Source organism: Trachurus trachurus, assembly GCF_905171665.1.
Source record: "Trachurus trachurus genome assembly, chromosome: 11".
Lineage (NCBI taxonomy): Eukaryota > Metazoa > Chordata > Actinopteri > Carangiformes > Carangidae > Trachurus > Trachurus trachurus.
The window spans coordinates 6,845,992-6,918,080 of NC_139904.1; the positions used below are offsets into that span (position 1 = coordinate 6,845,992).

Sequence of the window (72,089 nt, forward strand, 5' to 3'; positions counted from 1 at the left end):
CAGCAAAATAATCATATTGGGATCATTTTGATAAATATTGCAATTCACATATGCAATTTCAGTTTCAGTGTTTTTGTTTTTGCATTTGTTTTCACTGGAAAGAGATTTTAAATGTGATTTTTGTTGGTTTTTATACCAAATAAGTCTGTTGCATCACAGCATTTATGATGCTAACAATGCACAACGTCACATTTTCTGTTTTATCAAACAAACTGCAGCTACTGTGATTTGGATATTGCACTTGCACACATATTGTGATTTTGAATATATTTCAATAAATTGTGCAGCTCTACTTCACAACAGTAACGAAGTAGCAGCTTTAAGTCATTACTCACCTATATGGACTTTGTCGTCACTACAATTAATCGATTAATCGATTATTAAATTAACTGTCAACTAGTTTGATAATCAAATGATCGGTTTGGGTAGTTTAAGAAAAATAGTCCAAATTCTTTGATTTCAGCTTCTTAAATGTGAATATTTCTGGTTTCTTTGTTCCTTTATGACAATAAACTGAGTATCTCTTTGGTTTGTGGACAAAGCAAGACATTTGAGGACGTCGTCTTGTGGTTTGGGAAACACAGATTGTTCAATAAAATGTTGAAAATTGTCAAACAACTAATCGATTAGGCTAATCGTTTAAATAATCTGCAGATTAATGGATAATGAAAATAATCGTTAGTTGCAGCCCTACTATTAACTCATTGAGTGCCAGACCTTTTATAAAATGGTCAGTGCCATGTGCCAGCGTTTTGGGGCATTTTGAGTAATATGTCAAGACCCAGAGAATATTTTGTACTATGACTCTGAAAACACCAAACAGCTCAAAGGAAAGAGGAGACTCTCTATATAACTAGGGAAAAACCATTTCTTTGTACCTTGTTCCATTCTTGATATATCTTATGTTGAATAGAGCCTGGTTGCACCAAAAAGACCACTTTTTTTCTAGAAAGCTGAGAAAAATGCATTTTTGTGAAAGAGAGTCTCTCAAGAAAAATAGTGGTTTATCCGTTTTAATTTTGGCTTCAAAAACATGTAAGACATCTGAAAATTTCATTTCACATGTTTTTTCATTGACCCCCCCCCCCCAAAAAAAAAAAAAAAAAGACAAAACAAAACAACAACAACAACAACTAAAATACAACAAGTACGAGCGGTTGCTGCCCCCTCAGCCTCTCCTACGCCCCCTCCCCCTCCACCCCCTCCCCTCCCTCCCCTCCCCTCCCCTCTCCTGCTGCATCGTCTCTGAAGGAGGGAGGGAGACGTCATGGCGTCTTCAGCCTCTCTGCTGGACGCGGCCGCGGCAGCGACGCACCGCGCTGATCTCTCGGTTCGTCGTCACGTCGGTTAGACAGCAACTGGTGAAACTGACTCGGATCGCGGAGTCAGTTTCACCAGTGCTGATCATCTAGATCAGTTTACCTTTCCTGCCTCCTCTGATCACTTCATGCTGGAGCTATGCTAATAGCACCGTAGCTAAGCTTTCCTCCAGCTCCACGTTACACTTGTTCCAGGCTCTGCCCGTCGTTTTCCTCTAGAAATAGAAACTTTTTCCGACTTTTTTATCTCTGTACCGATCGCGCTCGTCTTCTCCTCCTTCTTCACTTCTTGCTCTGATCTACAGTCTTCTTCGTTCTACACATCCCAGAAGTCCCAAAATCACTCACAGTGTGCGCGAGAGCGTCCCCATTTACCAGCCGCAGAAAAGTGCATTTGACGTCTATGGACGTCAATGGCACTCAAGCGTTGGATTTTAATTGACGTCCATAGACGTCAATGGCACTCAATGAGTTAATGTCAGTCACTATTATCCGTCTGAACGTGTCCGGTGATCTGTGTTATCATCAATCGGTTTCAGTCGTACTCACCGTGGGGACGTATTCAGAGGGAAACTTGTTGGTGGTGTAGGAGATGAGCAGGCAGGTTTTCCCCACAGCACCGTCACCCACCACCACACACTTTATAGTCTGCATCTAAAGGAGGAAGAAGAGGAGGACGAAGGTTTAGAGATCCAGAGAAACACTGGATGAGCTTTACATGAATAAAACACTCTGTTTTTTTCTTATGATAAACTGATACATGATATTCCTAGATGGAAGTCATCAGAAAAATACTTTTATTTACTGTTGGCACCAAAACTCAAACATCCCTCCCTATGACATAATTTGACCGTTTATTTTATTCACATCTGCTTAACATGAAAGACAGAGTCAACAAACAAAATACAACTTTTAGAATATTCCTGGTAAACTATAATTGCAAGTAGAGATAGATTATAAATAGACCAAACATAATTGCAGCCTCAGACAGGTTGGTTTTTCACTTCCACTTTGTTCAATGTGAGTTCTTCACTGTTTGTCTTTAAGGCAGATGGAAAGTAAAACATCTTTATCAACTAGATGGATCTTTCTTCCTTCTTGTAACTCAACACCTTTGGCCACTTTGTGTTTTATTTTGAGCATCCAAAATCACAGGTTTCACTTTTAACATCCACAATATTATGCAAAAACTGTTAGTTTTCTGTGATATTCAACTGAATTCAGGTGGTTTTGTCACAATGTGAAGCTTTAGAAAGGCTTTTTTTGATAATTATCTCATGCACCAAATAATGCAATGACCAATAAAGACAATAAAAGTCAAGTTAAGTGATATCCCTGCTTCCCATTCCCCGTGTCAGTTTCGTGTAAACAACCTGCAGCTAGGCCTGGGACGATAATCAATAAATTAATTAATCGCACGATAAATGAAAATGAACTCGGTCATTTTTCCGGCCTCGATAAATCGCCATGTGCATGCACGTATTTGTTTTCCTGGTCTCTCGCCTCCAGGCTGGATGACAAGAAGCTTCACTCTGTGCATCGGCCTCAGCACCTGGGCCGTTTGTTTTGCAGAATGAAAGGAGTGAACCCTCTTTTCAGTCATCCAGGATCTTTGTTTCCCAGAATGCATTTGGCAGCAACCAGCAGCGCTAGCTGTAAAGCTAAGCAACTAAAAGCTATTTTACCGTAATTCTTGCTGCCGCGCTGTTAACACGTCACTTTTTAAAGTTTTAATATTTTTTCATGCCAGAAAGTCACAGTTTAGATCCCAGTCTGTGGTCAGTTTATCCACATCGCCTGTTGGGAGATTTTCTCCGACGTTTTTTGAGCTACTGTGGTAGCAGCGAGCAGGAGGAGCGGGGCTTCCCACAGTCTGCAGCCGTCTGCAGCAGCTCACGGGCCAGTCAACCTCCGTCATTGGGGGAGAAAACGATCTAAGAACACTTATCAGCAGGTTTTTAGAGGTTTACCGCCGGCTGGTTTAATACTTTATAGGAGATAAATGCTAGTCTCATTGATGAAATTTTACATCTGTGGAAGTCATATTAGTTTGTTTGAATGAAAAGTGGAGCTTCAGTAACGTTATTGGACAGAGGAGCTGCACTGCACTGTTTATTATGTTTTGTTTATTTTATTTATTTAGGATAGTAGCTATATAAGTTCTTGTCATTCCAATTACAATGGTTAAAAAGAAATACTCAAGAGAAATAAAAGTTTATAGCATTTAAAAGGGTCTACTTGCATTATTATGAAATACTATTATTATATTAGTGGTTAATTTGTTCTCAAAAAAATGTGTCAATAATATCGTTTATCGTCAATAATTTATGGGACAATATATCGTCCAGCAAAATTTATTATCGTCCCAGGCCTACCTGCAGCCTCCTGTCTGTCTGTCTGTGTGTCTCCCTGTTACCTGGGATGACACCAGCATCTGTAGTGTGCGAGCCAGTGGATGGAAAACAGTGGTCGCTGTGTTAACTCCGTGTTTACTACACACTGTCTGGAGATCCTGTGACCACCCAGACGCCGGGGCTGCTCGCATACCCCGGCTGCTGCTTCATTAAGGGGCAACAATGGTAAAGGGGAATGGTCTGCCCCTTCATCACTGGCTCTTTGTTTGGGCCGTTTGGCAGAGGCAGCGCTCGGCTCAACTCTGATGAGTCAGGGACAAGTTAACTGGTCATCTGCGGGGCCGATGACATTAGTTATGTCAGAACAATTCGCTCTACAGAGATTTTTTTTGTTTTTAATGCAGCTATGTCTTTCAAATGCACCATTGTTTTTTGTTTTTTTTTACTCGTGCATCGAGCCCATCTGTTTCCGCAATCAGCAGCAACTGATTATCTGCACTAACGACTCAGCATTTATTTCAATTAATGAACCACTGGGCATGGATATATTTGTTTTGACATCTTCAGTCGACAAATGACTGGCGCAGAAATATTTGCTGACTCATTTTCTATTGATTAACTTCGTAAACTAATCAACAAAAACATTTTCAGCTCTACTTTACCAGCCGAAAACATTCATGTCAGGGGCCGTCTGTGATGATTTTCATGATCGATAAGTGCGATTATTACCTTCTTAATTTATTAATCAACTAGTCTTTAAAATATAATAAAAAAACAGCAGAAACTACCCATTACAATTCCTCAAAATCCGAGGTAAATGTTTCATGAAACTTAATTATATTCAGTAAACAATCACAGAAGACTGAAACACAAAGTGTACACAATGAAATCAGAATAATTGCAGATTGAATTTCCATAGATTAACGAATTATTCAATAGTCTATGAAAAAAGACACTAAATCCTAATATCAGACGAAAATAAAACGTCTGGCATGAACATGAAATCAATACAAATCAAAACTGGAAACAATCCCTTTTCTGTATGATATAAATGATGACAGTAAAGTAGATAGATAGATACACACACAAACAGTTAAAACATGCATACAATATAAATCAAAGTAAAATAATAGGTTTGATATAACATACATTAAAAATGTATCATTTAAAGTGAAATGTCAAGTGTCCAGCTCAAATCTAGTAGGCTAAATGGAGGCTGTAAGTCCTTTAACATGACTTTACTTATTAATTTACATATCACACAGGATAAAGTCACAATCTCGCAGATCACTTTGTGTTTTTCATTTCATTTTCGATACAAGCTGATTGACACCCATTAGATTTAAATAAAGTTTTATTACTCTTCAGTCACTTCCGCATCGAAAGCTGTGGTTTAAAAAAAAAAAAAAAAGGAAAAGAAAAACACGAAAACCCCACGAAAGACACGATTGACGTCTTTTTCACAGGCCGGGGTTGTTTCTACAGATTTAAACTTATTGAACTTTAACTTTACAACCTGTTGACGGGATTTATCAACAAATATCTGTTGAATAAAAGTTTACTCCTACTACAAAGCTAAAGCTAACGTTAGCCAAGTTAGCTCGGTGGCTAATTGACATCCGCCAGACCCCCACACCCACAACAACGAAAAAGGGGCCTGTTTAAAATGAATTTACTGGTTGAATATCTCCTTTGAGGAATACGCGTGTTAAATCAACCTTTACGTACATTTAACACGCCGGTAACTTTCAGCAGAGATTTCACAGCGGAAAGTTAACTTAGCTGCTAAAGGAAATGGTTTGTTTTGACAGCTGCCCGGTTAGTTAGCACAGTTAGCTGTCAGCTGTGGGCGAACTGCCACCGCTTTTTATATATTTATCTATTCTTTTACAACGAGTGGGGTCAGCGGTGTCTTTTTGTGGAGATATTTCACTATTTAACGTCGGTAAATCGCAGTTTTGAAGCACCATGACAGCTCCTACCTTCTCTGTTCTCAGCCGCCGCCGCTGGACTCACAGTGCTGCTGCTGCTGGTAATGAGGTGGTGCGACGTTCAGGTGCTTCCTGTAAAACTCCCACTTCCCCCAGTGCGGAAGTGCGGAAATGTGGCCGGTGGTATGTTCGAGTTCCACTGGTTTTTTATTGTCGCGAGTAAATGTAATGATTTGGTATTTTCCACACGTGGTGGCCTGGTTTGTGTTATTTAGCTACACGAACTAGAAACACAAACATTTTATTTTTTCATATTGTAAATTTAAAAAAAGAATTCAAACTTAAACTGAGCTACTAAAACACATGACTTTAAACGCCCCCATTTTCCTCTTATTTCTTGGTAACCTTATCTTATTTATTTTAGCTAAGTTTAGTTAGGATTATTAAAGTAGCCTATGATTTAATTGAAACTGCTTAGTGGAGGCTGATGTACACATTGATAACAAATGAATACAATGGGCTAATTATTAATATAAAAGGCTAAGTAGCCTACATGTTAGGCTACTTATTATTCGAGCTGGCAGATTTTGCACACAGCTGCCAACCTTTTCTTTCTTTCTTTCTTTCTTTCTTTCTTTCTTTCTTTCTTTCTTTCTTTCTTTCTTTCTCTTTTTTATGTGTTTTGTGTAATATGAATAGGCGTGGTGCACGAGCTGCCAAATGGAATTGCCCTTTAAGGGATTAATAAAGTTGTCTTGAATCTTGAATCAATAAAACAATGTGGCCTATAACATACAAAAACAACTTTTTATCAGAGATTGTTGTTGTTTTACACTCCACTAAGAAGTGTCTCTAATATTTTGTCCACACCATTTGCTTGCTGAAGTTGACAACAATGAACCTCTGTGGCCACAACATACAATGATCTGTTTGAGTAAAATGTGTTTAAATAACCTTGTGCCAGCAATTTGTATTGTAACCCTTCCCTGTTTCGCCAACAAAAAAATGCCCCTGTGCACAAACCAGCTCCTTAAAGATCTACAAAACTGCATTTTCTGAATAAATTAAAGTGGAGTTGCTGCTACTGCATTGCTGGCTTAAAAGTGTTCAATATTTTTTGGAAAGAATGAAATTTATGTATAGCTATAAAATCGGAATATAACTGAACTGCACATTTTAACATTTGAATAGTGTTTTTGTGTTGAGGTAGAGGGAGAAAGAGACAAAACACAGTGGAATAATAAAGATGAGAAAGGGCATATGAGTGGAATTGCAAATGAGCAATCCCAGTTGTCCCAGTTTAGTGTGGCTGAACAGTCCCTGAAGGCAGCATTAGGGCTGGTCGAGGTCAACAACATCTGTGGGTCTTTTTCTCTTTTAAACATTGATTCAGCTCAGTTTTTTTTTTAAATCTAAATTTTGGTTATTTCTCAGCAGCATTGACGCTATTGATTAACCTTTGATTTATTTTTCTACATTATAATCCAATGGGCGTTTACAGTATTTCCACAGTCACACTCTGCTGCAGTGTCCACACACTGACACACGGTCCAGTCTCTGAATGACCACCAGAGGGAGATGAAGCACACTGTTGGTATTCTCACTGCATTGTTTACAGTATAGACACACAGAGTTAAGATGATTTAATTTGCTATTAGCTTCAGGCTTACTCACAGATTTCTATCCAGATGTGAATGCACAGTTTACATTATGCATATTTCTATGAACTCCATCCACTCCCTCTGATTCTATTGTCAAACTCTCCAACCTCCATCACTTGATTCTTACAGGAAACGATCTGACCATCTTGATAGTTTCTAATTTTATTTATTTAGGTTCAACTACAGTAAATACAGTGTCTATGATGATCAGTGATGGTTCGTTCATCACATGGATCCTCTGAGTTATTCACCGGTCACTCAGGGTTCACTGGTCGACCTTCATTGGCCCATTATTACCCTTTCCCTCCGGATGGTTTCTCTCTTTCCCCCCGACTCCAAAATCACTCTTCACACTTCACACTTTGGTCCCATCACTGTTCATCTCTTTGTTGCTACCTCCTCCTCCTCCTCATCTCTCCCTCTCTCTCTCTCACACTCTCTCTTGCTCTCTCCGTCTCTATCAGTCGCTCACCCGTAGCTAACCAGGGGGATGGATGTCAAGGACGTTATGCTGCTTGTCTCCCAAAGATAATCCCATTAAACTCAGGAATTTAATTATAGATTATCTCACACACATACACACAAACAGACATAAACACACACTCACATACGTGCACACCCAGACACATGCACACAAGTAGACTTATGCACACAACACAACACAGGTGCACACAAACACGCGTGCATGATGCACAAAAAAGTATGAGACTGCTACGCCAAGATAATACTCACTCAAGTATCACACATGAATGTGACACACAAAGACACACACACACACACTCACACACTAAACACACAGTAGCTTCACCCCGTTGCCCTGTCAATGTGTATCAGTGTCACCCTCCAGTCGGCATTAACAACTTCACCAGTCTGTTTTTAGAGCAGCAAGGACGGAGCACAGCCGCTCTGCAGTGAATAAAGGAAGTAAAACAAAGGAGGTCACGGCTCCATGAAGCTGATTGGCTGTTGTCAACTCACTGGTTCACACTGGTTTACGGGAAACTCACTGGTTTACTGGGGACTCACGGGTTTAGGCTACCGCAGCCATCCACATAATTATGTGGGAATCTGCAGACAAAGTGACTGAGTGACAGAGTTTCATTACTGTAAAGCTGACACGTGTTGAGGATACAGTTTGTATGCTGTGCTGTGCTGTGCTCGCTCTCATTGGCTGTTCCAGGTGTTTCCATCAGAGGCCGATAGACGATTGACACTTGGAGATCAGGGAGGCTCCGAATCGATCAGGAGCCGTAAAATGATCACACAGCAGAGGTTCTGCAGGGGGGTCATGAAACCTTTGGTTGATTATACAATTTTTTTTGAATAAAAACGTAAATTTGAATAACTTGAAAGACATTGTTATTGGCAGTGGTATCAGTTATGTTTATAAATGGCAGTGGCACGACCATGAATATACAAACCTGTGTGTTAATTGAATAGCTGAGTGTTGAATCCAGGGTATGTTTATACATGGTAGGCTACTAGGCCTAGTTTAAAGGGATAGTTCAGCTTATATTGAGCTTCAACTTTGTCTGACACATCATTAATACGGATGGCCAATGGGCTCGCTGCTGTTCACCATCATAGAAAAAAAAACACGTATGGTTTATTGTTTGTTGTTGTGTTAATTTCAGTACCTGGATCTAGAGTTGCAAAGGGGCTGAAAATTTCCATGGGAATTTGGGAAATATTCCAAATTGGAAACTTTCCATGGGAATTAACTGGAAATTGGGGGTAATTTAAAGGGACAACGAGGAGTTTGTATTTGCTTATAAAAAAGTCTCACCTTAATGTGGATGAATCTACGCTACCCACACTTGTTAATGGGTCAATTTTCGATAAATATATCGTTTTGTCTCTTATTTTGTTATTATTAATGGTGGTGGAAATGCTGGGCGAGCCGACCAGCGTTTCCTACTTTTGGTTTCGCGGACGCTGCCCAGCGGGTCTTGGGAATAATGCCGCCGAATCGCCGTTTATGGTCGGAACTACGACGGTATCTGATCGTCTTCGAACCTTTGACTTTAATTCTTGATGAATGAAAACATTCTTGGTCTTCGCCGGTCCAAGAATTTCACCGTGCGCGCAGAGGCTCATGGTAAATGTAGTATGAAGACACTCGCTTTCCAAAACTCCTCGTTGTCCCTTTAAACACATTGTATCATATCCAAACATAAATGTAAATATTTTGTTTTGCCATAAGCAGACATCCATCCATGCTAAAATAATACAATTAAAAAACATGACATTTCAACAGATTCATTTGTGAGTAGAACTTTATTAAGTTATAGTTCTTGTATGAACAATCAATTATTTTACTGAACAACAAAAACATGAATGTTGAGTAAAATATTACGTCTCCCTTCCCCAACTAAGTTCCCTGTTTGCAACCCGTATACCTGGATCACGCAGGTGTCTTGTTAAAGGTCACATGGAGCATGAATGGATCAATAAATCACTATAAATCGATCATTTGGCAGCTTTCAAAGAGGTTTCTGCTGCTGCTGCGGCCGCTTTGTTTTCCCATCACACACATAAACACACCCAGACATCATCATCACGTCTGAGTGTGGTGGAGTCGAGTGGATTATGTAACTGTGTATATACATCGGCTGAACCTGAACCCCACTGCAGCAGCAGCAGCAGCACCGACCACGAGAGGAGGAGAAGACAAGGGGAGACACAGACCGACGGAGAGAGAACCCGTCCTCCCTCTGTCTATTTATACCTCTGCACCCCGTCCTTATCCCTTCATCCCACCCTCCGTCCATCTCCTCCTTTTTAATTAACCCTCCTCTTCTCCTCCTCTTCCTCTCTCCATCTCCCTCTGAGTCATCTCCCCTCCCCCCTCCCTCCGTCACACATCGCACCCCCTCCTCCTCCTCCTCCTCCTCCTCCTGTTTTCCTCTCCCTCCCTCTCCCTCTCCCTCTCTCTCTCGCTCTGCCTCTCCAGTATTTTCTCGGCGGCCGTGGAAGGCAGAGCGAGCACACACACACACACACGGGCGGCAGGTAAAGACAGGAAACCCTCTCTTCTTCTTTTTCTTGTTCTTCTGTTCATCTGCTCCAGAGGTTTTTGTGTTTATTCATCCATTGTGTGTGTGTGTGTGTTTGTATATTCCTGTGATCTCATATTGATCGGCTGCTGCTCAGTGCAGAGAGGATGCAGGAGGATGCTGCTGGTATGTGTGTGTGTGTGTGTGTGTGTGTGTGAGTGTTTGTGTGTGTGCAAAACAGAGATGCTTCAGTTTTAGGTGTTACTGTATGTGTGTGTGTATGTGTGTGTGTGTGTGTGTGTGTGATTTTGGTGCATTTTCTGTGACTCGACTGAAAATGGCTGTCAGGGACAGGAAAGCATATGTGTGACAGTTTTAGGTGTTACTGTGTGTGTATGTATGTGTGTGTGTGTGTGTGTGTGTGTGTGTGTGTGTGTGTGTAAATGCAATTGGCTTTCAAATGTGTGTGTGAAAAGAGGAAGTGTGTATTTAGGCAGCAGTAACACTATATGTGTGTGTGTGTTCGAGTGGATCCTGCAGTCGTATGTGTGTGTGGGGGGTTGAGCGTGTTTTGGCTGAGGAAATATTGTGTGTGTTAAGTCCACATATATCAAGTATGTGTGTGTGTGTGTGTGTGTGTGTGTGTGTGTGTTGGATGGCTGATGTGTTTTATAGACTATATGGAAGACACAGAAATATGTGTGTGTGTGCCTATATGTGTGAATGTGTGTGTGTAAATGTCACAGAGACACACCGTGTGTGAGCTGCCTTTTAATATGGCAGTCATGTGTGTGTGTGTGTGTATGAGAGGATGCTTCATTTTCAGGCTTTAGTGTGTGTGCATTAGTGTGTGTGTGTGTGTGTGTGTGACTTTGCCTTGAAATGGCTGTTTATGTGTTTTGATCCCACACTCAATTACTGTTGGTCTATATGTGTGTGTGTGTGTGTGTGTGTGTTTATATGTATGTGTGCAGCTTGTTTATGTGTTTTGGTTACGGTGAAGCCTCATAGTGTCATAACAAGTGTATGTATGTGTGTGTGTGTGTGTGTTTGTGTTTGTGTTTGTGTGTGTGTGTGTGGTTGGTGTTGGCAGGTGTGAAAAAACATACATGCTTATATACTGAATGTTTGTGTGCATTTGTGTGTGTGTGTGTGTGTGCATGTGTGTGTGTGTGTGTGTGCTTCTGCTTCATTCATTTTCTTCAATTTCTTTGAAAATTGGCTATAAAGTATGTGTGCGTTTTGGCAGCAGTAATTTGTGTGTGTGTGTGTGTGTGTGTGTGTGATCCTACGCTCAATTATGGTCAAGTCCTCGGTGTGAGTGTGTTAGACGGCAGACACATAAATGTGACGTGTGGGCGGATGTGAAGTGTTTACTGTGTGTGTGTGTGTGTGTGTGTGTGTTCTTGTACATACTACGTTGTGAGGACCGGAAAGAGTTTTTAACCAACAGATTGAGGACATTTTTCGGAAGTGAGGACATTTTGGCCGGTCCTCACTTCTTCCAAGGGCTGTTAAGACTTTAGGTTATAATTAGGTTTAAGTTAGGTTAAGAGTAATGGTTAAGGTTAGGCATTTGTTTTAGATGCTTAAAGGTACATTGTGTAGGAATTACTCCCATCTAGCGTTGCGTTTGTATATTGCAAGCAACTCAATCCTATTTTTCATGCTGCATTCACGTGAAATTGGGCGGACGGCAGACGGACGACAGCCGCTGCACGTAACGGCATAAACAAGCCTCTATGTAAACAAGTGGTCGGTCAGCACGAGGCAAAACAACACACATGACAATATGCTGTCATGGCGATGTCGTATTGTTTTACCGGCTTTCTCTCGACTTCTGTGACTAAAATGACATCTGGTTTGTTACCGACGGCCGTCTGCCCGACTGCAGGTGAATGCAGCATCAGTGTAACGCTCCATTCCTCCTCACTGCGTTACTCTCAGCTGAGTTTCCGCAAATTCAGAGCTGAAAGGAACACTTCAGTTTGTTGATGGGGGGGATTACTGATGAATGAAAAACATACTTTTGAAATAAATAATCGATTTTCATGAATAGATAACAGGAGAAGTTACACAATGTCCGCTTAAGGTTAGGGTAAGGGGCTATAGGGAATACATTATGTCAATGAATGTCCTCACAAAGATAGCATTACAAGGATGTGTGTGTGTGTGAGTGTGTGTGAGTGTGGGCACATTATTAGCATCACGTATGTGTAAGAGCGCTCCACTTCCTGTGTGTGTGTGAGAAGCCTTCTGTTGCCCTTCTTCTTCTTCTTCTTCTTCTTCTCCTCCTCCCTCACTTCAGCCAAACAGAGTCCCTTAATTATTTATCTCTCTCTCTCTCTCTCTCTCTCTCTCTCTCTATCATGTCTTTATCTCTCTATATCTCTCGCCCTGCCTCGTTTCCACTCTCCATTTCATCCTCCATCGCTCTGCACCCTCTCTCTCTCTCTCTTTTTCCTTCTAGTCTTCGTCTATGTCTCTCTACCCTTTCTCTATATGAATCTCACCACAAACATTTTCTAATTAATTGAACGATCCATCACTGACTCTTAAAATCTCATGGTTAATCTTTTGCATCTCTGACTCTCTTTCTCCATTAAATCGCCACCGTGGTTACTCACTTACTTTAATAAACGTCCCCCAGTTTTAATTGACGCCGTTAAAGTTCCAGTGAAAGGAGAAAAATTAACACATTCAGGCTTAAAAGAAATAAAAGTCCCTCTTATATTCTGCCTATGTGATGATGCGTGACTGGAAATATCATTAATATTTTAGTACGGCTGTTACCGCTGTGACAGGCTTGTGAGCTATAACAGAGACTGTGGTGGTCATATAGTTATAGTCACAACTCTATTTATACTGTATCTATTAATTCTCATATTAGAAATAAGATATCTTCTCTCACAGAGTGTATCTTACTAGCTACCAGTGAATTTTCTATGTAAATGGAAAAGTAATTGTATGTTGGGAGGTTCATCAAATGTTTTATTAAGGATATTGTATGTAACCATGCAAGCTATACATGTCGCTAACTAGCAAACTGCTGCATCTACAAGGTCACTTCAAATAACTGAACATAAATAATCTCAAAAATAAACACAATTTGCATGGAGCCAAACAAATTAATCAGATTTAGAGATAAAGAATCAACTAGATGCAAAATTCAAGGTTGAAGCAGCGACGATTGTTGATTTGTTGCTGCAGTCAAAAACATTCAGTGGCCCCGTGCTGAAGCTAAAGTGTTGGGGCCCCCAAGGTTCAACTAATGGCTTTTTTTTTATTGGTTAATAAATCATTTTCCAATGCTTATTGATTAGTTCCAAACCATTAAGAACTACCTCAGGGTTGCCAGGTGGTTGTAAAAAAGAAAAGAAAATAACTTTCACTGGACCATTTACCTGCTGGAGACGACCAGAGGAGCTCAAGTTATAAACTCACTCGTATCCCCGGACTTTAAACATGTTATCAATGCCTTATTAATGTTTATAAATGCTTGATGGCTTGTTAGAAAGTGAAAAACATACAGAGAAAAGCAGATAATCACCAAAAATGTATAGCCTACGGTCAAAGTGAAAGATTGAACTCTGTAGAGATGGAGCAACATTTAATACCAGTTCACTCTGAGAAGAATTTTTCAACTTCTTGTGAAAAACATTTTGAGGAACATTGATGTCATCATAAAGGAAAACTTTGAAATGCAAATTCTTAAAGAAAAACGCTATCTTTTTTATGCCAGTGTGTAATTAATCAGTGAAATGTGACTTTAAGTGGGCAATTTTACACTCTAGAGGAAACAGCTGGGTTTCCTGCTTGAGGAATGAGAATAAATGCAAATTCTTAATTTCCGAATACAGTCATCACCAGATGGAGGTTACTTTTGCTTATATCAATTTAACCTTTCTGCACGTATGTAAACGCACAATAATGAGTTCAAATCAATTATGTACAAGGTGAGGTGCTTCTGTATACAGCGTGGATTATGTGTTTATCTGATTCCACTCAGATGCCACGATATTACGGATAACCTACACTTCCCACAATGCAACTTGCTGCCTTAATAGCCACATCCAGTGGACAGTAAATGGTCCATTGTAAAGTTAACGTCCCAGTTTATGTGATTTTCTGCTGTAAAGTGTCGAAGCTTCTTCTGAGTCTTGATGTGGATCCAGATTTCATCACTTCTCTCTCTCTCTATCCATCCCTCCTCTATATTTTTCCACCTTTTCGTATCATTTTCTCTCTCTTTACATCTACTGTACCTTCTATTCTCCCCCTCTTCATCCCTATCCAACACAGCCAAGATGATACAGTACACTGGAGATGCTCTCTTTTCCTTGCATGCCGTCATCTCATCTCATCCCTCTCTCTCTCTTTCTCTCTCTCTGCATCCCTCATTCACTCCGCCTGGCTCGCCCCTTCATGCACGTGTGTGTGAGTGTGTGTGTGTGTGTGTTTTTTCAATGCTGGTATATTTTCTGCTGAGCACTGCAGTCTCTGGTAGGTGTGGTGTGGTGCGTTCATGGGTGTCCTCCCCTCTCTCTGCTGCTGCTGCTGCTGCTGCTGCTGCTGCTGCTGCTGTAGAGCTTACGTAACACACAGTCTTTCTCTCTCTCTCTCACACACACACACACACACACACACACACACACACACACACACACACACACACACACACACACACACACACACACACACACACACACACACACACACACACACACACACACACACACTCACACAAACACACACAGACACACACACAGTAAAATAGCAAACAGCACCGGGGCAAGATAGAGAGAGGTGAGAGAGAGACATTACAGCAGCGAGATGGGAGTTATACAGACAGATTGGGGAGGAAAAACATCTGGATGTGGGATGAGATAATACTGAGAAACACTTTGCTTGAATCATCAACACATGAGTTATCTGACAGGGATTCAAACGGCTTATTATCAAAGGAGAGGTAAATTAAATGTTAAATTAAATGAAATGTTACAGTAGAGCTCTGTGGCACATGATGCTGAAGCTATACAATACCTCAAATGACAGGCTTTTTTGGTATTATACTTAATAAATAATATTGCAATATTGAAATATTGCAATTTGTGTGTCAATAAGATCCAGTAATTACATGGGAAAACAAGACTAAAACATCCTCTAAGTGTCAATCTGATGTTTCCAAACAACTATGGCGAATAAATAAGATGACAAATAGATTTTTCTTTTTTACTGGTACAAGAATCCAGCAGCTGTGTTTGGAATAAAATGAAGTTAAAGCAAGTTTTACATGATGATGACACCTCATCGCAAGTATAGCACCTCAAACTAAACCAAACTGAGTGATGAGGTAATGAAGGTTTTTGCGAATTCATCACTCAAAGGTTGAGGGGACACGATGAGAGCTGCATTTTTGCTTAATCACAGCTCGTCAGACTGAAGCCTTGTTGGAAGTCAAGTGTTTTAGGTGTTCAGACTTCAATGGACGGTGGGAGAAGAGGCAGACACATTATTATGAAAATATGATGATAAAAGAGCACATTTGCACATTGTCTCTTCTATATTTTACTCTTCAAAGAACCCATATGTAAATGTACATGTTATCTAATATGTAATATGCATACCGTATATTGAATCTCCATCATATATATAAGATATAAAAACATATGGTACATTTTAGAAATTGGCACTTATTTTTATTATATAAAAATGAATATATATTGCTGTAGTATGGTTGCAACATTATGTAATATGAAATTGCTCTTGCTTTAATGTAATAAGGTATCATAATTGTACCATATAAAGCTATTTTGCAAAAAAAAAATCACCTTTATATTGGCCTATAACCAGAGGATGTGTAATATTAATATGTTCCTTGTAGTTAACACATATGGCAACATCCATCCATCCACTGGCTACATGAAGACGCTACTTTGGTTTATAATGCACAAAATATTCACAAAACTAACAACAGTCTCACTGGTTTTCTGTTTCGTGCTAAAGTTAAAATGAGATGGAAACAATGGTAAATATTGGTTAAACATCAGTTAGCACGTTAGTCTTTGGTCTCCCAGAGCCACAAGCAGAGTCACGCTGACTGAAGTTTCATATAAGGTGCAGAAATATATCAATGAATATGTATCAGCGTGTTTGGCTTTGATGTTTTGAGGACGTGATCAGAAAGAGCAGGAATAGCAGAATTTCTAATATGCTCCTGCTGTACTGCTGCTCCACCCTCAGGAGATACTGTTTGGAGAAAAAAAAAAAAAAACTGCAGTACTGCAGGGTGGGGCTTCAAAACAGCATCAAAAGACAGAGAGAGTGAGGGAAAGAGAAAAAGAGCAAGAGAGAGAATGAAAAACAAACTAAAATTAATAGAGGCCAGGAGAGAAAATCACCCACGCATCAATCCCCTCGACTCTGGAGTGCGTGGATGTTTGAGCAACGCTGGAGGCGACTCAGGCACCTTATCTGCTCCTTCTTATGCTGAGCAGCGTTTTATACATTTTACACATTTTGCTGATGCGTTTGTCCCCTGTGACTTTTACAATAAGTTCTATATGAACTGAAGAAAGCACAAATTCGCAGGTCGTCTGAGTTTGTAATCGACCGGGCGGACGGACAAGGCCGCTGTGACAATGGGATGAAAATATCCCTGAGTCGTCCAGAAAAGACTGTGACAGAGGAAGTAGAGAGGACGGTCGGTGCAAGGAGGAGTAATGTGGTTTTTGTTGCAGGTTAAAAGCAACACACAAGGGGAGTGGGTGGGGGGGATTTATGTCCCAATAGAGGAGAAGAAAGGCGACAGGGAGACTATTAAAAGAAAGAAATGTGGCTTCAGGAAGGTTTCACATAATAATAATAAAAAACAACACAGTGTGTGTGTTTGCTTTCAGGCTGAGAGTCAGATCAACACCAGAGGGAAATCGCAGAGGAAACCAGACAACAAAGGAACTCATATTATGCAGAGAAAGAGAAATTTTTAGAAAAAAAAAAAAAAAAAAGAAGCTTCTAAAACCCTGACGAGAATATCATTAGTTTCAGATCACATCAAAACTGTTTTAATATCCATAAATATCCATGAAGATATCCATAAATAAATATGCTGTGTTGGTAGTCGGGTTGCAAGACAAAAGGATTGCATAAGGAAAAGATCACAGGATTGCACAAGTTTTGAAGTAACATGTACATTGACTTTTAATGGGTTTAAGACATAAAAATCTGATAAAAAGGGACACCTGCTTTGACCAAATGACACTAAAGTTCGTTATGGCTTTAAGTCTCTACATCGTCACAGCTCAAACATAAATTTATATGACAAAATAGATGAGAAAGAGACCACGAAACGACCTATAAGGACGGTTCAAAGTCACAGAAGAAGACGTAAATGCTTATAGGTGCATATCTGCTTCATGCAAAGTTAAGTAGAAACTCATAAACGCAGTAGAAGAACCTTCAACAAATACTGATGTTACCTATCAGATAAGATCAAGTCCTTATTTGACGTGACAATTTCTGGCTTAATCAATTTATTCGGATGATAATCACTCGAGCAGTTGAACACAGTGGGAGGTTTAAAAATGGAGCTTCATCCTCCCTATAGTCACTTCTATGATAAACTGAACTGACACAGAGGAGACCATCCCAGAATGACTCTGTTGCCAAGCAGGACCGGTGAAAGAGAGTGAAAAAAACCATAAACATTAAACAAACAGACACTGCAGCCAACTATTGGCTTCTAATGTGGTTGGTGCAGCTGTGCCAAGGAAACACTAAATGGGATTGAACTATTATCAGTGCATTATATATTATCATTAGTATCCACACCTGTGCTTCTTTGCATCGTCGTGTCGACAACATTGCAGCGCTGCGTTGGTGTAAAAAAGCAGCCACGACTCCCCTAACTCTACTCTGAATTTACTGCACATTCTTTCTGGCTTTTTTGGAAAGAGCTGTGACAGGTTTCTGCAAGCTAGCACTGAGCCAGATTTAGCTCTTCACCGATCAATAAAGTATTCATACAGTATGGAGACGAGGACGGCATAAAAGGCCTTTTTTTTTCTTCTCTCTTTTCTTCCTTTGACATATTGTTGCAGCGCTGCGAGCCTGGAATATCAATGAGGAGGAAAAAAGGGGGGAAACACCCATGGAGTAGGCCTAGATTAGCGTGGATGATGATGGTGAAATGACAATGAGGATGGAGTCTCCCATCTCCCACTGTTGTGGAGTTTATGTTCGTTGAAGGTTAATGATGTCAGTGGTGAGCAGGAAAAATGTTTAATGCATCTTCAAACAGAATGAATACATTTTTATCCAAGTGATGTGAAGCTGTTCAGGGGGGAAATATCAAAGTGAATCGACTCCTTTCATGTAGAAATGAATAGGAGGAAGTTAAAAAGGTTGTTCAGGACGTAAAGACAAAGTCAACTTTATAATCTGGTATGTATTATGAGCTAAATCTGAGATAAATATGAGCTTTACATCTCTGCGGACCAGCGCTAGTTTTATGAGCTAGTTATGAAACCAAGATGCAACATAAAATCTATAAAAACATCTTAGCTAATGTTTTATTGATGTGTGAAATGGCTGCTTTAAAACATAAGCACCAGCTTGTCAAAAGCAATCAACCATATGAGGTCACACCAGCACCAGCTACATGCTAACGCTGCGTTTCGAGATGCACCAGGTCAGAATAACCAAAAACATGCCGGACTTGGACAAACTTTGCATTCAAAAGTGCTTCACGTGAGAGATAAAAACATTACAAAGGGCACAAAAACAATTTAAAAAGGAACGTTTCAATGTATTTTGGCTTTTAAATGCATTTAATTGATGATTTACCGTTGGCGGTGACTTCGCCAAGTCGGAGCTCCGACTTCAGGTGGCGTTCGAACGCAGCATAGCGGCTAACTGCTAAAAAAAATTTGCTCAAGTGTGTCATATTATTTGTAACTTCATCATCTATGCATATATTGGCAAATATTATGTTTGTTTTAGATTTATAATTAAATGTAATTGAACGAAACGATAAGGATGGATAAGATAACGTTAGCGATAGTAGCCTACCATTAACATTTTTTTTAAGCATTTTTGAATAAGAATTAGATCAAAATTTAACAGAGTATACTGTCAACAAATATTCAGTATTGACTTTAATGGGTTGTATTAGCGAGCTAGAGTTAGCATTTGCTGTTAGCAGTCATGAATTTTCTGTCATTTTGTGGTTAATTTTAATGAGTAACATTTAAAAAAAAAAATCCAATCAAATTTATGTTTTAATAATAAAATTAAACATTAAAAAAAAAGAATGAATTCAGCAAAACATGGAGATGCAGCTCAGGGCCATGCAGCACTCGTTTTTGTTTTAACAAACAGTGTGAGATTGGTGCCGCTGCTGCTCTCTGGCCTACTTAGGTGGATGTTCTTGTGAATGATTGAGCTGTTTTTCAAAGGGTTGGATGGCACCCAGAGATACATCTTTCCTGCATTAGCGCTGCAGGATTTTCCGATCAGGTCTCTCCTGGGAGAAGAAGAGGCGGTAACAGGAAACAACAGTGATAGAAAGAAAAGAAGTGCCTAGAATGACTGTGAAAATAGTAGCGGGGTCAAAGTGAAGAAGCATTACCTGATTACTTCACCGAGTAAAAAGCCTATTTATAAGAAAGACCTTGTATAAACAACATTGCCTAGAGTATATAAATATATTTTGAACTGGGAATCAAGGTTTGTAGGCTATAGTATGTAGAGAATACTATTAAAGTAGTGCTTACAGTGCAGTTTTGATGCATTTCCTTACACAAGTTCCTTGCACTTTTTTTTAAAATAGATATAATACCAAGGTTTTCTAGTAAGCTTATTAATCTCCCTCACCTGTAAGTCCCTTTGCATAAAAACATCTGACAGATGAGTAAATGTAAAGTGAAATTATCCCTACAAAAGGAGTCTGAGCAAGGCTGTGGCCCTTAGGTTTACAGTCGGCTCTGCAGGCTAAATCAGCACTTCAGGAAGTGTTGACACAGGATAAAGTGTATTAATGAGATGCACAGTAAGGGGCTCGCAATGTTTCACTGGGTTTTTAGATGGAAGAAGGGCGAAGAGGAGAGCAGGATTGTCATTTCCGGTCCTCACTTTGAAAAGGTTGAGGAGAGGTTTCTGTCTGACAATCTGACAAGCACTCTGAAGTCTGAAGCACTGAAGAGCTTTTAGACTGTCGTGTAACTGAAAGGTCACTGGTTTGAGTCCGTAGCGACAATCCTGTGTCCTTCATAACCAGACACAGACCAGACCTAAAAAAAAAGAGAGAGAAACAAGCTTTTTTTTTTTTACACTTTGATCCCCTGTTGGCTCTGACATAACACAGGTAAGAGCAGTTTGAGAGGTCGGGCTGCAGGAAAACAAAGGAAGCGTCAGTCACGCATAGTTGTAGCTGTAGCAGACTTGACACCACTGTGTCACCTCAGCAGGCGTGAGGCTAGAGGTTTCACGAGAATTACAGGTGGATGATTTCAGTAGCTACACATGGAAAAGATGCTTGTTTGCTGAATGAGGGGGCATCGAATCGAAAGCAAGTTACGATATGTATATGAAAGTCAACTATACAGAAATGTATGTAGAAGTAAAGACGAGATAAGAGCTGTGGTAACAGTTTTAGGTCGTCTTTCAAACTGGTCTGCTGCTGAATCCAGAGGTCGAAGGGCGCAAAGTGAGTTTCACATGAAAACATGGAGGCAGCTTTCTCCTCATTACTGTCGGCTGCTTAATCTGAGGTAACAGACACTTGTTGCTTTTAAAGGGATACTTCACCCAAAATCGATAATCCAGCAATCATCTACTCACCGTCATGCCAATGAAGGGTTTGGAAAACTTTCCGAGTCATCAAAACGCTTTAGGAGTTCCAGGGGGGTCCGGCTGGTGACGGATTTTCATATAATGGCGGCGGATAGAGTTCACTTTTGAATGGTCCAAAACACACACTATGAATCATCCAGATACCTCCATACTGCTCGTCTGTACTGACCCAAGTGTCCTGAAGCCGCCACATGAAAAAGTTGTTCGGAAAAAATGTATTTGATCTCTGTTTTTATCCTTATTGTTGAAGTAGTATAGCTCCCAGTGGCTGCGCGAGATGCGTGAGATTTGCTGTGAGATGTTCTCCCGTGTTTACATCATAGATCCAATGGTTTACAACGAACGACAAACGAACATCTTGCACAAACATCAACAGAGCCACTGGGAGCTACTACTACAACAAGGCTAAAAACAGAGATCAAATAATTTTTTCCGAACAACTTTTCCATGTGGCGGCTTCAGGACACTTGGGTCAGTAGATGAGCAGTATGGAGGTATCTGGATGTTTCATAGTGTGTGTTTTGGACGATTCAAAAGTGAACTTTTGATAACTCAGAAAGTTCTCCAAACCCTTCCTTGGCATGACGGTGAGTAGACAATTGTTGAATTAATCGATTTTGGGTGAAGAATCCAGGATGAAGGTGCTGCTGCTTCATATCCTTCTTACATAAAGTTGCTCAGCACTTCCTGACTGACTGACTGACGGACACCGTGGTGCGTGTTGTTGGTTTCACCTGAAGACGTTGACTCTTTAAATGCAGCTCAGATGTATTTATGTGTTTTCATGTTGAAGGCCCCTGAAGCAGCTTTTATCAAACGTTTTTCCACAAAAGGACTCAATAGTGCGTTTGCTGGAGACTCTCTTGAGCGGGCGATTAATCCACATTTGGTGCTCTAGTGAGTATTTGGGGCAGCAGGATGGTGTGTGTGTGTGTGTGTATGTGTGTGTGTGTGTGTGTGTGTCTAGGACTGTGCCAAAGTAAACTGCAGTGTATGTGTGTGTGTGTGTGTGTGTGTGGTGGGGGAGTGGGGGGACATGTCATTCAGTGCAACAGTGTGTGTAGCTCACTGATGTGTTGTTAATGGCTTCTGGACAACAGTGGAGCTCCGAGGCTCAGAGGAATAAGACGTATCAGCCTTTGACACACACACACACACACACACACACACGCACACACACAAACAGACACACACAGAAACTTGTTAGTGCGATCGATTCACTGTTGGCTGTGCGAAAACTAAAAATGCAGCTTTGCCAGATTCCAGTCTGGATGGAGGCTGATGCATAATTTACTGCTTTCTGTTCAACCTGCTTCCAGAAACACTAACTGCAGTGTGCGTGTGTTTGTGTGTGTGTGTGTTTGTGTGTGTGTGTCAATCTGCAGTGTTGCCATCTCCTCTGACAGGTTGTCCTCATGTCAAAACATCTCTCCACCCATCATGACTCCTCTGTTATTCCTGCTCCCAACCGATATATAACTCTTAATAAAAAATGAACCTGCACCTCCAGCAGAGTTCAGCCTGTGAAGCCTCTTCCTCTGTCGTCTCTCTGTCTCTCAGGATGTCGATCGTCAGCATCGTTGCCAGGGAGATCTTGGACTCCCGGGGAAACCCCACTGTGGAAGTGGACCTTCGCACAGAGAAAGGTGACTGTCGACGAGGCCTGCCTGCAAATAAATAATAAAACAACAACACACATGCATTTCTTCAGCACAAGGGTCGTCTGCTCACATTCATCACGTCAGAAATTTGCCTAAAAGCGTGAAGATACTGTAGCAACATCTCTGCTGTGACTGACTTTGGATTATTTCTGGCATCACGTGACCTTCATTTGACCTCCGTCCAGATCGATCGGTTCTCGGTTAAAGGACGATTGGGGCTCAGACTCAGACTCAGTGTAAACATGCCTCCATAACCTTCATATTGAAACAAATGATCACAAAAAAGGTTGTTTTTAGGTTGCATTTTTACTAACTAACTGTCAGATTTATCTAAGTGATGAATGAAGCTACAGTTGAGGATGAAACCTCTGAACAGAATAAATTACATCTGATCCATAACTGTCACTTGCAATAATAATAAAGATGTATTATCCATCGTTATACTGAGTTATAAGACAGGTCATGATCCAGAAACAGAGAGGAATCTTACATTGTTGTGATGCTGATTTATTTTAAATTTACTAATTAATTATTAGCTATGTTATGAAAAATGATGCATTTAGCTTTAACAGAAACAACATTGCAGATTTAAAATGTATGGTAAAACAGCAGTAAGTAAATGGTACTTGTGAATGGAGGAAGAGTCTCCTCACACTTTTAGGTGTTTTCTCTCTCTGAATCATCACAACAAACCGCCTCCTTTCTCCTTCTTCTAATTACCCTCGGAGTCAGATGTGTTTGCAAACACTTTTAGTCATATCAGCTTTTCTTTTCTTTTCTTTTCTATTCTTGCTCTGCTGCTTCAGTTTCATCCAAATGATAATACAGGCACAGACAAACAGGAGCTTTAGATATTCTCTGAAAATGCACTGACGATGCCTCAAAATCAGAGCAAAGTGAGTGGGTTTTAAAACTGCTGTTTGTTTGTCTTTGTCAGGTCTGTTCAGGGCTGCGGTGCCGAGCGGAGCATCCACAGGTATCTACGAGGCTCTGGAGCTCCGAGATGGAGACAAGAGCCGCTACAAGGGCAAAGGTACGAAGACAAATCAACTGTGTCAATGTATGTGTTTGGATTGTTGTTGGGATTGTTTCCAAAAAAAACAAACAAATCCATGAGGTCCATGACTCCTGAACATGCTCACTGTTGGATGCGAACAACATTTTCATTGTTTTCTTTTGATAAAAATCATAAAATCTCTCTTCAGTTTACCTTTTATTGTCACTTTTCAGTATAATAACGGAACATTACGAGACAGAGATGTTTTAGAGGTAAATTCATGCAAAACTGTTGATGCGCGTTCCCATCGGGGGCAGTTTTTTGGCAAACAGTCTCTGCATTTACCTTGAAAACAACTCTGTCTCGTAATGTTTCGTTATTATCTCATAGCGTGGTGAATGTGCAGGTCACAACTTGTCCACCAGAAAGTTTTGGAGTTGTTGGATTGTGTATTTGATGAGTTTGATGAGAAATCCCATTAGCCTCCGTAGCGTAGCTCTGAGCAGCTCGCGGCTCTGCTCCGCCATTCTAAAAGTAGCTTGCACCGGCCATTAACGAACCTACTCCTAAAACTATAGGGATTATGCCAACTATCCCTTTAAGTAGCATCCAAATAACATTTTAGTTGAGAAAAACTCACCATCTGAAAATGTTAGGTCAATTTACAGTAAGTTGACAGTAATACAGGATGCTAACATAAAAATAAAAAATGCTTTTTAGTTGCTAAATGTCAACTAATGAAGTCAATGGTTTTACAGTAATGGAGGAACTTCCAGAGTCATGTTATCCGCACTCCCCACTGCCAGTCTTTTTGTTACAGTAAGATAAGCAAATTCACTATTAGCTCTAATTTGATAAGTAGCCTAGGCTAAGTAAGTAAATAAATCCTCTGTAATAAAGTCCATGCATGTACAGTATTTCCCCAGAACGTCAAACTCCTCCTTTACCACAGTTTTCCTGTTGTTAGTTGTTGTGTACAGTTTGATATTTGATATTAAGCAAAAAAAAAAAGAAAGAAGAAGATTTGCATCCTCCTCTGTTTTCTTTTCTGACGCACGTCCTCTTGTTTGTTCTCCTTTCGTAGGTGTTTTGAAGGCAGTTGGACACATCAATGATACTCTGGGTCCAGCTCTTATAGCCTCTGTAAGTCACTGCAAATTTTACAGTAACACAGTTTATGCTATTTGTTATCAACCATAATTAAAAATGTATAAAATTGTAGCATATATGTAAACTCTTACGTCCTTTTAGAGACCTGTGGGTGATTTACGGGTGATGTATTCATGTGTCTTTAGGGTCTATGGTCATATTGAATCAGTCTGTATCAGTTACTGAGGATGAAAAACGTCTGGTTTTCACTTATAAAATGTGAATGAACGGACTTTATACCAGGAACTACTCACTGAGAGCAGATTCAGTCAATCATTGTGCAGATGAGTATCACTTCTGGACAGGCAGACATGAAGCTGTAAGAGTTAGATAAAGTGTAGTCAGCTATCAGTAACGGTGTTGGAGATACTGTGAATGAGCGATGATGATAATGTGTCTGTGTGGGAAAAAAAAAAAAAGTGCGAGTGAGACAGGAGAAGTGATTGATATCTGTGTGCAAGTGATATTGTTCCCGTGTATGCATGTGTGTGTGTGTGTTTATAAGAAGTTGTACAATACAATAGTATGATTCAGATGTGTGTAGCAGTGCAGCATGGGTAATTTCCTCCAGAAGCAGATGCTGGGAAATGAATCTCGTTGATCAGTCAGGCAGGAAAAAACAGACAAATGGCTCTGAGCTCCTGAACGTCACATCAGAGGAGATCAGGGAAACGGATCAGTGTGTGTGTGTGTGTGTGTGTGTGTGTTTGTGTTTGTGGTGTCGCTATTCTTTGCAGAACTTGTCAAACAATAGAAGAACAGCCAGAAATTTGAAAAGCCTGTCATCAATAATCATATAATAAAAAAAAACTAAACAATAATACAGTTGAAGAGGAAGACGACAACAAGTCGCTCTGTTAACGCTCAGCCTGCTTTCATAAACCTATTGTGTGGTCGTTATTGTTTTCCCAGAATGCCTTTCAACAGCCTCAGAACTGTAAACCGAACCAACAACAACACATGATATGACTCTGCACGGAGGCGACTCTCAATAACCGCAATACAAAGCATTTACTTATTTATTTTCTTCCTTTGAAATCAAATTTGACACCACCCACACAGACGTAGTAAACAATTGAGATTAAAACACATGGTTGTATGTTGTCTCACAGCAACTCTTTTGTTAATATACATAATAAGACATATTTACATTGTTTTTTCTTTTCTCTCCAGTTTTGAAAGAGTCTGTCCTTATGGATCATTTGCTTTGACTTTATAAGTGGTTATTTGCATCCTATAGAATATGTGTATGGACAACTGTAGCACTTTATGGTGCTTATGCAACTGCAAGTTATTGTGTGGAGCCTTGAGTGGTATCACACATGATTTTCCAGGCTTTAAATGATCCACACACCTGGACGAAAGAGACTTATAACATGAATATAGTGTGTGCTTATCACAGGTGCATGGATAAGTTCAATATATCTGTAGTTGTACATCGAGTCTAATTCCTTAATGAACAAAAACAGAATCAAGTAGGTGTCTGAAAAAAAACAAAAAACTCTTGGAAAATGTGTTTGCATATTGCACCAGTTAAGTGTGTGTGTTTGTGTGTGTGTGTGTGTGTGTGTGTGTGTGTGTGTGTGTGTGTGTGTGTGTGTGTGTGAACAGGGCATCAGAGTGGTGGAGCAGGAGCAGTTGGACAACACGATGATCGAGATGGACGGCACAGAAAACAAGTGTGAGTCAAAACAAGACGGGAGCGAGTCGTGATGACTTAACGCCGCATCATCACAGTGTTACCAGCCAGCTGGAAACCTCCTAACTGCTGCAGCCTCTCAGCAGCCACACACACACACACACACACACACACACAAAATGTTTTTTTACCAAAGGCATGGTGGTGACAAAGTGCTGCGCAGAGCAACAGGAGGCGTTAATACAGACAGAGCAAACAGATTCCTGTTCCAAAACAGGTTTTGGCAGGATCAAAGCGAACTCACTTCCTTAATAAATAAATGCAGGATTCATTTATTTTAATCACGCCGGCTAATCGTTTCAGGCAGGAAGGTAAACAGCCGTGAAAGTGACGGTGTTGGGAACTAATTTCAGTCAGGAACAGGAAGCCTGTCAGACTGAATGTGTCGTGAAAAGTCCATGTAGCAATAAACACAATTACATCAGGATCTTTATTTACACAAACAGAAAACAGCTCATCACACTGACAGGTTTGATTTAATTTCATCGTGTGACGTATGAATGTGAATCCAGCAGGATGCAAAACAGTTGCACAGGAAACTCCTTATAGTACACTGCAAAAACTAAAAATCTTTTTTCCAAGAATATCTGTCGTATTTCTTGTCAAAATGTCTAATTTTAGTCAAAACTAATCTCTTTCCACTTAAAATAAGGCTCATAACCTAAAAATTAACTAGAGGGAAAATCTGCCAGTTTTTTGTGCTTGTAATAAGAAAGAAAGACTTGCCCCACTATCAGATTTTTCTATTTATTTCAAGTAAAAATATGCTTCAAAGAAGTAAAAAGTGTCTAAAAACAAGCTACATTTTATGTGATGGGTCTTCTTTTAAGTATAATGAGATTTGTTTTGACTAGAAATTACATTTTGACTAGAAATAAGACAAATACTCTTGGTAAAATTTTGAGTTTTTGCAGTGTATCAAATCCTCAGTCCTCACTCACAGTCATTAAACGAGCCGTCAGGACTTCCTGTGACTTTGTGATGTCACAACAGAGCAGCAACCAAGCCCCGCCCACAAGCTGGATCTGAACGCACCATCCAACATCTTGCAGGATTTGATTTTTCTGAAGTTTTACCTGAAATCTGCTCTATTTCTTATTGGATCATTCAGAAAACAGTCAGCCAATCAGAAGAGAGGCTCAAGGCCTTCTCTCTTCTGATTGGCTGACACCGACCGGTTAATATAAGAGCTTTAGAGAAGCTGAGAGAGGAGATGTAAAATTACACTGATGTGGTTTTTGGTTCTTAAAACCACAAATTTATCTTTTGATGGATGAACACTTAAAATAAAAAACAGGAAAGGTGTAAAATATAGACCTTTAAAGGTCCCATATTATGCTCTTTTTAATCAATTTCACTCAGCTGTCAGACGTCCAACTAAACTGTATTCGAAATGTATTGCCCCAAACTGATCCGTGGTCCTGAATGGCAGCTGTCTCAAAGTCGCTCAAATGAGCTCTGCTGAGAACAAGCTGTTTCTGTGCCTGCACCTTTAAATGTTAATGAGCTCCGTCTGTCACAGCCTTGCCTTGCCCCCCTCAGCCAATCAGAGGCCTAGTAAGGCGGGTCTTGGCGTGGCCATAGTAGGAAAGATTCTGCCTCAGGGACAGGATTTGGCTAACGGTAGCATGGGCTAATGTTTATGGGTGGATGTATCACTATGGCCAGAGCGATTGATATAACAGCGTGGCGACAGCTCTTGACGTCGCCGCCAGTGCGGTCTCGTGGTTCATGTAGCTCACAATAGTCCCAAACCAGGCTTGAAACAACGTTCAAAACACACACAGCCAGTATCACAACTAAGCATAAAGTCCGCTTAGCTCAATGCTAACGTATAATGTGAAACCTCATAGACGGGCTAACAGAAATTAGCATCGGCTGTCGCCGTTTCGCGGCAAACGAACAGCCATAGAAGCTGCTAAAAACCTCTTTTAATTCTGGCTTTAGCACTGTTAACACGTCACAGTTTTAATATTTTTTCATGCGAGAAAGTTTAATCCAGAGTCTGTGGTCAGTTTGCTCCGATGTCTGTCCTGGGAGAAGTGCAGAGTCTGTGACCGTGGCAGCGGCTGTCTGCAGCAGCAGCAGCCGCTCTACTGAGCTGATCTACCGGCACGGACATCTCCTCCTCCCGGAGGAGAAAACGAGCGAAGTAACGTATCCGCATGCTTTTAGAGGTTTACCGCTGGCTGGTTCAATTATTTTTAGGAGATTTAATGCTGGTCTCTTTTTTTTTTTTTACAACTGTGGCAGTGGCATTAGTTTGTTTGAATGAAAAGTGAGGAGGAGCTGGGCTATGTACTGAAATCACCACATTTACGTAAATAAAGCGGCTTGCCTAGTTGTTCATTTTAAAACATTTATTGATTGAAATGTGGTGATATCTGATGACTTTGGCGCTCTGTGTGCAGCCAACAACAGAGCAACGCTTCCTCCAGGTCGTACATTCGCCATCGTTTAACCACAGCTATGTTGTGGGAAAAAATGGTACGGTTTAGAAAATTTCTTCAGGCGTGGCAAACCTTCACCTGGGGCGGTGCCACCAACCTAGGGGGTGGCGTCGAGTCTGTCGGTGACGTCACCGACAGACAGATCTTCAACTGGCCTGTTTAAGCACACATTTTCTAAAGACAGAGAAAGCAAAAAAGGGAGAGGATGAACTTTTTCCATACCAGGGGGGATTGTAGACAGGCCGGGGATGCATATTATTGATAGAAAACCGCTCTAAAGTGCATTTTGCATAATATGGGACCTTTAATATTGAACAAGTTTCCTTACACACATAATATACAGAAAATTAAATCAAACTGGAATTGAAATGAACAAAACTGGAAATGTAAATAAACATCACTTCCTGTCTGTTGTGTCAAACAGCTCAGTTTGGGGCCAACGCCATCCTGGGGGTGTCTCTCGCCATCTGTAAGGCCGGTGCAGCGGAGAAAGACGTCCCCCTGTACCGCCACATAGCCGACCTGGCTGGAAACACAGAGCTGGTGCTCCCAGTTCCTGTAAGACACAAACTCACCGCACAACATCCACACACAATGCTACAACAAAGAAAAATCAACTGATCCTCCTCTTCCTCTTCCTCTTCCTCTTCCTCTTCCTCTTCAGGCCTTCAATGTGATAAATGGAGGATCTCATGCTGGAAACAAACTGGCGATGCAGGAGTTCATGGTTCTTCCTGTCGGAGCCGAGTCGTTCAAGTAAGAATCCAACTTTTACAAACTATTATTTATCACATGAACTTTATATTATTTGTAGATCACATGAAATCCTCTCTTCTTCCCTCCGTCCCTCAGGGAGGCGTTGAGGATAGGAGCGGAGCTGTACCACACGCTGAAGGGGGTGATTCAGGAGAAATACGGCCAGGACGCCACCAACGTCGGAGATGAAGGAGGCTTCGCCCCAAACATCCTCGAGAACAGCGAGGGTGAGGAAGAGGAGTTTCCAGTGGATAATCCTCTATCTGTGTTGGGGACATATTATGGAAATTCACTTTTTGAAGGCTCTTTAACATGTATTTGCGTGTTTTTCTTGCCTTCCAGCCCCCAAAATGTGCAAATTGACAAAAAAATATGTAATTTTCAGGCTCCCTAGGTTGAAATTCATGTGGTTTTACGAGCTGTTCCCTCAGTTGTCTTCCAATGATGTCATTAGTTTTAAAATTTGAATAATGGGCGGGGTGAGCAGTGATACATTTGCATTTAAAGGGACAGACATAGGCGCATTTCCACTGCAGGAGTTCCTGGTAAAAGGAGGGGGTAGGGACCTTTACAGGAACCGTCCTCTCACTCGGCCCTCTCGTGCCGTGTCTCCACTGCAGACAGGACCCACCGGGCTTTTTTTTTTTACTGCTCTTGTTGTTGTTGTTTTTTTCTGGCAGTATCGACGCTTTCTAAAAATAAAAAAATAAAAAATATGGGGTTTTTAATTGCCATCTCGATCGTCACGTAATCCCGCAATCGCGTATTTATCACACTTTTTTAAAACTTTTTTTCCTACTCTTTTACTGACTTATTCTCTCTTTCTTCTGGCCGTCTCGCATTTTTAGTAATGTTGGGTTTTAAAAATGCCGCTTATTTTGGGGCTTTCTCTTAGGGCCACATCCTGCTTTGAGTCTGACCAATCAGCACAGAGTAAATCGCAAACCCCACCGGGACTTTTTCAGGGCTGATCCGAGTACCTACCCCCAGGCAGGGACTCTGTTCGGCCCCTGTAAAGGTTCCTGTAAACGGCCCTGTGGGGGAGGTTCCTGCAGTGGAGATGTAAAGTTTCCTCCGAAGTTCCTGCAGTGGAGACACACCTACTCAAACCAGCTGTTCTGAACAGGGCTGTTTTGAGCGAATGAAAAGAGCTGTGATGTTTGATCCTTGGAGTATTTTGACCGAAGCATGTCTTTAAGATACATGGGAACTATTTTAGTTTGTGGAAAAGGGGCAGAATATGTCTCCTTTGACTCACATTTCAACAATGTCCTCCCTCCTCAGCTCTGGAGCTGCTGCAGACGGCCATAGAGAAGGCCGGCTTCACGGACAAGGTGGTGGTCGGGATGGACGTGGCCGCATCGGAGTTTTACCGCGAGGGCAAATACGACCTGGACTTCAAATCCCCTCCGGATTCAGAGAGACACATCAGCGCAGAGGAGCTGGCCGACATCTACCAGGGCTTCGTCAACAACTACCCAGGTGCAGCGTCTTTGATTCTTGTTGAATCTTTGAACCAGAGACTTAAAGGGATAGTTCACCCAAAATTCAAATTTCACTCATTATCTACTCACCCTCATGTCGACTAAGAGCTGTGAGAATTTTCAGAGTCCTCCGTGGCTTCTCTGAGTTACAGGGGGTGGGGGGTGGGGGGTCCGCGCAGCAGTATTTGTCCATATAATGGTTGTCAATGGATACCAACTTTCTTCGTCCAAAAAGACACACCAAAAAACATCCAAATACCTCCATACTGCTCGTCTGTAATGTCCCTCTTGTATTGAAGCCCTGACATGAGAAATTGTTCCGCCGGTCAGTGCAAATCACGAGAGATTTGCACTGACACAGGAAGAGCAGTGAACCGAGACACTGGGAGCTTCCACTACAAACAAGCCTAAAATATAGACTTATTTAATTTTGTTTGGAAGAATTTCTCATGTCGGGGCTTCAATACAAGAGGGACATTACAGACGAGCAGTATGGAGGTATTTGGATGTTTTTTGGTGTGTCTTTTTGGACAAAGAAAGTTTGACAACCATTATATGGACAAATACTGCAAATTTGAATTTTGGGTGAACTATCCCTTTAAAAACTGTATAATGATGTTTGACTTCCTCCCTCTCCTCACCGGCTCCCAGTGGTTTCCATCGAGGACCCGTTTGACCAGGACGACTGGGAGGCCTGGTCCCGTCTGACGGCCCAGGTGGGGATCCAGGTTGTCGGGGACGACCTGACGGTGACCAACCCGAAGAGGATAGAGAAAGCCGCCGAGGAGCGAGCCTGCAACTGCCTGCTGCTCAAAGTCAACCAGATCGGCTCGGTCACCGAGGCCATACAGGCGTACGTCTGCACAACACACACACACACCACGATATCTACACTGCAAAAACTCAAAATCTTTCCAAGAATATTTGTCTTATTTCTTGTCAAAATGTCTCAATTTTAGTCAAAACTAATCTCTTTCCACTTAAAATAAGACTCATCACCTAAAAAATTAACTTGTTTTTAGACAGTTTTCACTTGTTTCAAACTAATTTTCAATTAAAATAAGTAGAAAAATCTGCCAGTGAAAGCAAGTTTTTTATGCTTGTAATAAGAAAGAAAAACTTCCTCCACTGTAAGATTTTTGGAAGTGGAAAATTTGCTGGAAAAAAGTAAAAAGTGTCTAAAAACAAGCTACTTTTTAATGTGATGAGTCTTATTTTAAGTATAATTAGATTTATTTTGACTTGAAATGACATTTTGACTAGAAATAAGACAAATATTCTTGGTAAGATTTAGAATTTTTGCAGTGTACACAAACGTTTACTGAAATGACGGATCACATCTCACATCGGCGCTGGCTGGCGTCACGCTCCACAAACTCTCAGGAAGAAATAGAAACCAATATGGCCGCCCAAGGCTGACCGGCGGTGACCTTGGACCGGCCAGAGAAGGTCGTCCATCTTGGCTGAGATGATACACAAGAGGCCTGTAGGGAGATACAGAGAGACACAGCTGCTCTGCCATCAGTCACACATGTAGAAACACACACACAAATACACACACACACACACACACACACACACACACACACACACACAAATATGGCAGTCGGCGTGTTGTCAGTCACGTCAGTCGTTATACCTGTCAGCCATGTTGACCTTGTGCCACGGACGCAGAGCAACAAACAGACCGTCACACAAGATAAATGAGGGACAGGAAATGATGGGATTTTAGCATGAAGATGAGCTGTCAATCAAACGGGTCGATGCCAACGACCAGAACCGGGATATATCGTTGTGGAGAGTGTGTGTGTGTGTGTGTGTGTGTGTGTGTGTGTCATCAGTCGGGCGATGTAACAGGTCGTCTCTCAGGGTTATGAAGCCATCAGTCATGACAGTGAAGCTCCAGTATAGCAGGAGGTGGGAGGAGGAGGAAGAGGAGGAGGAAGAGGGGGAGGTGGGGGTGAGAAAAATTAAATGATAGAGCTGATGACAGTAGAGGTGATGTATTGTGTCCGTCAACATGAAAAAGCTCCCTGTGTCGTTAATCTGATATATCCCCCCTCGTAGCGCGACGGGACAGAACCCCGAGGCGTCGGCTCACTTCCTCGTTTTAACGCCGTTAAGCAGGTTAATGTGTCAGATGAGCTGCGGGCGGAAATAAATCACAATCTGATTAATTAACCTGTGCAAATGAGCATAAAGTCATGATAAGCGCACACGCAACGAGCAGCAGAGGTAAGATGAAGGTGAGACAGAGTTTTTACAGGCTGCAGTTCCTCCAACGGCCACTAGGTGGTGGCTCCAAAAGTGAGTCGGTCCCCATAGACTCCCATGTTAAAATGTACACATATACATTATTAGAAAATAAACATATTTACAGGCTGATACACAAAACACTTTGGATTTTGCATTTATATATATAAATAACTCACCTGTTTTATTTAAACGTAAAGATCTACAAAAATAAGGGGTGTGGCCTCTTTGGGGTGAGTCATCCATCCTTACAGGTGAGGTCCAGTGTGTAATATTTGGCAAGGTTTATTGTCATTTTCTGAATATACTACCCATGAATATATAAGTTTATAATAATATATAATATAAAATAAAATTTCTTTGGTTTTCGTAGCCTTATGGTCTTGCTTTAGAGAGTGTCGCCATCTTGCCATAAATAAACCAACCAAGAAGAAGGCAGAAGGAAAGAAGATGGAGGAGGAAACAGCAGAGAGAGTGAGTTAGTAGTTAGTTGGTAGCGAATAGTGAGAAGTTTTTCACTGGACCTTTAACAGATTTAGTAATCTTGGTTTTTCTTAACTAAAATGCATATCCAAAAATTACAGAAGAATCAATCAGACATACAAGACTTATAATAATAATCCGGTCCTTAACTTGTCTCTCAGTGCACAATCACCATTTTATGAAGATGAAGTTTAAGAAATGGGTCAAAATAATTATCACAGAGGCCTCGACAGATGTGGAGCCAGAGGAGTTTGGATGTGTTTTATGATTAGGAGACGTTGGCAGGTTTCCTTTGTCAGTTCTTTCAGCACTGTGATTGGACAGGGTTAGGGTTAGGGTACCAGTCCAAGACTTCATAATTCATGGGGTTATAGTTTGAGGTATCTGGGCATCTATTTGACTTTTCGTCTCCTCTCTGTCTCTGCGTCTCAGGTGTAAACTGGCTCAGGCCAATGGTTGGGGTGTGATGGTCAGCCACCGCTCAGGAGAGACAGAGGACACCTTCATCGCCGACCTGGTGGTGGGACTGTGCACCGGACAGGTACGCACACACACACACACACACACACACACACATGCAAAGAGGAACATGCAAGGTCAGTATCTTCACTCTCTCTGTCTCTTTCTCTCTCTCTCAGATTAAGACCGGCGCCCCCTGCAGATCTGAGAGACTGGCCAAGTACAACCAGCTCATGAGGTCAGTCTCTTCCTCCGTCCGTTCAGTCCTTTAGCTCAGTGAAGCTGCTTCATCCTCTCAGAAAACATAGAAAATCATCAAAAAGTTCATATTTTTGTATTTTCATTGTTTGTTTTTCATGTTTTTATTTCTATGATACAACTTAAAAGTTTCATGGAAATCACAAATCCATTACAATTTTTTCAAATGTACCATTCGTACACCAACACCCCTCCACACTAATCACAAAAGGTCGTTGTTGTTAAGTTTGTGAGTCACTGTAAAGAGGGTTATGGTGAAATCAGAAAGTTTAGTTGTCTCCAGTCTACTCTGGAAGATTTAATGAACTCCTTTTTAAACATTGTCCACTTCACGTTGCTTTCTTCTTATGGTGCATGTTGTGCTATCTGCTGCTAATTCAATGAATCAAGGAAAGACAATACAGTAAGGTATGGAGACATTTATGTGATATGAAAGCATGAAAACAAGTGCTTTTATAGCCTACCCATGACCACTTCCATCTGTCACGTGCAACCAATTACCTTGATGATGCAGCAGGTGGAAAAAATAGGTGGAAATTCAGTTTACTTTGTCTTTACAAAGACAAGAATCATGAAATATATAATGTCGCCTGTAATTATTTGAAAACGATATCTCTAGTATTAACTTTAAAGGTGCAGCGAGTGACCTCTCCTCCCTGATTTTATATTACATTTTTCACTTTGTCTGTTAGCCATTCTTCTCTCCCTGTTTCCTCTTTTGGCTCCAAATCCGTCAGCAGCTGAGTTATAGCCACGCTCCTCAGGTGCCCGCGCCTTCTTAGCGCTTAGCATCAGAGAGCTAATTGACGTGACAGGCGACAGCAGCAGCGCTGGTGTCACGCCATACGTCCGAGCCAGTCAGCAGCGGAGGGAGGAAGAGGAGGAGGGAGGAGGAAGAGGAGGAGGAGGAGGAAGAGGGGGAGAAGGGAGGGGGTTGGGGAGGAGGAGGTGGGATCAGCTCAGCTGCTGTAATCCCATCGGACTGCTGAGGAGACGCAGGAGAGGTGGAGGGTGGAGAGACTTACGGGGCATTAACCAGCGATAAACGCTAATCACTGCAGTCAAGCATGCACACACGCGCGCACACACACACACACACACATGCACGCACACACACGTGCACACACACATGCACCAGGAAGAAATGAGCTATTTATACAGTAGGACGCTGACATACAGTGACACATGTTCACTGACTGTCTCCTACAGGTGTTGTGAGTATCGTCGTCTGATCTTTATTCCTCTGAGCTCCACCGTTGTACACAAACGATTAGAAACACATCAACGAGTCACATAATTATGAATGTGCATTCGACTGTACTCTGGTCTGCATCTCACATACTGTATATGCTGTATACATGTCTTGTCTTTTTAGATTTTTATTAACCTTTTGGCTGATTGTTGTCGCATGATACGTTCTCAGAGCTGCACAACAAATTTAACCATGCATAATTTTACAATGACAGTAGATCATATAGTCTATTCATGTGCAGCAGTTGCAGTTGACCTTTTCCTCCACACACACACACACACACACACACACACACACACACACACACACACACACACACACACACACACACACACACACACACACACACACACACACACACACACACACACACACCAAGCAACTCGAGAAGTGACATAAACTGCCGTTCCTCTGTTGACCACTAGAGGCTCCAACAGTGAGTCAATCCCCATAGACTCCCAGTGTAAGTAACTGACCTATTAAGATTTTTTATCAGGTTCTGCATAACTGAGGAGTGACAGGTGGTTGAGCGTATGTTTGCTCTGCTTCACTCATGCCCCTCCTCTTTGACCATTTTTTAGAAAAGGTGGACGTTAAAGGGATAGTTCTACATTTTTGCAAATTGGCCCATTGCCATAATCCCAATAGTTTTAGCAGTAGGTTTGTTGCCTTTAATTGTCGGCGTAAGATGTTTTTAGAATGGCGGAGCAGAGCCGCGAGCTACTCAGAGCTACGCTGCGGAGGCTAATGGGATTTCTTGGTTTCCCTCATCAAACTCATTAAATACACAATCCAACAACTCCAAAACGCTCTGGTGGACAAGTTGTGACCTGCACATTCACCACGCTATGAGATAATAACGGAACGTATAAACATTCGTAAAAAAAAAACGTTTGTACGTAAAAATAGCTTGCCCCGACAATTAAAGGTAACAAACCTACTGCTATGACTATAGGGATTATGGCAATGGGCCAATTTGCCAAAATGTTAAACTATCCCTTTAAGGGGCGGGGTCAGCGCCTGCCAAGGTGGCGGCAGCAGAGCAGCCCACTCTGAGCTTCAACCATCTTTATAAAGTCTATGATTCGGACAAATGTGGATTAATCCGCCGCTGAAAAGACTTCCCAATAGGCTAAATGCACGGATTGATCTTTGATTTTGATATTATTACAATAATCTCCCTTCGCTCTTTCTTTCTGTCTGTTCTTCTCTGCAGGATTGAGGAGGAGTTGGGCGACCAGGCTCGTTTTGCAGGCCATAACTTCAGGAACCCCAGCGCCCTGTGAAGCTGACTGACAGACAAACAGACAGACAGACAGACGAATGACTCACACACAAAACATGCACATGCACACAAAAACTAAAAAAAAACACGCCAAACAGGGAACGAGCCATGTACAAAGAAAGTTAACATAAAAAAAAAAAGACAAAATAAAATATGCACTGGACGTGTCGGTTTGGGAGGCGATGCTGTATGCACACACACATGCACATGCACATGAGTATGAAGATGCAACACACTCTCTCTCTCTCTCAAACACACACACAGGGGAATATTATGAAAAATATTTAAATTTCTAAGCCAGACATGCACTGTTACTGTAGTTTTAAAGGAATAGTCCATGTACAGTCGGAGCACAGAGCTGCAAAAATACAGGTTATTGTTGTAAAAAGAGAAAGATACAAAAGTAGAGATATTATAGAATCATGTAGACTGAAGCACGCAACTGAAAGAGATGAAAATAAATGAATAAAAAAATAAAACTTTCGACACAAAAAAAAAAATTAAAAGATAAAAAATGATAATAAATAAAAACACACACAAACACAAACACACAAAATGCATTTGCAACACTAAAAAAACAAAACAGGAGTTTCAGGGACTGAGTGAAGAAAATGAAATCTACACAAACACTTGAACACACTCACACACACACTCAGTGGTGTCACACACACTCACCTGGACACTGACGTACCTGCACTCCTCCTTCTTCTGTCCCCCTCCCCCTTTCCTCTCTCTTTCTCTTTCTCTCTCTTGGTCTCCTTTTTCTTCTTCTCGTAGTGTCTGTTTCTCAGTTTCAAACTCTCTTTTCCTCCCTGATGTGATTCTGATTATTTGTCTTTCATGCTTGAAGTCTCAATTCTGTCTTACAGAAAAGAAAAGAAAAGAAAAGAAAAAAAAACTAAAACCCTGAGTCCCTTTGTTCCTTCGGTTCTTCCTGAATGTCCATAGAATAGCTGTGTTGAAAAAGAAGAAAGAGAATTTAAAACATAAACAGAACATAACAGAACGCTTGTCATTGAAAATAATGTGAAAATATGTGAAATAAAAAAGATGGTAATTTACAATTTCAATCACAGCTGAAGGTGTCTGTCTTTTTTTTGTGCATGAGTCAGAAACTTTTTTCCCACAATTCAGGGACACTTGAGAGTGATGATACCTGCTTTGTTGTGACATCACAAAGTGACAGGAAGTCCTGACGGCTGGTTTTAAGGCTCAGTTTCTGAATACAGGCTGTGTGCATTTCTCTGTGGACTGAGGCTTTGATACTTTCACAGTATTAATATAGAACCTAGAGCTGCTTTATAATCACACTACACATGGACATCTACCTTTATACTGTATGGAGCTTTAACACAAACATCTACCTTTATACTGTATGGAGCTTTAACACAAACATCTACCTTTATACTGCATGGAGCTTTAACACAAACATCTACCTTTATACTGTATGGAGCTTTAACACAAACATCTACCTTTATACTGTATGGAGCTTTAACACAAACATCTACCTTTATACTGTATGGAGCTTTAATACAAACATCTACCTTTATACTGTATGGAGCTTTAACACAAACATCTACCTTTATACTGTATGGAGCTTTAACACAAACATATACCTTTATACTGTATGGAGCTTTAACACAAACGTCTACCTTTATACTGTATGGAGCTTTAATACAAACATCTACCTTTATACTGTATGGAGCTTTAACACAAACCTCTACCTTTTTACTGTATGGAGCTTTAACACAAACATCTACCTTTATACTGTATGGAGCTTTAACACAAACCTCTACCTTTTTACTGTATGGAGCTTTAACACAAACATCTACCTTTATACCATATGGAGCTTTAAACCAAAGACATGAATCATAGCTAAAAAAAATGTTATATATGTTTGTCCACTTTGTTTAATCTATACCATCATTTTATATTATGATAATAATTTGCAATCAATTTCCATGATATTCTCTTATTCTGGAAATTTAGTTAAACAGATCAGAGATGAGATACTTCAAAGTCAGAGAAAATCTGAGTTCAGTCATGTTCTAGATAGAAAAAAGTTTCCGAATCACACCGAGTCAATGAAAGACAAAATGAAATTGTAGTTTTTCCACATTATTTTTTATTATTCTTCCATCTCTCACACTCCTGATCTCCTCATTAATTAATCTGTGTTACACATACAGCAGCAGTGTTAAGTTAAGTGTTAAACACATAAACATTTAGTGCCTGTTGTGATGACTTCACAATAAAAGTCTCTGACTCTTCAAAACAAACTCAGTTCCAGCAGAAAGATAGACTCTATATACACATTACATCATATATTTATATATCTTTATATAGAAGTACATTCTGTCCAGATCCTGAAGTAACAGTTAGTGCAGTTAGGTGAGACACACTCCATGTTAGCAAACACAGGAAACAATATGGGCCGACTGATCCTCTGCTGGAGACGATGACTGGCATCTTACCCCAAAACTAACAGCAGGAAACATCCCATTAAAAAACATGAAAAACAACACTGACGATAAAGTTTTAATGTATCTGAAGTGTCAGATGCAGCTTTGATGGCAAAGGGGAATGAAAAAGTAATAAATTCCAACAAATTACAGAAAAAAAAGGTGCTGAAGAAGTTTCCTTCACTCTGTGGATCAGTCGGCCCGGGCCGCAGACACACAGTGACACATGATGAGCTAAAGGGCAAAGTGTTGTCGATTTAACGTTGCGTTTCCGTCACGCACGTGCGTTAATGATGTCGACAAACTCCGGTTTCAGAGAAGCTCCGCCCACCAGGAACCCGTCCACGTCGGCCTGAGACGCCAGTTCCTTGCAGTTGGCTCCCGTCACCGAACCTGGAGGACGGAGAGGAAAAGGTCGGTCACAAGGGGAATAAAGATTAAATCAAACAAATCAAGTTAAACTTTTCTACTTACTAAGAAATGTGTAAAGTTTCTACTCATAATCAATTTACTGACACCTTTTTTGTGTGAATAAATCTACATTATTACTTGTTGCATACTTATTAAAGTGACCAGGAGTTCATATGTCCATTGAGAATACATGGAGCGCTTTCTGCCCTGGGTTATGACTGCCAGGCTTCATACGACCGTGTTAACCATGTGATTGGAAGATCGACAGAGTTTGATAAAGAACCCGTGAATTTATCATTAAAAACACAACAACCTCCACCCTGAAAACTTACAAAACAACACTTAGTGACAAACTTTGGCACCCAACACACATGTAGGAAAATCAATCACTGACCTCCGTAGATGATGCGCACAGAGTCGGCCACGTCGTCCGACACGTTGGCTCTAAGCCACGCCCTCAGCTTCTCATGGACGTCCTGAGCCTGGACACACACAAACACACATTACACTGACTTGCATTCATTTCATTCACTTGCATTGACTTGCATTCACCACACTATGAGATAATAATGAGAGGAAGTTGTTTTGGAGGGAAATTCATGCAAAACCGCTGATGCGTGTTCCCGTTGGAAGCAGTTTTTCGGCAAGCAGTCTCTGCATTCACCACTAAAACTCTGTCTCGTGATGTTCTGTTATTATCTCATAGCGTGGTTAATGTGCAGGTCACAACTTGTCCACCAGAGCGTTTTGGAGTTGTTGGATTGTGTATTTGATGAGTTTCATGAGGGAAACCAAGAAATCCCATGAGCCTCCGTAGCGTAGCTCTGAGCAGCTCGCGGCTCTGCTCCGCCGTTCTAAAAATAGCTTGCACCGACAAATAAAGGTAACAAACCTACTGCTATGACTATAGGGATTATGGCCAAAATGTTGAACTATCCCTTTAATTGTAACCCTCAACCTGAACCCAAGTAAGTCCTCACCACATAATAATTTACACAATGTGGACTTTACTTTGTCAAACACGTCATATGCTGGAGACACTTCCCTTGTTTTGTGCGACTAATTCTGCAGCGTGTTTGTTTATTTATGTGTGTTGTGTTTTTTTTATTTTTTTTTATTTTGCAGAGCATGTGTTGTCAGATTGACGAAGATGTTTTCTGAATTTGCAGCGTATGTGTTGCAGGAGAAAAATCAGCTCAATGTGCAGCCGGTGGTGCTCGGCCTGTTTCACTGACTAGACACCAAGAGTGTGTGTGTGTGTGTGTGTGTGTGTTTGATTCAAACTCAAACTGTGACTCATCACTTTTGATACTTTGATATTTTGGTCATGGTTTGACGTCCATGAAGGCGTCGGTGTTACCTGCTCAGGCGTGGCCGTCTTTCCTGTGCCGATGGCCCACACGGGCTCGTAAGCCAGCACCACCTTCCCCCAGTCCTTCACGTTCTCTGCAGCAAAAAAAAAACAACAAACTGCTCAAACACACGGACACTGGCTGAAGGAGAATCAACACAGAGCCTCAGAGGTTCAGTCTATGTTATTATCAAGTGGAGAAACATCCTGAAGGCGGAGCAGCTCCACAAAATCCTGCACCAACAGAACAGAACAGAACAGAACGAGTCGAGCGACTGTGTTTCTTTAGTGTAGTTCCTCCTGCAGCAGCAGCAGCAGCAGCAGCAGGGACCACTGACCCATTTGCATTTTAAATCAGGGCGTAGCCTAGTTTGAGCTCAGAAGTAGGCTGCAGGAGGCCGAGGAGGTGAAGCCAGAGAGAGAGAGAGAGAGAGAGAGGAGCGTCAGTGAAAAACCCTCTGATGTCTGAGCTCAGAGGCTGTTTCACCTACAGATACATGAGGAATGAGAAGAACACTGAATATTATTGGTGTTTATATTGTGGATTGTGGATTGGATATTGTGGTTATTTTTTGTTTGATTGATTTACGCTTTAGATTTACAAAACATCACTATTTCCCAGAGTCTAAGCTCATGTCCTCACATCGTTTGTTTATTCTAAGAAACAATGAAAACCAATAATAATCAATTAATCTACATAGACGACAAAGAAAACCAGGAAATACTGTAAACAGTGTGTCATTTTCTGATTGATTGACTATGTTATTGCTCCAGTTTTCCTCCAGATAAGCAAGACAATAATGCAATGATCTGGAAAAACTACAAATACTGCCAATAAAATATGAACCATTTGTGTCATATTGTGTTATAATTGCTGTGTGAAATGTTGAGTAATGGCCCCTTAGTGTCAGTCGGTAGGTTTACATACACAGCTTAATCGAGCTATGCTCAAAATTCGATTTTGGCGTCTAATCGGACTTCTGTCCTTTACATGCAACTGAGAAAATCAAATAACTGGTGTTCGCCTCCTCAGGCGGCGATATGCGTCGTTAGTACGGTACGGTACGGAGTAAAAACCGAATATAAACAACTTAAGCTTAATAAATTAAACTGCCATCCCCAGTCTGGGCCGGGTTCGGGCTGAGAATAGGATACAAATGACGGTCCACGGGCTTCCTTTCTCTCTCTCTCTCTCTCTTTTTTTTTAAATTTAATAAATCACATCCTCCCGCTGGTCGCACTGTGTGAAATGCAATGAATCTGCGCTGATGCCGTTTTTTTTTTCTTTACTTGGCCGGGTTCGGGCGGCTTCTCTGCTCCACTTTCTGCCGTCTCTTCTGTTGTGGAGCATGCGCGCATGCATTGTCCAGTTAAACTCCAATTAAGGCAAATACATGCTGAAGAAAAACGAATTCCAATCGCATTGTCTGGGTGTCTTAATCAGAGTTGGAGAACTCCGATATTAGTCGGTCTAACCGTTTACATGCACTCAATTGTCCAGTTATAGTCGGATTAAGGCAATAATTTGGTTTTCTCAAGTGTCAGTACTGACTGTGACCTTCCAATCAGTTCATCCTGGAGTGCAGGTGGACAACTGACCGTCAACTTTGACATCTGACACCAAAATCTAAGAGGCTCATCCTTAAATCCTACTGAAGGTTTGTGCAACAATTAAAGAAATTCTGTCAGGGTGTTACCGAAATATTGAGTCAACAGAAACAGGACTGATAACCTGAAAACAACATGGCTCCGGCTCTGAGGTTTAAAAAACTGTCACAAAAACTTTATTCACAGTGAGTGAGTGAAAAAGAACAAAGAAAGACAGAAAATATAATGAAATTAATGAAAAAAAGACTAAAAAAAAGTTGTTGTTTACCTGAAATGACCTGCGTCTGAGTGTAGACGACGTCTTCTGTGGTGCCGGCCTCCCGCTCCTCCAGCTTCTCCCCGATGCAGGCGATCACTCCCAGGCCGCTCTCCAGGGCGTGCGCCACCTGAGACGAACCGACAGCAGAGAGGTTTCACCTGCAGCTGCAACAACCTGCTCCACCAGCAACAGGCTACGACTCACAGGCTTTACACTAACTCACCTTCTGACCAATCAGCTCGTCGCTCTCCCCGAACACATGGCGGCGCTCCGAGTGTCCCAGGACGACCCAGTCGGCTCCACAGTCCTTAACCATGGCCGGGCTGCAGGGAGGAGGCAACAAGTGACTTTACAGATCCGAATGTATAAAAAATCTGTATCTAACCCACTTTAACTAGTGATTAATCAGTTTATTTGGTGATTATTCTTCAAATAAATTAATAAATTGTGTGTTGCAGGTGCAAAACATGTTCTCTACTTATTTCAGAGACTGTAATCTGAAGCCTTTCGATGTTTTTACTCAATAAATTTTAAAGAACTTAAAGAAAACTGATCAATTATCATATTATTGTTGATTCATGTGCAGTATGAATGAATGAATGAATGAATGAATTTTTTTTTTGTGTCATGCCACCACAGTGGCCCATCCCATATGAGATTACAAGACACATTTAATGACAAATACAAAAAAAAGACTGGACAGTCCTTCCTGTTGGTGTTACCTGCCACACAGGTGTGACATAAATAAACAATTTCAGATACTTTCAGTACTCAACTATATATCGCTCTTCGTCTCATTGCCCAAGCCTTTTCAAGAAATAAAGAAAATGCAAATATATGCAAATGAAAAAGATGCTTTAGCTTCTCAGCATGGTCTAACCACACAAATTCGTTATTTGGATCTACCTTACTAAACAATTTTTGTCTTATAGAGTCATAAAAAGGACAGTAGAACACAAAATGAATTTCATTCTCCACCTCTTGGATGTCAAGAATACCAGCTCTCAATTGAGCACACAGGAATCTTTTCTTTATACAAAACATAGTTTTCTGGGCCAAATACCTGTTTTATTTCACAGTAAGTACGCAGTTTTGGTTTACCCCAAATATCTAATGCCCATCTATCTTTACTTTGTTGAAAAATAATTTATTTTAATACGTTAATCTCCACTTTCTCTTTGTTATAATAATGATCTTCATATGCAGCTCTCAGCAAGATGTCATATATTTCCCTATCCCATGCCCATGCAGTAAATCCTCATTTATCCAAATATTCTGATATTTTAGCTTTGATATAAAGCTGCTGACACTGTAATGAGCAAACAGAAGAACTGTACAAAGTGATGATAGAGGATCATCTGCATGTAACTCTACTCCAGTTAATAAAAGTGAATTAGTTAATACATTAATAATGTGTGTGAGTGAGTCTGGTCAGATACCTGATCTCCCCTGTGAACGCTCCCTTGGACACTTTGTAACAGTTCTGGGCGGCGACGCCGATCTTTGGATCCAGGTTGGACCGAGCGAAGTCCAGGTAGATGGAGGGAGCAGCACACACCACCTCTGGAGAGAAAATCAATAAAAAAAGAGTATTATCGAGTCATGAAAACATTGTTATATCATTTTCAAGGACTGTCCTCCTTTTTCTTTTCCTTTTCTCCTTTTTGTTTCGTCATAAACAACTCGAGAGGTTGAAAAATACTGAAAAACCAATAAGTGTAATTCCTCTAGTGTTGTCTCCAACAGTGAGTCAACTCCCATAGACAATAATGTTAAATTATCTAACTTTACAGCAGAAATGAACGTCTTTACGACCTGGTAAAGAAACATTTTTGTGATTTTATTGTGATTTTAAAGCTGATAGACTTCTTTTGCGATGGATGTGACACATTTAACCTTTTTCAAACAAATTTCTCTTGTGATTTAAAAATTGCACTCCGCCACATGGAAACCTCGATAAGAGTTAATGTTAATGTATATATAACACTGTATAGGTTTAGTTCGGTTCTGCAGCTGTGAGGAAATGTGTTAGTCTTGTTGTCTTAGTTGTTTTTGTTCCCACCTTTCTGCAGCAGTGGACCTCAGGTGTGAGGTGTAGGAGAAGGCTCTTATTGTGAAGGATTGAGATAGACAGTCTGTCTCATTTACAGCCTCATAATATCAAATGGACAAATAATATATTTTTTTGTTTGTTTATAGTTTTAAATCAACCAGACTCTTATTTTGTGCTAGGTGCTACAAACCTATTATGTAGAGCGTCTTATTTTGAAATGTCCCCACAACAAATAGGCTAGTATGAATTTTAAAAAAGTATGTATTGTATTAAAAATACATTATTTAACATTTTAAACGAGAGAGAGGACGTTTAAAGAAGCAAAACAAATGAATAATAAAGTGAGATTGGAGTTATCAGACGTTTATGTCAGAGGCCTTTATGCAATTCATCCTGGTGGTCACATGACTCCCAATGTCACGGTGTCATCTGAGCAGTAAACACCTCCCTCCTCCTCCTCTATTTATCTATCTATTTATTTATCTATTTAGGATCTGAATCCCAACATATCGATCACCTGTATTCATCATCAATGCACCAGTTAGTTATTAACCCCCTCCCTCCCTGCCTGCCCTGCAGCACCGGCTCTTTCTGCGCCGCCCGCTCACCGGTCTGGTCGTGCAGGCTGGCGGTGTTGAGGGTGGTGATCAGCTCCCCCAGACTCTCCTTGGTCCCGTTCATCTTCCAGTTTCCTCCCACGAAGAAGCTCCTGGACGCCATGGTGGCCCGGCTGAAGGAGAGGCGGCTGAAGAGGCTGAAGAGGCGGAGGAAGAGGCGGAGGTCCGGACGGAGAAGAGGAGGCGGAGGAGGATCAGCTGCTGCAGGATGAGGAGTCCGGTGTCGTGTGTATGTCAGGTGCTGTCGGAAATTTCAACATCAGACACAGTGAAAGCATCTCTCTTCTTCTGGTCTGGGTTTATAACGAGTCAATCGGCTCGAATGATCATCAGCGCCCCCTGCAGATAGCATTATGACCTTTTTTTTCTTTCTTTCTTTCTTTCTTTCTTTCTTTCTTTCTTTCTTTCTTAAACTTTCTTTATTAAACATGTAAACATGAAGAACAAATACAATGACATACTCATTTCTGTCCATATGTGCAAATCAAATCACAGTGAAAGAAAAATCACACCTCCTGCATTACATAGGAAATCAAAATATTTTCTATAAAGGCTGAGTACCAGAGCCTATAGAGAGTATACAAATTAATACATGAAATAAATAAAAGAAGTAGCCTAATCAAAAGGAAAAAATAAAAAAATACAAATAAAAGATACAAGGGGTTCATCACAATTGAAGAATTTCCATAAGTGTTTCTTAGCTTGGGCATTATCTATTTTTTTCAGACATCTTTGAAACAGAGAGAGCTCATTTTTAAGAGCCGACCAGCATGATGACCTTTCTAACCCCTCTTTCTAACAGTGACTCCTGCTGGAAATAATTAAAATCACTCAGAAACTGTATTTGTCCAGTTTTCGGTCCTTACTGTAGGCTACATAGGTCTAATTTGCAGTTTTGCATCTCCTCTCCATGTGTCTCAAAGACATAGAAATTGTTGGAAACAATAGTTTGAAATAATAATTTACATCATCTTCCTACCCTTCCTACTCGTTTTAGCCTATAATAATATTATAATAATAAATATTTTGCAGCACTTTTGCACATGATGAGTTTTAAAATACAATAAGTGAGTGGCAAATTCAATTCAATTCAGTTTTATTTGTAGAGCACCAAATCCTTCTACACATTATCTCAAGGCACTAGTGTATTACAGAAGAAAACACTTTATGACAGATGCACTTTCATGAATCTGTTGATTTAATGCATTTTAATATTGTACTACTCCTTGCTCCTTCTGACTGAAGCTACTACTGTGTGATATATCATATGTGTATCATGTTGTGATTTGTTTTGTCCTTGTCTAATGTTGTTTTAGTGTGAACCACAGGACTGCGAATGTAAATAGCCTATAGAGCTAAATCTGGCATATTTACATTTTGTATGTTCATGTCCCGTTACAAATAAACAAATCAATGAAATGAAAATGAAAAATATATATAGTTGCTATTTTGAACTTGACTACTCTACAATAATAATAACATCAATTATTTTTTTCCTTTTAAGGTACTTTAGGACAGGGGTTCTCAACTAGTCTCACTCTGGGACCCACATTTTCCCATGGTCATTAAGTCGCGACCCACTTTTATAGAATTCAAACCAAGATTTTTTTTTAAAGCCTTTAAAAACTCATTTTGCTCTTTATTGAGCAAAGTGCATTTCAGAGCACATGAATGAAACTGAGGAGGACCATGACAACTGCATGCACGGAAGTGAATAAAATAATATCAAACTGCACAAAATGGAGACCAACAAAACAATATATTTGACTTCTAATGCATCTCTGCATTCAGAGCATGTTCACAAAAGTGAATAAATATCAAATTGCACAAAATAAAGACCCACAAAACAAAACAAGATTCACTGCATTCAGGCCACATTAATAAGAAACTGATATCTTTGCATTCAGAGCAAATAATAAGAAACTGAGGACCATTACAACTGCATGTGTTCACATGACGCGTGCCTTTCAATATAAGTTATTTTTCAAAATAAAAGACATGTCCAACATCAGATGTGCATTAAATATTATTTACTTTTTTGACCAGCTGTCCGCGACCCATCCAGAACAGGTCCGCGACCCACTTTTGGGTCCCGACCCACCAGTTGAGAACCACTGCTTTAGGACACAGTAAAATAGTGAGATTTATAATGTGCTTATAGCTGAGCTCTTATTCTTCTTTGCTCCTGCTTTTAACTGTGTTTTTTGTTTTTATGCTGTTTTATGCTGTTCTTTAAAAAAAAAGTTTTGTCTTCATGTAAAGCACATTGAGTTGCCTTGGTATGAAATGCGCTATATAAATAAAAATGCCTTGCTTTATAATAACAGTCTGCACAGGTTAGTTTTGTCCCTATGAAAGTGAAATAAAACAGCTTTTTAATGACACGCACCTTTGTTTATGGACAATAACAACACATAAAACCAAAGAAATGTGATATTTTCCTTGCAACAAAAACCTAAAACACTTTAAAATCCTGTGTTTAGTGTTTAAAAAATTGCACCTACACTTGATGGTTTATGGTAAATGGTCTATAATAGACTTTAATGTTCTCGTGCAGACATGTGGAGGGAGTCAGTGCGTGCGGGTTGATGAGCAGCACAGTGACATGAACCTTCGTGGGCTGATTGAAGACCAGACAAGCTGCTGCTGCGTTCAGGACCGTCTGTGATCGTATCATCGAGTGGGAGGGTTTCGATAAAACCAGAATTAACCTGTTATAACATCCACCTACTGCCAGTTTCCCATTAACCCTCGTGGTGCTGTAGCCGATTTATTTCTCTCAGTGCTAAAGTTCCTGCTTTGCTTCTGTGTGTCTGTTGTGAGTCCATGTTTTGCACCATATTGCAACTGATTTCAGAGAGAAGATGAACCACAAACATCAGATGTGTGTGTGTGTGTGTGTGTGTGTGTGTGTGTGTGTGTGTGTGTGTGTGTGTGTGTGTGTGCATGTGTGTGTGTTTGCTCTACATGTTGTCGTGACTCATGCAGGCTGCTAGATGTTTGTCGACCTCCCTCCAGACTGTTTTGTCCTCTAGAGATGCCACTAATATCTGCTTTTATTCCATGCATGTCCTTGTTCCTGCAGCAGGTTGCACGCTCAAAAACAAATAACACAAACGCACACAGAGACTCTGACGTGGTGTTAATGCATAATTCTATGTTTATTATAAAGATTTTCAACAAACATGTTGTCTTTTTACAGAGGAAACTGCACAAGTGTAAAAGTCCTACAAAATGCAGCTGAACCCAGGGGGAGTAAAATAAAAGTTTACAGGTCTTTACAGAGTGTTTCGCCCTCCATCTTTTAAACCCTCACTCATCATCGGATTTGTTTTTAAATGTTTTTTTTTTACGCTGAGACGGAAAACGGCGGCGGCCATCTTGGATCTTGGAAGTCTGCTGGTTGTTCGCAAAAGGGACCCAAGATGGCCGCCCTCCTGTACCGTACACACATATATTTATATACTCTGGGTATGTGCAGCCCGGGGGGAAAAAAGAAAGGAAAACCAAAAAAAAAAGAAAGAAAAAAAAAAAGAAATGACACTGTACATCGACTAGCGAGATAATCTATAAAATACAAATAAATGTACATTTACAGTAGTTGATCTAAATAAGTCCAGGGCTCTTTTACAGGTCAAAGACAATAAAAATAAATCTGTAATGCTATCGTCTTATTTTCATTATTCATGTGCTCTTTATTTTTCGTTATTGTCAAAAATCTATTTGTGTTTAATTGACATTTCTCAATAAGAGCTTATTTTCTGCTCAGTAATCATTTTGAATTAGGAGCTATTTTTTTTTAACACTTTTTATTTATTTATTTTTTTCCCAGTGTTTAATTCATCCTCTGGTCATAATAAAACTCTTGATGTACACACAGCACGATGCATCGCTCACTTGATCACCTGATGCCATTTATACAACGTGACTCACTCGCAGCCGCTCAGATTTTTTTGCATACGTGAACGAGGAAGAGGGAGAGAGGAGGAGAGGAAGAGAAGGAACCTCATTTCCCTCCCCTGTCTTCACCCTTTTACTCCCCTCTTTTCCTCCAGTTCCTCTCCTCCTCCTCTCTACCTCCTCCTCTCCTCCTCTCCTCCTCCTCCTGGTGTTCTCCTCCGCTGGGACGCCTCAGTTCCAGAGTTTGAGGAAGCTGTCCCAGGAGCCTGTGCAGACGCCCATGCCGTCATCGGGGACGCCGGTGCAGCTCACCCTGTTGTCATGGCCAGACAGCACACCTGGATGAGGAGGAGAGGAAATGAGAGGAAAGACAGAATGTGGAGCATGGAAAAGGGAAGAATGACAATACAGGGAAACAACACAAAAAAAGAAAGAAAAGAAAAGGTTAAAATAGGAAAGAGAAGTAGAAAGGAAAGGAAAGAGAAGTGACGTGTTCACTGTATTTATACTGTATAGAAATAACTGAACTGTGTTGTTGGTTCTTTAAAAATGACAGATTTAGATAAAGTTTTTCTTCCTCTCTAACCTCTTGTGTCTGCATCATGAAGCTCGAGCTGCGAAGATTTGATTAAATTCCCTCAGTATTACAAAAAAAGGGCCTGAACTTGTTAATCTACGGAGGCCCAGAGGGCTCAACACACTGCTTAGTGCTTATAACTTACAAATACAGGGGCCTGGGTTGATGCACTAGGTTCAATGCCCGAGGTCACTGTTGGACATTTAATGTCCTAACCTGGTTGTGCATCACTTTTTAATGTCCACTGGAAACACTTCTGTTGTGTTGTCAAACTGATGAAGACGTTTTATGAATATCTAAGAGCCAATGATATCCTATTTTGATGAATAAATATACTTTTAACAGTAATTACTGATGGAGACATGGGCCGCGTTCAGACTGCAGGCATATCTGATTCAAATCTGATTCTTTCTCATATCCGATTTTTAGGGCTGACTGTCCACACTGTTTTTAGCAAGTGTCCAAATCGCATTTGGCTCTGTTCAGACTGGGCCACATTATTGACCCATCTGACAGGTTGCTGTAGCAACGACGTCGGAGCGGAAGCTCCGCCGTATGTGACAGGCGATGCCTCGCGGACGCGGCGGCTGCAGCACTACCCCGCTAGTTTCAACCTCAGCCCGCCTGGTGTGTCTGTGTGTGTGTATGTACGTGTACCAGAGACTGGTGTGTGTGTGTGCGTGTGTGTGTGCGTGTGCGTGTGCGTGTGCGTGTGTGTGTGTGTGTGTGCGTGTGCGTGTGCAGCCACAGAGACGGGAAACTCCAGCACCCCAGAGCTGGGAACGCCCCGTCGCCGTCACTCCTGTCGCCGACAACACGGTAGTTTGCATAAAATAAAAGTAATAAGAAGGAAATTGATGTTTAACTGGAGCTCACAGGACCATACGGGACCTGTAACACCGTGACAGCGCCGCGGAGAGTGACGTCACGGACAGTCAAAACCGATCTGAGTGTTTGGAGCTGTTCAGACTGAGACGCATCTGTCCAAATGCGATCTGAAACTACCTCCTGGAGGTGGTTTGGATCCGTTTTGCAAAAATCGGATTTCATGTGATTTGGGACTGTTCAGACTTAAAAAGAGCCATCCAGTTCCAATCTGGATGGGCTAAAAATCGGATTTTGGCTGGCAGTCTGAACGCGGCCTTAGATTCCTTAGTAAATTCAGTTTATGTGTGTGTAAAATCATGTTTTTTGCTGAGATTTTACATCTTTTTCATTATTGTTATAAAGTGCACAGTATAATTTTCAACAGTTGATTATGCTGAACAGCTGCTTGATTTCAGGAGACGGCAAAATGTTATTGGACCATTGGACTTGTGTTCATTTTTCTGCTGAAACTGTGTATAAAATCTACACAGGAGTGTGAGTGCATCACGTTTTCACGACAGGTTTGAGACAAGATCAGGTTTCCAGACTAAGCGGCACCAAGGACCTGGAGAACGGCCACATTTTTATGTTTGGTGTTAGGTTTTGGATGTTTTGGATGTTTTGTTTGTATGTGTATGTATTAAGTATGTGTATGTGTTCTTTGTTTTCTATGTATCAAGTATGTGTCGTTTGCAGTTGGTTTGTATTGTCACTTAGGAAAATAAAAAAAGACCCCTGGAAGAATAGCTGCTGCCTTGAAAAAGCTAACGAGGATTTTAATAAACCAAACCAAACCAAACCAGTCCCTGTTTGTGTCTTTTTTTCCCTTTTCTTTTAAAAATGTGAGTAAAATGAGCGTTTCTCTCCTGAACCACTCACCGACTTTCTCTCCCTTCAGCGAGTCCCAGATGTGGCAGTTGAAGTCGTCGTAGCCGGCAAAGATAAGGCGGCCTGAGTTGGAGAGAGCCACAGACGTGACGCCGGCGTTCAGGCTGCTGTCCTGGTAGTTGATCACCTCCTGGTCGGAGCGCAGGTCGTACATCTTGCAGCAGCAGTCGTCGGAGCCTGTGACGACGGTGTTTCCACTGTGGAAGAACTGAGGGCAGAGGAGGGAAAAGACGAAGGACGGGTGTTATTAATAAGGGAACAGAAAAGTTGCATTTTTCACTTTTTGAGGCTCCAGAATCGAACAAAAGTGTGTGTGTGTGTGTGATGCTCACAGCGATGGCGTTGATGTCGCTTGTGTGGCCGCTGAAGGTCTGCTTGCAGGTCCCGTCCCTCACGTCCCACAGCTTGGCCAGGGAGTCGCAGGCTCCAGAGATGAAGGTGTTCATGTCGGCGGACAAGGCCAGCGACATGCAGTCTCCAATGTGGTTGGTGAAGACGACCTTCTGCTTTCCAGTCTCCAGATCCCACAGGCAGCTGGGAGGAAGAGGAGGAGGAGGAGGAGGAAGAGGTTTAGAGGACTGATGTTACACAAAGTTACAATTTGGTTTAAAGGGATACGCCAACATTTTTTTTTCGTGTCTTGCCTCACTCCCGAGTCCATGACCAGCAGACAGACACCATCCTTTCGACTGTGCGTGCAGTAACAAGGGAGATAGAGCCGTATCGCCCGTAATTAGCTTAGCTCAAACGCTGGAAGTGTATAGGAAGGGTTAGCCTGCCTCCTGCCCGAGCCGAAATCAGCAGTCAGAAGCTGATTTCATTTTAGCTCTAAACTCTGTAAATATATCACTTTATCGACATTTCAAACATTTTTAGGCGAGAAAGTAGCCGTTTAGATCAGCAGTGTGTCGTTACTTTGTCTAAATACTAAATAATAGCTGTTTACAATTTTGTTCGGACGAATTCGGCGCTACTCAAGCTAGCCGTTGTGACCAACTTTATAAACACCCGTTGCCCTTTACACAGATCATGATGATAGAATTTGTGCTTTTACTTTGAAATAGGAAGCTAACCTACCCTCGATGTCGCTAGCTTGAACCAAAATAAACCGTCTTTGCTTGAACCCTCCGTTTTGACCGATCTCGTCCCGTTACCGGCATTTGACCGCTCAAGATGCCTTACCGGAGAGTTTTGTCAGCTCTGAGACGAAGATCGGCCCGTTTAGAGTTGTTGAAGAGTTTCTGACGACTTTAGGTGGAGGCAGGCTAACACTACCGATACACTTCCAGCGTTTGAGCTCAGCTAATTACGGGTGATACGGCTCTATCGCCCTTGTTATTGCATGCACAGTCGAAAGGATGGTGTTTATCTGCTTGTCATGGACTCGGGAGTGAGCCAAGACACGAAAAAAAAAAATGTTGGTGTATCCCTTTAAATGTCCTTTACAAGACTAAGTCATTTCAGCGAATATAAACAGTATGTGAAGATTGGATTAATAAACGTTGCCCTGATTTAACCAGAGAGTTGAAATATGATCTGTGGTCTCTGAACTCACCAGGTGGTGTCACCAGAGGCCGTTATGATCTCATTGTCGCTGAGGAAACGGCAGCAGGCCAGGTAACCTGTGGAGGCAGAGGGAGAGTCAGCATCTTCATCATCACTCTGATGTCATCGCTTTCAATCGCCGCCGCCACGGTCACCATCGTCGCGGTCGTCGTCATCCACCTCACCTGTGTGTGCGTCCAGCTCCCTGAGGGTCTTGGGGCTGGCGGCCTTGATGTTGTAGACTGTGCAGATGTTGTCCAGACCGCCGCTGGCCACCAGGTTACCAGAGGGGGCGAAGGCGACGCTCATCACCCAGGCCGACTTTAGTGGGACGGCGACCAGCTGTGGAACAGAGAGAGATCGAGTTGATCTACGTACAAAACCTCCTGGTACATGTCGTAAAATAAAACTGACACAAAGTGACAGAAACCAGAGTTTACAGGTTGTTATCTCATAGCGTGGTGAATGTGCAGGTCACAACTTGTCCACCAGAGCGTTGTGGAGTTGTTGGATTGTGTATTTGATGAGTTTGATGATGGGAAACCAAGAAATCCTATTAGCCTCCGTAGCGTAGCTCTGAGCAGCTCGCGGCTCTGCTCCGTCGTTCTAAAAACATCTTGCACCGACAATTAAAGGTAACAAACCTACTGATATGACTGTAAGGATTATGGCAATGGGCCAATTTGCCAAAATATTGAACTATCCCTTTAAACTATTGGCTCTTTAATAGAAGAACAGGCTCCTGCAGGTTTGACCTTCTTGGTTGCTATTGTCTTATTTGCCTTATTGTAGAATAAACACTGTAAACTCCAGTTTCTCCACCGTAGATGAGACGTTTGTGGATCAGATCTCACCTTGTTGCCTGTGAAGGCGTCCCAGACCAGCAGCTTACCATCCTGTGATGCACTGACCATTGACCTGCAACACAAACAAGATTATTAAACCATTTATCATTAAAAATCATTCATTTTAATTTAATTTTATCAAAAAATGTGCATATGAGGTTCAGAGAAGAGCTATTTTATCTTTAATATATATCACAAAAGAGCACAAACATCAGTCAACCGCTGTTTGTGCAAAATTTCACTGCAACTGCAAACTGAATTGCCCATTGGGATCAATAAAGTTTTTTTTCTCTCTCTCTCTCAGCTGTGGACCACCACCAGGAAACGGAGCTCCGCCTGCAGGGGGCGACAGTCAGACACTCACCTGGAGTCAGCTGACCAGTGCATGGAGTAGATCTTGGCCAGGTGACCCTTCAGCGTCTTCCTGAGCTTCAGCTGCACGCGGCCCACCGCGTCCACGCCCCCTGCGGACGCCGACAAGCTGCCGTCATTCACAGCCTTGCGCGCCGCCTGGTGGAGAGGGAGAGGGAGAGGGAGAGGGAGAGGGAGAGAAAGGTGAGCGAGGAGGTTTATCATCATCATCAGGGCTTAATTATCTGTTTTTTTTTGCCGTTGTTTGTGTTGTTTTTATTGTCATTTCATTATTATGAGACTGTTGTTAAAGCACGTGACCAGTCCAGTGGCAGTTGAGTTAGTTTTAGCAGCAGTTTATTTATTTATCCATTCATTTTACTCAATCAATACCAGTGAAAAACGTGTCTCTCCAGGTTTTGATTATTATTATTATTATTATTATTATTATTATTATTATTATTATTATTATTATTATTATTATTATTTTAGAAGTTTATTTCAAATATATTATTAAAAACGACAATAAGACAAAAAATTTAAACATGAGATATATAAATTCATATTTGAAAAGGAGTGAGAAGAAGTAAAAACTTGTAGACTCCCACCCCCTCTGCTTTAATAATGAATAACTACCTAAATCTGTCTAATGTTACAAAAACATGAATATACCTAATACAGAATTTATACATATACCTACACAAACACACATCCACATACTGAATATACTGAATTTGTCAAAGAAAAAAACCCTTCCCTGTGAAAATAATTCTTCCAATTTTTTGTGTTTTCTTCCTTTAACAGAATTAATTTAAGCATTTTGTGTTTTTTGTATGTGTAGTTTCTATTTTTATTGTTATTTTATTATATCATGATATATATTCTGAGCTGCACATACAGTTTGTTCCTAGTCTTCTTCTTCCTATCATTATTATCCATCGATCTTATGCTAAACACAGTGCTGTCCCTTAGAGACTTCATGTTTCGAGGTCACGGTGTTCAAATGCAGGGTTTTTTTTTTTTTTTTTTTGCTCACCTCAATCTGTGTGCGGAGGGCATCACACTCCTTTTTCAGTGCCTCCATTTCAGCTTTCTCAGATGCCATGGCGACGGTTGCTAGGGGATGTTACTGACGGAAAAAAACCGAAGCTTTCACTCTGCAAAAGAAAAAAAAAGAGGAAGAGGACAAAAAAACTTAAATATTAAATCAAATGACCAAACAATTTCATAATGAGGCCGTGGTTTGGAAACAGGACAACTTCCTCCTCCTCCTACTCCTCATGTCTGATCCCGACAACTTGAACCAGAACATTAGGCATATTCTTATTATTCTTCATTATTATATTATCATGTTTACTGAGATCCACTGCTGTGACCCTGATTCCTTGATCTGGATCGCTTGTGTTACTGTTACACCAGCAAGTCTACAGAGCAAAGATTAGACTCGTACTGTTCTGGTGGCAGGTGTAAATCCCTCCTCTAAAGCAAAGGTGTAATACTGTTAGATCTCACGTACGTGCATCCAGGTATGTGAAGGGAGGGAGAGGTGAGGAAGAGGAACAGGAAATAACAGGAGAGACAGGAAGGAAAGAGGGAAGAAGGTAGGAATTAAGGGAGGAAGTGAATAAGGGAGCTACTGAGGATTTCTGTAAAACACATGCTGTGTGATTTAAAGTCCAATTTTTGCCCATTTTGAGCTGAGATTAGTTCAACGTCATTACAGAAAAACTCATTTGTTTTCATGAACATTACATAATAACTTCTTGTTGTTGCATCAGAGTTTTCTCTCCATAATAATTCAGATTAAACTCAAGTTATTTGGTATCAGAAGTAAAAATTTCCACACTCCAGGGACCAATGAGTCTCTAACTCTTCACCATCCACCGTGGTGCTTTTATTGTGACACAGTTACCATTTCCCTTAAAGCCCTGTGTGTGTGTGTGTGTGTGTGTGTGTGTGTGTGTGTGCTGCAGGTCTGTAATTCTCTGTAATAGGATACTGACGTCGGTTTCTGCTCTTGCCAAGGAACTTTGTTCAGAGCTCATCAAGATGACTCAAATCAACACAGAGCTTCAACCAATTACTGTTCAAATGCTCTTTGCAAATGTCAGCAGATGTGATGCAACAACCCCCAGTTTGCAGGGGAAAATCTTACACACACTCAGCAACTTAGAGGGAATGAATCATTTATCAAGCAAAATCAGCAAACACTCAGCAGCTCCAGCCCACAAATCTGATGAGTTTCTGTTTTCTCTCACTGTAAAGTCAATATTCTCCGGGTTTAGATTGTTTCTTATACAAAACAATCAAATTCTACGAGTTTTTTTCCTCTACTTCTCATATGGCATCGACTAAACGCAGAAGATATTAAGTTGTAAGATCCATTGAAGGTTTGGGACGTGGCCTATACGTGCAGCTCGGGTACCTGTGTCAGGAAGCAGAGTGTGGAGGAGACAGTGGTCACGGTGAGCGGTGGGTTTGAGGTGGGCTGCTGCAACTAGGGGGGTTTAAATCCCGGCAGGAGATCTTAAGGGAAGCTTTACCGCTCAAATCTCCTGTCATCCGATTACTGACTGCTCTTTACCTCGGGATCAGAGGGAGAGAAAGGAGAGGAGAGGAGAGAGAGGGAAGGAGATGTGGAGGGTCTGTTACAGTCCAAACATCAGGCAGCTCCTCCTCTGCTGCACTTGTTTCTCTTTTGAGAGAAGCGATGATGCCTTTATGTCTCCACAGATGGATCTACTGTAAAACCCACTGATGAAATAAATGATTTCCAGAGCTGGAAACAATCAAGGACTTTTCTTTGTCCTACAAATATGCAAAAACAAAACTTTAGCAGCAGCAGCCGCAGAGAAATCAAACTTGATGGAGGGACTGTGCAGACAAAACGAGGTGGATGAGGTTTGGCCTTGTGTGTGTGAGAGATCAGGCTGCAGCTTACTGCAGCTACACCTGAGGCACCAATCCTCTTTGGCGGCTTCCCTACAATCCAAAGATCACCTTCAAAAGGGTTTAAGGAATCATCGCATCGGAGTCAACGTTAACACAGGACTCATAAGCGATTCTGTTGCCTACAAGGCGTCGAGATGCTGTTTACTGTAGTAAAAATGTAGTAAAGTCTGGTTGTGGAGCAGACTTGTTGCATGCAAGTCAAAGGTGAAGAAGGAGGAACAGCTTCTCCACTGCAAAAAGCACTGCAAATGCAAATGCAAAAGCAGCAACGTCTCGGTTTGCAGTGGATTCCCGTGAAGTTTTTCCATAAATTTCCTGTGTCAGGTAAAAAAAAAGTCCAACAACTCTTCTTTTGCTGTAGCTCCATATGATCTTCAGGAAGAGGAGGAGGAGGAGGAAGCACCTGCAAGGAGGAAACGTGCATCTATACAAAAAGGTGTAAAAAAAGAAGAGGAAACTCACCTTCGTCCACACACACACACACCGTGGTCCCTGCTCCTCTTCCTCTGCAGCTCCTGGTCCCAGACTCCTCCGGACTCTGCGTCTCCCCCTTCTTCAGCTTCTTCAGGTCACAACAGTCCCAGCGTGCACAACGACCGGCTCACTGGCTCCTCCGACGCTCTCCCCCGGCAGACTGCTATCAGCTTACTTGTGAAAAACTCTCTCTTTCTCTCTCCCTTCCTCCAACAGTGAAGAACAGATGAGGATTGGAGGGGATGAAGGAGATAAGGGATGAAGGGATAAAGCTCAAAGATGGAAATAGAGAGGGAAGGAGAGAGATCGAGAGAGGGAGAGGTAGAGAGAGAGAGGGAGCATGGCGAGAGGTGGTGGGTAAACCGATTGGTGGCAGAAAATGAGGTCATGAGGTCAGAAGACAAGAGCAGGTGAAGAAAGGAAAGAACAAGGCAGAGAGAGAAAGAGAAGGAGGGAAAGGGGAACAGGTGGAGATGAAATGTGAGAATATGGACGAGGAGGGAAAAGTTTGGGGAAGTTTACAGAGAGAGAGATTTCACCTATTGCACAAGAAGTCGGCGCCAGAGGAAGAAAACCGACTCATGATCCATGAACTTTACTGTATATGAAAGAATAAACTCTTGTTTTTTTTCTCTAACTGGGCAGATTAATGAGTTTGAGGTGCGAAAACAAATCAAAAGTGAAGAGAGTGAAGTGAAGAGACACTGAAACTGTTCACACATATTGTTTATTACTGTATTAGGGGACACGTGTGTGTGTTAGTGAAGGGACATGGCGACCCCTCGGTTTCCTGGTATGTTTGTTCATGATGAGGATGCAGGAGAGTCTGGGGCGGAGGTGGACAGGGGTGAATTGGTTTGTCAGAGCTAATGAGCTGAGCCCAGTTAATCAGGGTCTAATGGGATATCCGGGAGGGAGGGGCGAAGGGGGAGGCAATCTCGTTAGGGAATTAGAGCAGGTCAGGCTAAACGTGCGTCACACCTGACACACAGCGAAGGCAAGGAATGAAGAGTCAAACGCCGGAGTTATGCCTCAAAATGTTTACAGCTCAACAAACAGCTTCGAATTTAAAACAGACGGAGGCGATGTGACTTCCTGCAGCCTTTAAAGATAAGATCTGCCCACAGTGTTGATATGAACAGGTGGAAAAACAAGAGGTCAGATGAAGCAGAGGGAGCAGAAAGTGAGGAGGAAAGAAGGTTGTTGGGTCGAGACACGACACAAAGATGGACAGGTGATCTGGTTTTACCCCCCTTCACTGACCTGTGGCCTGTGAGCAGATTTTCCTGGTTTTCTCTCTCTAGGGGCGGAGTTTGGTACTGAGCTCCTGCCTCCTCTTCACATTCAACACTGTACAATATGTACTTTTTCTTTTCTTAACGTAGTATTTCTCTGATATCATATCAGGAGTATTCAACAGAGTGTGTGCAAGCAGTGTGCACCTGCTCCACCTGGCGGCCCTGCTCCATCCAGAGGTCCTGCTCCATCCGGTGCCCCTGCTCCATCCAGAGGTCCTGCTCCATCCGGTGCCCCTGCTCCATCCAGAGGTCCTGCTCCATCCGGCCGGCGCCCCTGCTCCATCTTTCTTTCTTTTTTGTGTCATTGTCGTGTGAGCTACTGGACTAATTTGAATTTCCCTCCTAGGGATGAATAAAGTATTATCTACTCTACTCTACTCTACTCTACTCTAGCAGGGTGGAACAGGTGGAGAAAAGTGTCAGGTGTGATAAGAGAGTATCAGCAAGAATGAAAGGAAAGGTGGTGGTGAGATCAGCGATGTTGTAGTGCATGTTAGGTGTTTTGGAGATGAAGCCAGACTGAGATGGTATGGACGAGCTGAAGAGAGACAGTGAATATATCGGTAGAAGGCCTATACGTAGGAGATTTATGGATGTAGTGAAAGAGGACATGGCTCAAGTTAGTTGGTGCTATAGAGAAGAGGAAGCCGAGGAAAGGGTTAGGCCCTGTTTACACAACTAAATATTTTATCGGATGTGCCTTTTGTTTAGGTGGCGATGGTGTTTTGGGGGTTTAAAAACGCAATAAAGTGAAACCACCCTCCAAAGTGGAAATCTTAAAAACGCTCCACCGTCGCGTTCCTGTCTAAAGGGTAAAAACACAAAAGTCGACTCAGATCTCCTCACGCCGCGCAGTTATTAGAAAAGAAAGAAGCAGAAAGCACAGTAGTAGTAGTAGTGCAGTATTTCAACCTAAAAATATAGAAATAACAGGTATTTTTAAGTAAAAATAATTTAGTTTAGTTTAGTTTATTAGTTTATTATGTCGAAGACAATCCCAATTAATCAACTGTATCAATAACAGTAAAATAATAATATCCTAATATCCTGCTGTAGTCCCCGGCCAGATGACAATAGGCACCCTAAAAAACAAAACAAAAAACAAAAACAATATATTACAGCACATTGATTAAAAAGAGAGCGTTAGGACAGCAGACAAGATAAAGCAATGAATGAAGATAAGAGAGAACAGTGAAAAATCAGTACAATCATGCAGAGACAACACATATAATCAAAACATACAAAAGCAGCACATAATATAATCACACATCAGCACATACAATCACATTCAGGAGTGCAGACAGACATCACGTACTGTAGACAGGCAGCATCCATGATCATGACTCAAATAACACACAGCCATATGTTAGTGGGTGCAGGTGTAATTGTTGGCAAGCCATGTTTTTAACTTGGCTGTAAAAGTTTGTTCTTTTGGTTAAGTTGATTTAGATAACAGATTACTTCTAAACTTGAACTTGCAAATCCCACTAAGCTTCATTAAAATTCAGTGTTATTTATTTGATTTAAATTGGTTTCCCTTTATTATCTATCCACATGGTGTCTCTTGGTCTTGGTTTGTTTACTCATTTATCTTATCTTCCTTTATCAATCGTATGCATCTCTGTTTGATTAATAACTTTAGTTGGTTTAGTGCCAATGAACAACAGAGGGTATCTCAAGCTGCTTGAGACTGGAGAAGAGACTGAATCCTTTATCTTTGTTAGTACAATTTCCATTGATAAACAACTGTGGCTTGACCTTTGACCTTTGACATGTTTCAAAATGCTCTGTTTGGTTTTCCCACATAAAAAGTGAAAATCAAAGTGCATTACATGCAACACAAGTTAAAAATAGGTTAGCATCTTTTTATCTGATAATGTTGTAGCTTGTAACTATAGTGGCCCTGACAGCTCAAGACAAACAGAGTCAGAAACAACACAGGTGATACTAAAACATGGATGTAGGTGATTACAGTACCAAAGGTGGAAGTTTATCTTAAGTCTGACCTTTAATTAAAACCGACACCGTGTCGCCCCTAAAAACAGAGAATGAAACATATGCAGTTATTTTTCAAATGCTCTTGTCAGACCTGGACCTAAATCCTCAAAAATCCTCAATTTTTTCACATGCACCTTGAGTGTGACGACATTTGCTGAACGAATCGCAGACATGAGAAGATTTAAGGTGGAGTTCTTTGCACTTCTCTGTCTCTGTGCACATCAGGACACCGAACTGAGATCGTTAGATGAGCTTAACTGTCTCCTATTGTCGCGGTGCCAATTGGCTGTTTGTCTGCTTAAGATGCTAAAACACTTCAAGGGAAATGTTTACCTCCTCTCTCAGTTACTACAGCGCAGCCCTACTACCCCCTCCTCCCTCCTCTCCCCCTCTCTCGGGTCTTATCGTCATTGGTTCAATATCCTGCTTATCCACCTCTTGCCGTCAGTCTTGCACCACGGGCGCACGCTGAGATCATCGGTGATGTTTGATGCCCCCCCCCCTCAGATTAAGCCTCTCCTCAGGCTGCGGCTTTTTTTAGCAGCAGGTTTTTTGGGCTCAGGCCTGGTGACATCATACAGTCGCATCAGTGTTACGCAGCCCGCTCTGACCTGGTGTGTGTGTGTGTCATCCATAAGTCAGACACACAGACACACACACAGGTTTGATACCTGCAGGGTCCATTATGAACAAGGGCAGCCCCCTCCTCACCTGCTCCAGTTTATTAAACTCTGTGACACCGAAGCTCAACAAATAAAATCAAGTAAATACAACCAGTCTAAAGGCTCATTTTAATAATAATAATAATAGAGCACCTTTCAAAATAAAGTTACAAGGTGCTTAACAATAACATTTTACTAATAAATAAAATACTGCAACTTCTAAACCACCTGAAGACCTGTCGAATATGTCGAAAAATATAGTTAAAGGGGTAACATTTTGGCAAATTGGCCCATTGCCATAATTCCTATAGTCATAGCAGTAGGTTTGTTACCTTTAATTGTCGGTACAAGCTATTTTTTAGAACGGCGGAGCAGAGCCGTGAGCTGCTCAGAGCTACACTATGGAGGCTCATGGGATTTCTTGGTTTCCCTCATCAAACTCATCAAATACACAATCCAACAACTCCAAAACGCTCTGGTGGACAAGTTGTGACCTGCACATTCACCACGCTATGAGATAATATTTTAGAGGTAAATTCATGCCAAACCGCTGATGCGCGTTGCCTTCAGGGGCAGTTTTTCAGCAAGCAGTCTCTGCATTTACCTCTAAAACAACTCTGTCTCGTAACGTTCTGTTATTATCTCATAGTGTGGTGAATGTGCAGGTCACAACTTGTCCACCAGAGCGTTTTGGAGTTGTTGGATTTTGTATTTGATGAGTTTGATGAGGGAAACCAAGAAATCACATGAGCCTCCGTAGCGTAGCTCTGAGCAGCTCGCGGCTCTGCTCCGCCGTTCTAAAAATAGCTTGCACCGACAATTAAAGGTAACGAACCTACTGCTATGACTATAGGGATTATGGCAATGGGCCAGTTTGCCAAAATGTTGAAGTATCCCTTTAAAATTTCAGATAATATTATTTTTGTTTTCTAGAATATTCTTTAATAAATGTTATTTTTTAACTAAGTTAGGGAAATGTGGAAGCTCAGCAGTTCAGAACTACACTCCTCTAACTCACATCTTTTTAAGCACCAACCCAACTTGCATAATTTTAAGGATGAATCTAATTACTTCTAATGAGCAATTAGCAATTAAAATGATATGACCTGTCTTCACTTTGTCAGGACCTGATCCATCTATGTACGTTTCTGCCCATGTTGCGGTTTTCCCCACTATTTCATTATTCATGATGATTTTCTAATTACTAAGACATCTTTGAACCCTGGACTACGACCACCAGGACTGACTGTACCAGTTTGTGGCCGTATTTGTCTGTCACTCTCTTTAAGTACGACCTATAGGAGCATGACAGTGACCTTCATTATAATGGTTTATAATACTTAAACCAATAGTACAGTACAGGCTTCAGGTGTGATGGACATTTGTTGTCATAGTTATAATGATAAACAGAATCAAAGCCGAGGAGCCATTATCCATTGTCCTCTGCTCCTTTCATAACCACTACCGGCCACTAGAGGTCGCCTAACTCTGGTTCATAATCAGCTGTGAGCACTGAGCAGCGACGGCATAATTGTTTCCAGAATTATTTAAAAAAAAGAAAGGTTTGCAGTGGGATCATAAATAAAAAAGGAGAAATTCAGAACAACATCTGAGCTATTTATTGAATTTTTCTTTAAGCGAGAGCTGCTGTAGCTCAGTAAATCCAGGCATGGTTGTTAATTGTCGACGGATTTGTCCAATATTTTTTTTTTTTTTTTTTTTTACATCATCACAGCTCATTCATTTAGGATTCTGGGATGTGTAGTATTAAACTGTGAGTCATATTTTACAGATGGATGAGTTTCTTCCTAACCAGTGGTCTACCTTAGACTTTCTTTACTTTTAGTTTTTCTTTTACCGTTTATCTTTAAATGGAAAATAAATATAATCTGTGAACAAACTTTAATACTGAGCTAAGCATGACTTCATTCGTCTTTGATGAGAAACTCTAAGCTTGTCCCAGCTTTGATGGAAAAAATAAGAAAAAAACGGGACAGAAGAATAATGTTTCTTCACTTTTAGAGAAAAATGTTGTGTTAGTGCCTCACAGTGTTTTCACAGACATTTTCAGTCTCTGTTAAGCTTCATTTAGAGTTCCCTACACTGAAAACTCAAATCTTTCTTTACAGCTCATTGGTTCATTGCTTGATTTGCTGATTGGACATTATTACAGAGAGTTCAGTAACGAGCCTGAGTGTTTCTCCTTCTTCTAATTCTTGCGGCCTGTAATCCGGGCTAATGAACTGTGACAGAAGAGGGCTAGCTGACTTCCTGATAACTCCCTGTGGTAACGAGCTCAGGAGGGAGGCAGGAGAAATAAACTGAACAAACCCACCTCCACCTTTGGTTTCTTCGCTCAGGGAAGCTCTTAGCCCACTTTGACACGACAAGACAGGAAGTGGACACAATGACATGGAAGACTGAATGTAGGTCTGTCAGCTCAGAGAGGAAGAGGTGACAGATTATTTACATTATTGCCACTTTTAAATGAAAAAACAAAAGCTTTATGGTTCATACAGACAAAACAGAAAAGCAGAAATTTACACCAGGAAAATTTAACTGAAAAGTTAAAGGGCTGATGCTACAGAAAATCTGTCTATTCTGCAAAATTTGTTGTCAAACATCAAATAATTCATTTCGTGAACATAAATATATTTATATTTATCTGAGATCGAATTGATTATGTTGCTTTACTTGCAATATTGATCCTGAATTAATTACTGTAGGATGTATATTGCAATTAATCCTATTTGAATGTTATGCAAAATGTTTTTTTTCTTTGTATTGTAGAAAATGTCCTGATATTTTATCTTTGGTCTCAGATATTGATTTTAGCCTGTTATTCAGTAATAAATGTAAATGCAGAGTAATTTACTCACCAACTCCTCTGTTGCTCCCATTACATAGTCATTGTGTTGTTTGTGTGACTAGTGCCACCTGCTGGGAAACAACAAAAACAAAAACAACACCACCAACAACAGAATAAGGAGACGTTACAATGACCCTATCATGTCAGATATTTTTGGGATATTTGGTTATTTATTGTCTCTCAATGCGCAGAAAAGTATATACAAGATTGGGACAGGGATGGTTCCTCCACTGCAGAAAGAAAAAACAAGTAAGAGTTAATACAGTTTGGACTCATTTCACAATTATAAGTTATTTCGCAATTCAAGTTATACTTTATCAATTGCTGGCAGCATTTTCCTTCCATATATATACAGTTTTTTGTACAAACAAAATGAAAGATTTATAACAAACCATAATGTCGGTCACATGACAAAAAACAAGAAACCAAAGAAAAACAACGCACAACATGACTATATTTACCAGCAAAAGTCCTTTGTCCCATTTGGCTGAACACACAGAGACAACAGGTGAGGTGTTGAGGTTAATAAAAGTTTGGATTGTACTGTGTAAATAGACTATTAGAGAAATGAGAACCTAAAATAAATGTGAGAAGTGAGAGAAAGAAAGAGAAGGAGAAAGTGGATGACGAATATGTTTTTCTTTCTTCTGTTGCGTCACTAGAGATCTAAACATGTTTAAAGCTGCAGTGCTGGATTTTTTTTTTGGCCACTCAGGGGCAGCATAATAGTTATAATGACTCATCGCATCCATTTTCAAAATCCTGATTAAATCAGATGAAATACTTTTACAAACAGGTCGAGGATGTTAAAGCAATAAGATACAAAAATATTTTTTATTGTTTATTTACAAGTGAACACATTTCTACAATCACACATATTTGATTAATTAGGACCAAACAAATTTGCATTGAATGATTTTTACAGAGGTCATTACACATTAGGTCAATCATATCATACTCTCACAAACAGTATTTACTGTACCATCATGCCACTTCTTTCATGTAAATCAAACATTATTCATTACTAAAAATCACATATAATCTGCAAAACATAAAAATACAATGACAGGTAATTTTAATCATCATCTTGAATCCCTGCTCTATAAAGTGTGTAACACAAACACATAAAAATAAATCATTCATGTGCTTTAAGGCACAAATATGTTGTAACGTCGTCCAACTTTACAAGGAGGATTATAAGTAAGATTTGTAGTAAACCAAGTGCAGCCACTAACCCTCCGGTAAGGAGTTTTTATCAGTAGAAAAATAGGAAAGACCCAATAAAGTGAAGGGTTCTTTAAAGGCATTTGAATGAATGTGTTAATTTTTATTTTATTACCAGTCGTCCCATATTGTCTAGAGGTAGATGTATATGTGATTCTTTGGTTGTAAATTAGGGCTAGGTTCTATAGTGATACTGTAAAAGTATATTTAGAGACTGAGCCTTAAAACCTGCCATTTAGGACTTCTGTAACTAAACTGTGTCGAACTTCTCAGAATGTTTTACCTGAAATCTGCTATATTTTTATTAGTAAACTCAGCCATCAGAAGAGAGGTTTAGAGCCTCTTCTCCTCTGATTGGCTGACACTGAACAGTTGTTCAAGCCCGAGAGAGGAGATGGAAAACTACACTGAGATAGTTTTTAAAACCACAATGAGATCTTCTAATGGACCAACTCTTTAATAAAAATACAACAAAACAAAACATGGGGGGACCTTTAAGGGCTATAGGCTTCTGCATACAGACCTTCACCAGGATGATAGTGCAGCTTGTATGTTGCATTAGAGGCAAAAAAAAAAAAAAGTATCAAAGCATCAAAAGTAGATTAAGCAAATTGTACTTGCAAAATATCAGCCACTCATGCATCAGATTGTGTAAAAACTTGCATGATGGGGAGATGTCTCATTGAGAGGCGACTGTGGTGGCGCCGGCACTGTTATCCATTTCCTTCTCACAGATGAAAGGTAAGTCCATTGAGCAGGGGGCGTCGTACCAGCTCTTTATTGCCACTCGTGTCAACACTCTGGTTTTCACAATGTAGCCGCAGTCTTCGTTGATGTGGTTGTTGGGCTCACCATCCTCCCAGAAACTAAAAATCAGGAAGAAGAGAGAGAGAGAGAGAGAGGGGGGGGGGGGTTGGTTTAGTCTACGGTATGGTACGGTATTCATCTGAAAACTAAACACTTGAGTTTGACCTTCTGTCCAGAATCAACAAGAACTATGTTCAATGCGGGAGTACAACGGACCAACATTCAGAGCCAAGTAAATCAGTGTGTAAAGCAATGTACGTTTGAAAATACTGCACATGCACAACTGTTGGGGAACAGCAGAAAAGTGGATAAAAAAGTTACATTTTGCAATTAAATGCTGACTCGTTCAGATGCATCAGAGCGGAGCAAAGTCAGAACCACATGAGGACACAAAATATCTCAGCAGGAAAAGAGGAAGGGAAGGAATGCGTGGGCCTGAGAGGCATGACAAAATGTTAGTCATCACCAAATGTTTTCAAAATGAGGAAGAAAAAAATCAGAAGATTATTAGAAAATCTGATGAACTGGCACTTGGCAGGAAGGAAATAATAGGAAATATTGAGTTTCATTGTGTAATATGTCAATCTCTTCTCCTTGAGGCTCAGGTCTGGTCGTACTATGTTATTTACGATGCATCTCCTCCTGAATCTCATTTGAGAATCTAAGGAATGGAGGTGTTGTCTGCTGCATACATTGTTAAAAAACAAACAAACCCAGAGGCAAGTGAAGTAAAAACTGATGCAGAGGTGAAAAATATGCAGCAAATCAAACTCAGAAGACAAAATATTGAGCCGAGCCCAAGATGAACTAGACGATAAAGATGCCAGATGAATTTTACAGAACCGAAGCGGAACTGCTCTTTCCACCGTTCCCTCTTTTCGCTCTGACACATTTGTTTTTCATCAGAGTCCAGGGTCACCTGCAGTGCACTGCCCTGCAGCAGCACAACAGCAGTAACATGCTCTTTGCAGGGAAACCACGTCAGACCAGGTCCTGGCCTCGTTCCAGCTGTTATCTCACATCTGGAATCTGAACCTTTAACACATTAGTGACTCTGTCCTATTTAACGTTACTGTACTTATTATCCTCTACAGGCTAATCCATTATCGTTATCATCATAATTGATTGCGTATTTGAGTTAAATGTCAGTTAAAAAGGTAACACTTTACAATAAGGGTCCCTTAATTAACGTTAGTTAGTACATTATTAAGCATTAATTAACTGTTTACAGATATATTAACAATCATTATTATGTATTACTTAGGATTAGGAAACACATTAATTAATGTAGCCTATTAATGTTTACTACTCAAAGTTAGTTAATAAATTATTAAGTAATAATAAAAGTTGAATAATGTAATTAGTTATCATTATGTATGCATTACTCAGCATTAATTAACACATTAGTGTATATATTAATGCTTAATAATGTACTAACTAACATTAATTAAGGGACCCTTATTGTAAACTGTTACCGTTAAAAGATATAACGTTTAATAAAATGCATCCCTTGTGCTACACTTCACCCTCTGATTGGGTCTTATCAGACTGGACATTACAGAAGAAATTACAAACCTGACTGACCTTGTTGTCTTTGCCAAAAATTGTTAAATTCTGTATTTTAACGTTACAAGTCAATGATCTTCTGCACATTTCCCAGTGGTTGTGTTATGTGCACATTTTCAGGTTTGTTACAATAGAGATGGACGGAGAAGATCATCTACATTTTAAAGAGAAGGCATATTGTTGTGGACAAGACCAAATGTTGATATATCGCCCCCACATCCCCACCTTAATAGCGGGCTTGGGGGAAATAGGGAGGAATTGAGGAAATAGGAAAGTCAACTAAACCAAACAACACAAACACAACGGCATGTTCCTTCTTCGGTTTTGAAGAAGTTTAATTTTACATTCTTGTCCTCAAACTTCAGTTCCTATTTTGGCGTCTGCTCTCCTAAAATTTTCCAGTGAAACAGGAAGTACGGCGGTGGACTGTATAATTACAATGGCTCATTCCCCTCATTTACCCCCCACTTTTCCATACCAGGTCACAACCTGTGTGAAAGATCAATATTTACCAGATGTTAAAGTCCACTGGTCAGCCAGTCACTCAGTTTGCATCTATGACTGTGTGTTTGTCTAAGTCGTGTGTACCAAAGACAATCTGGAATGAAATCACTTCTTAAAACCCACTTTTACAGACTCGCTTTTATGTGATGTCATTCTGAGATCTATTTTTATCTCACAGTTGTACTCAAATGCTCTTTGTTTTAGTTTACACTTTTTTTTGGTTTTAACTCTTTTATCCCATCTTTTCTTATAATTACAAACATACATAGTTATTGCACATTGTTTGTCCTTCTATGTACATTTATGTTTCTTTCTTTCTCTCTGCATTGAGCACTTATGTATTTTTTTGTATTTTATTTCCTCTGTATTTGGTCTTAGCGTCTTTGAGAGCTGTAAAAGTGTTGTATAAATAACATTTATTATTATTATTATTATTATTATTATTATTATTGTTATTATATTATTATTATTATTATTATTATTATTATTATTATTATTATTATTATATTATTGTATCTCATTTTATTTGTTTTTATCATGTATGCCCCACTTTTATTTATTTGTAACTGTATCCTGCACTCTAATTTTAGTCGTCCTGGTCTCAAATTGTTGTTGGGTTCTTGTATTGCCTGTGTTGCTGTATCCACCTCTTATGGTTTTATGGCATTTGTGACTTGTCTCTGCTACTATATTGTTTTGTGAGGCACTTTGTAAACTTGTGTTTTTAACTCTTTTGCGACCACACTAATTCCTCAGCACATCTGCTCATTTTACCGGTACTCTGCAGTGTGGCATGTCTCCCAAATCATTTCTACGGCTAAATAAATATATTTGTAGGCAAATCTGGGGGGTGTGGCAGCTTGGAGAGCAGCGGTGTGGGTCTCTGGCTGCAGCGGAGCAGCTCCGTGACACTGCTGTGTGACTGGCCGGCGGTGGGTGCTCTGTGGCGGGGGCGGCCGGTCACAGCCCCCGCTGCAGAGCGCCCGCTCCGCTGCACCGTGAAAACAGCAGAGATAACCGGCTTTCAGATCCGAGTCTCCAAACCAGAAACGTTTGTAACAGCACCGGAAAAACTCGCCAGATTTGTCGTCGGTCGCTTTTGTCAAAAGTCGCCAAGAGGGTTTGGAAAGTCGCCAGATTCAGCGAGAAAGTCGCAACACTGTAGCTGACAGCCGCACAGCGCTGCACGCTGTCCCCAGAGCAGCATTCAAGGAGAACGATTACTCAAATAAAACCAAGATTACACAGTTTATAAAAAACATTATGTTTTGATTTTAGTTTAAAACAGTTTTACATATCAGAGGACTACCATATTCACACACAGGGTACCTCAGAGTGTCTATTACCGTAATCTGTAAAAAAACGGTTTTGACGAGTTAACTCGTCAATGGTTGCGAAAGAGTTAAAGGTGCCAAGGGTTAGGCCAATTTGCAAAAATGCTGAACTATCCCTTTAAGCCACAATATGTCCAAATCCTGTCTTTAACCCCTCCCCGCCCGACTGATTCAGAGTAACTGATTTCTGTCTGAAAGTTGGTGACTTGTGAGAGCAGTGAACTTACAATCCGACCACTGTTGTGCCATCGACCCATTTCCACACATCCTCGGTGTCACCGTCAGTCATCCCAAACCAGTAGGAGTTCCAGTGGCCTCGGGGAAGGAGATTCCACAGAAACGTCTGAGAGGAAACACATGGAGAGAGAAATGAGGGGAAGGGAATTCATTTCACACACTTATCACTGGTTGTTTTTTTTGTACAGTGAAGTGTCTTCGTCATTGGATCAATGATTAATATCCCAATTCTCTCTCAAAAGAGAGGATGATGATACTGGAGAATTCTGCAAAAACCTGAGTCAGTTGTGTGACCTGCACCAGTTTTTTTTAAAATTGGAAATGACACACGTCACGTATCCTCTAAACAAATTGAACATCATCATCTTTATCCTGCAAATTACGGTTCATTTTGACCAAATACTACGCTACTATGCAACTGCCTCAGATACAGCACCAAATGCACTTAATCCACTCCTGGAAATAGTCTCAAGCAAATGTGCTATTTATTATGTTTGTTAAAAACTACAGTGCCCAGCTATTTTAGGAGATTGCAGTGATTTAAGAGTATTTAGAATTTAATGACAATTAGAAACACTAATACATATGTAATAGGGCAGGCTATTCATAGAAATTCTACTATTGCTGCATAGTTAATATTAGCATTAACATCTGTTTTATATATCAGTCTTGCTAAGAGATTTAGCCATTGAAGCATTTACAATATAAGGTTATAATACACTAACTCTGTCTTCAGGACAGCCTGGGAGCTACACTGCCTCGGTATCGGAAAAGTGCAGTAACAGTCGAGCGCTAGCGGGTTAGTGTGCTAGTGTTCAGTAGAGGTGAGAAAAATAAAAGCAAAACCAGACATTTTCCCACCAAAATAGAAGTTTTTCTAGAGCGTTTCTTTTAGACTGGCAAGTTAACAGCTGATGATGCAAATGTTAGCAATGAAGCTTTAGAATATAGCTCCTTATCTGTTCTGTGCTATCTTTGTGGTTTACCCTGAAGCTTTACCTATAAGTAGTATTATTCTGTTTGTTCACAGCGTGTTGATTTTTAAAAGATAAAAGCACACCCTGAATCAGCTTGCGGTGATGATGTATACCTGCTCCTCGGCCGTGTGGATGATGGCCAGGTGACCTCCATT

At 40.8% G+C, this 72,089-nt stretch overlaps 5 protein-coding genes across 6 annotated transcripts in view; 1 reads left to right on the top strand and 4 right to left on the bottom strand.

Annotated features, from left to right (window-relative positions):
• LOC310993598 (cell division control protein 42 homolog) overlaps positions 1 to 5,749 on the bottom strand; it is a 21,070-nt gene extending 15,321 nt beyond the window's left edge. The window contains exons 1-2 of the mRNA XM_083981996.1: positions 5,656 to 5,749; positions 1,869 to 1,973 (exon numbers count right to left, since the gene is read on the bottom strand). Of these exons, the coding sequence (XP_083838122.1) occupies positions 1,869 to 1,973 (105 nt within the window). The 5' untranslated portion in view covers positions 5,656 to 5,749. The remainder of the gene's footprint in view (positions 1 to 1,868; positions 1,974 to 5,655) is intronic.
• Positions 5,750 to 22,673: 16,924 nt separating this feature from the next.
• eno2 (enolase 2) lies at positions 22,674 to 37,364 on the top strand (the record flags this gene model as incomplete). 2 transcript variants are annotated; one of them, XM_083981911.1, is made up of 12 exons in its annotated part: positions 22,674 to 22,758; positions 23,711 to 23,806; positions 24,855 to 24,913; positions 26,531 to 26,600; positions 29,493 to 29,626; positions 29,733 to 29,824; positions 29,921 to 30,051; positions 31,109 to 31,306; positions 31,960 to 32,161; positions 34,477 to 34,585; positions 34,683 to 34,741; positions 37,230 to 37,364. In XM_083981911.1, the coding sequence occupies 12 exons, from the start codon at positions 22,674 to 22,676 to the stop codon at positions 37,297 to 37,299; spliced, it is 1,305 nt and encodes a 434-aa protein (XP_083838037.1). In that variant the 3' UTR covers positions 37,300 to 37,364. The 2 variants fall into 2 exon arrangements, with proteins under 2 accessions (XP_083838037.1, XP_083838038.1); XM_083981912.1 differs by lacking the exons at positions 24,855 to 24,913; positions 26,531 to 26,600.
• Positions 37,365 to 39,966: 2,602 nt separating this feature from the next.
• tpi1a (triosephosphate isomerase 1a) lies at positions 39,967 to 46,202 on the bottom strand. The gene is made up of 7 exons (XM_083982735.1): positions 46,051 to 46,202; positions 44,829 to 44,952; positions 43,613 to 43,712; positions 43,399 to 43,516; positions 41,532 to 41,617; positions 40,566 to 40,653; positions 39,967 to 40,153 (listed from the first exon to the last, which is right to left on the bottom strand). The coding sequence occupies exons 1-7, from the start codon at positions 46,160 to 46,162 to the stop codon at positions 40,035 to 40,037; spliced, it is 747 nt and encodes a 248-aa protein (XP_083838861.1). The 5' UTR covers positions 46,163 to 46,202; the 3' UTR covers positions 39,967 to 40,034.
• Positions 46,203 to 50,190: 3,988 nt separating this feature from the next.
• gnb3b (guanine nucleotide binding protein (G protein), beta polypeptide 3b) lies at positions 50,191 to 56,137 on the bottom strand (the record flags this gene model as incomplete). Its single annotated transcript, XM_083982105.1, has 8 exons — positions 50,191 to 50,297; positions 52,283 to 52,499; positions 52,624 to 52,825; positions 53,847 to 53,913; positions 54,022 to 54,178; positions 54,691 to 54,754; positions 55,046 to 55,191; positions 56,069 to 56,137. 8 exons carry the CDS (start codon positions 56,135 to 56,137, stop codon positions 50,191 to 50,193), a joined length of 1,029 nt encoding a protein of 342 aa, XP_083838231.1.
• A 9,976-nt stretch (positions 56,138 to 66,113) lies between these two features.
• The window catches only part of LOC310993596 (uncharacterized protein), a 10,829-nt gene continuing 4,853 nt past the window's right edge, over positions 66,114 to 72,089 (bottom strand). The window contains exons 4-6 of the mRNA XM_083981993.1: positions 72,048 to 72,089; positions 70,948 to 71,063; positions 66,114 to 67,375 (exon numbers count right to left, since the gene is read on the bottom strand). The exon at positions 72,048 to 72,089 is cut by the window's right edge and continues 113 nt beyond it. Coding sequence (XP_083838119.1) covers positions 67,189 to 67,375; positions 70,948 to 71,063; positions 72,048 to 72,089 — 345 coding nt within the window. The 3' untranslated portion in view covers positions 66,114 to 67,188. The remainder of the gene's footprint in view (positions 67,376 to 70,947; positions 71,064 to 72,047) is intronic.

Excerpts from the sequence above, each read along its gene's own strand:
- tpi1a (XM_083982735.1), bottom strand. The coding sequence starts at position 46,162 with ATGGCGTCCAGGAGCTTCTTCGTGGGAGGAAACTGGAAGATGAACGGG. Across the intron at positions 44,953-46,050 it reads CAGCCTGCACGACCAGACCG|AGGTGGTGTGTGCTGCTCCC; the intron begins GTGAGCGGGCGG and ends TTTTCTCTCCAG. Across the intron at positions 40,654-41,531 it reads AGACGGCCACGCCTGAGCAG|GCTCAGGACGTCCATGAGAA; the intron begins GTAACACCGACG and ends GTGTGTGTCCAG.